General features: G+C 46.1%; 3 protein-coding genes across 6 annotated transcripts in view; 2 read left to right on the forward strand and 1 right to left on the reverse strand.

The window, feature by feature from the left end:
- The window catches only part of eomesa (eomesodermin homolog a), a gene marked incomplete at both ends in the record, with an annotated part of 4,027 nt that extends 1,046 nt beyond the window's left edge, over window positions 1-2,981 (forward strand). The window contains 5 exons of the mRNA XM_084455440.1: window positions 46-200; window positions 1,150-1,271; window positions 1,674-1,832; window positions 2,020-2,081; window positions 2,231-2,981. Coding sequence (XP_084311566.1) covers window positions 46-200; window positions 1,150-1,271; window positions 1,674-1,832; window positions 2,020-2,081; window positions 2,231-2,981 — 1,249 coding nt within the window. The remainder of the gene's footprint in view (window positions 1-45; window positions 201-1,149; window positions 1,272-1,673; window positions 1,833-2,019; window positions 2,082-2,230) is intronic.
- A 12,861-nt stretch (window positions 2,982-15,842) lies between these two features.
- Window positions 15,843-59,037, forward strand: LOC311323281 (sodium bicarbonate cotransporter 3-like). 3 transcript variants are annotated; one of them, XM_084455482.1, is made up of 26 exons: window positions 15,843-15,947; window positions 33,699-33,780; window positions 37,114-37,257; window positions 38,026-38,164; window positions 38,625-38,785; window positions 39,145-39,333; window positions 40,373-40,735; window positions 42,995-43,110; window positions 43,991-44,148; window positions 45,781-45,868; window positions 46,086-46,232; window positions 46,519-46,625; window positions 47,648-47,822; window positions 49,693-49,826; window positions 50,192-50,437; window positions 50,639-50,744; window positions 50,876-51,037; window positions 51,436-51,549; window positions 51,871-52,032; window positions 52,270-52,521; window positions 52,710-52,778; window positions 52,983-53,156; window positions 53,294-53,431; window positions 53,800-53,903; window positions 54,813-54,920; window positions 56,389-59,037. In XM_084455482.1, the coding sequence occupies exons 1-26, from the start codon at window positions 15,888-15,890 to the stop codon at window positions 56,471-56,473; spliced, it is 3,783 nt and encodes a 1,260-aa protein (XP_084311608.1). In that variant the 5' UTR covers window positions 15,843-15,887; the 3' UTR covers window positions 56,474-59,037. The 3 variants fall into 3 exon arrangements, 2 of the variants coding, with proteins under 2 accessions (XP_084311608.1, XP_084311607.1); XR_014630953.1 differs by lacking the exons at window positions 40,373-40,735; window positions 56,389-59,037 and adding an exon at window positions 54,204-54,271 and having other exon boundaries at window positions 54,813-54,879; XM_084455481.1 differs by lacking the exon at window positions 40,373-40,735.
- A 3,462-nt stretch (window positions 59,038-62,499) lies between these two features.
- Window positions 62,500-67,601, reverse strand: LOC311322730 (homocysteine-responsive endoplasmic reticulum-resident ubiquitin-like domain member 2 protein). Of its 2 annotated transcripts, none has more exons than XM_084454828.1 (9): window positions 67,580-67,601; window positions 66,650-66,939; window positions 65,765-65,842; window positions 65,496-65,612; window positions 65,165-65,298; window positions 64,465-64,596; window positions 64,050-64,337; window positions 63,628-63,739; window positions 62,500-63,392 (listed from the first exon to the last, which is right to left on the reverse strand). In XM_084454828.1, the coding sequence occupies exons 2-9, from the start codon at window positions 66,794-66,796 to the stop codon at window positions 63,222-63,224; spliced, it is 1,179 nt and encodes a 392-aa protein (XP_084310954.1). In that variant the 5' UTR covers window positions 66,797-66,939; window positions 67,580-67,601; the 3' UTR covers window positions 62,500-63,221. The 2 variants fall into 2 exon arrangements, with proteins under 2 accessions (XP_084310954.1, XP_084310953.1); XM_084454827.1 differs by having other exon boundaries at window positions 67,497-67,593.
- Window positions 67,602-71,503: the final 3,902 nt, after the last annotated feature.

Genomic DNA, 71,503 nt, shown 5'->3' on the forward strand with positions numbered 1-71,503 from the left:
TATTACAATTAATCAGACATCGAATTATGCTTTTTATCTCTGCAGGCGTATGTTTCCATTCCTCAGTTTCAACATCACCGGACTCAATCTAACTGCGCATTACAACGTCTTTGTGGAAGTTATATTGGCCGATCCAAACCACTGGCGATTTCAGGGAGGAAAGTGGGTTACCTGTGGGAAAGCTGACAACAACATGCAAGGTGAGGAAATTGGCCTGTGTAGAAAGCTATTTTAGCAAATTCTCGACATCTACCAGAATCAGAATCATCTACCATGACCTTAAGTAGGCTCGACCTAAAAGAGAAATGGAGTCTTGTTCCCCATAATCCTACAGGGCGTTTTGTCTTTATTGTATTATCCCACTGAGCAAAGACAAGTCTAAAAGACGTATTTTAGACGTCTTTTTTGTCTTTTTCGGACGTCCAAAGACATCCAATTAGGAGCCAGAATGAATGTTTTTTTTTACGTTCAGGTTCATATTGGACCCGTTTTGCACGTCCACAGACGTCTTAGAGGGGTCCAAGCCAGACGTTTGAATATTGAGGGGGTCCAGCAGACGTACAAATGGGGTTCTGGACCGACGGACGTTATTAAGACATTATCTGAACGTCTCCCTGATGTTGCGTGTTTGCTGGGATGTTATTGACTGAAATTAAAAATGTCACATAATTTCAGCTGATGTTTTGACGTTGTCACTCCAAAGCACCCACAACTTCAATAGTATTAATTAGGTGACGTTAGGCTCTAAGATAGAATATTCATACAATATTTCGTAGGCTACTGATTTTAATGTAGGCCTTTTTTCATGGCTAACTGATGTAATTAGTATTTTTACTTTTTTTCTTTAGGCCTCTAGGTAATGCATTCATTTGAAAAAAGGTTTGGTATGCTATTATCGCAAAACAATACGAATAATGTTCCCCAAATACATTTATACTTTTTTCCTAAATGTTACTTAAGAATCTTAACGCAAATCATTAGGCTACAATTATCCTACTTATGCATGCTATCGAAATGGTTACACTGGTTTTGAGGATCATGTGAAGGATCATGTGAATAGGCCTGTAATTTCTTAAATGCACCATTTGTGTTTTGCGTCCTCTCAACACCTCCTGATTCCCGAATTTTGCTTCTTCGTCCTTCGATCAGGTAACAAGATGTATGTTCATCCCGAGTCCCCAAACACCGGCGCCCACTGGATGAGACAGGAGATCTCTTTCGGCAAGCTGAAGCTCACCAATAACAAGGGGGCAAACAACAACAACACACAGGTAGGAGCTTCCTACATAGGCCTGCTGAAGCTCATTTACATAACCTAATCTCATTTACATAGATACTACATAGGCCTACTGAAGCGTATTTACATAGATACTGTACTTAGATGTGTCGACAGTGTCGACAGCAGCAGCACAATAAACACAATTCAAGACTAACAGATCCGAAAACATTTGAAGAACACTATCTATGATAGACATGAAAATGTTTTGCTTTTGAAGTGCATGCTGCAGGTAAAATATTAAATTAATGCTTACTGGTAGACTTTTAATATTTTGTTTTTCGGCTGTGTTGACTGTTACAAAATTTAAAAAAAACAAACAGGAAATGCTTTAGACTCTTCAGAAGGCCTCGCACACACACACCACAGCAATCACTTTCACACTTCTCTTTTGCAGATGATTGTCTTGCAGTCTCTTCACAAATACCAGCCCAGGCTGCACATTGTGGAGGTGACTGAGGATGGGGTGGAAGACATGAGCAGCGAGGCCAAGACCCAGACCTTCACCTTCCCTGAAAACCAGTTCATCGCTGTCACTGCCTACCAGAACACAGATGTAAGCTGCTTGCCAACTGTCAATACCCGTTTATTTATTTGTATCTCTCTATTTTAGCTCATTGGATCCTGGACTCAAAAAATATGTATTTAATATTCTACTACAGTACACTTGTCACGTGTGTTTGTTGGCTTTGACGTGTATATCTTTTTCTATAATTCTTATTTTGATTTATTGTCATATCCAGATCACACAGCTGAAGATTGATCACAACCCATTTGCTAAAGGCTTCAGAGATAACTATGACTCGTAAGTTGACATGGCAGATTTACAGTCTGTGCACAAACTGTAGCCTACATGTGCGTGGTTTAGAGCTTCTCTTGCACTAAACCACACGCATGTCTCTCACAGTGACTCATCCATCTATCTCTGTCTCTCTTTCGTATTTCTCTCTGCAGGATGTACACTGCCCCAGAGAGCGATCGGCTGACCCCGTCCCCCACAGACTCGCCTCGCTCACACCAGATCGTGCCCGGCGCCCGCTACGCCATGCAGCCCTTCTTCCAAGACCAGTTCGTCAACAACCTGCCCCAGAACCGCTTCTACGCCGGCGAGCGGGCCGTGCCCCAGACCAACGGCATCCTGTCCCCACAGAGTGAGGACGCCGCCGCCTCCGCCCAGCGCTGGTTCGTCACGCCAGTCCAGCAAGCGGGCTCCAACAAGCTGGACTTGTCATACGACAACGACTACTCCGCCAGCAGCCTGCTGTCCTACGGCATCAAGCCCCTGCCCCTCCAGACCTCCCACGCCCTCAGCTACTACCCCGACTCTGCCTTTGCCTCCATGGCGGCAGGCTGGGGCCCCAGAGGCACTTACCAGCGTAAGATGACCACGGGTCTGCCCTGGTCCCCCCGGCCCAGCCCCCCGGCCTTCCCAGATGACCAGCTGGCTGGTAAGGACAAGCTGCCCGAAGAGACCACCCCCACCGCCTCCTCCACCTGGGGGGACATGGCTCACTCTCTCAAGTCGGTGGACTCTAGCGACTCCGGCGTCTATTCCATGGTGTGCAAGAGGCGCAGGATGTCCCCTGGAGGCTCCAGCACCGAGAACTCTCCGACCATCAAGTGTGAGGATTTGACCAGTGAGGAGTTCAACAAAGACACCAACCCCAAAGGCATGGGCTACTATGCCTTCTACACAAGCCCCTAAAAAAGACTGGCTGTATTTATTATTGGAAAAAAAGAACATCTTATTTCTATGGGGTCTTTTAATATGAGTTGAGTGCTCAGCTACTTTCGCTCTTTTAAATGCTTTTTTTTCTTAACTTTTATCTAAGGTGCCAAAGCTTAGTGCTCCCAGCACAGGTTACTTACCCAGCCCAGCTACACCCCCCCCCCCCCCCCCAGAACACACACATGCATTGTGAGAAATGGTTGTTTTTGAAGGTCATCCCCAGTCCTTTTTTATTTTTGGTTTTGTTTCATTTATTTTTTTATTTTAATTTTTTACAAATGTAATATTTGAGGTCATTTTGTTGTACAGTATTTGTGCACTTTAGAACGTGATGTATCTTGTATAAATTGTCTTCATGGAGGTGTTATGAAATGGGTAATAAAACAAGCTTTTCATAAAGCACTGGTCTACTTTGTCCTAAGTTGTATCATTATTTGATGCGGAGACTGATTTATCTTGGTGTGTTGAATCTGTGAAGTTTTGATAATTTTAAATCAGTCTGAATTAAACACCTGCTAATGGAAAATGGAACATACTTTTTACTAAGAGAAATATTCCACACCTTAATCCCAAATCTTCAATTCTGATCTAAAAAACCTGGTGTAAATGAGCCTAAATGAGGTAAAATCTAGTGAAAATAAACATGAAATTAGGTCTGGTGCACACAAGAGTCGCCTAGGCCAGAGGCCGTTTTGGCACTCTCTAAGCTACTGCAAATTGTAGATCGAAAGCAGATTTCTAATGCGCAATCCAATAACGACTTTAAAAAACAATAATTTCGTTTTGCCTAATATTAGTAGCTATCGAAACAGTCAGACATGATCGTGCTAGTGATTAGAAAACTCGAGTGTAATCAGTGTTCGTCTTTTGATCTTGAATTGCTTTGTTGCGTAAATGGTAGGCCTACTGAGATAAGATCGTTTCTCTATTCTGATTAACATTTGAACATATCTGCGTGATGTAATTTCATTTTTTGGGTAGACTACATAACATCATTCATAACCCACAACACTTCAATTTAGGTAATCTGTATGGTCATCGTTTGTTACTAAAAATAATGTAAACTTCGACGCAGTGACATTTTGCTTGGTGTTCGAACGTCTATACTGTAAAGATTAAAATCATTACTGCATTACATTATTATGATTCGTATTTTTGCTATTATCATTATTGTTGCTATGGATAATATTATCCAATTTTATTATTATTATTATTATTATTATTCATGTTATTATTATTATTATTATTATTGTTGTTGTTGGTATTATCATCATCATCATCATCATTATTATTGATAAAATGGTATCCCTCCTATTAAAGGGTTATTGCCACAGTCTTACAGCAATTCTACTGCCATACTGCCACAAAGACTACAGATATTGGAGAGCATGGTGTTTGGGGTTAACCCTACATTTACATCTATATCAGATCTCCCATCTATTTCACCATCATGCAAATGAATGCAAGGAAACAATGACGATGCCCAGATGCCTGGGTACGGGTCTGAACTAAGTAATCAATGTTCAGAGAGCACTCAGCTCTCCCTCCCCTAATTAGTGAGAACACTTTGAATCCTCCCCCTCTCCATGATTCCCTTTTGAGTTGATTTAAATACTCCAGAATTATAATTAATTCTGTTGTCAGACTCCTTGACAGAAAGTGAAGAGTCTGACTAACTCCAATTAACACCTTCTAACGAGCTAGCATGCTGATTGCTCTTGTCTCAGGAAAGCTGCAAGAAACAGACTCATGGAGTGGTGAGGCGTGGGGGTGGGGGCTCAGAACTAAAAATGTACCTGATGTGCTCTGTGTGTGTGTCAGCGAATCATGTTCCAGAGCATCTGACGAGGCCCTCTGATCTGCGCTTGACTCCTACCCACCATGAGGCCTCTGTAGCTGTGAAGCATAGCGGCAGCTGACAATCCTACGTGAAGCTTGGCATAATCAGTTGGCCAGGGGACCACCCAGGCCTATATCCAGCCACTTATGCATTTCAATTCCATCTTGAATATACAGTACAGCTATGCTTCTAAATTTAATGCCTCTCTGATCTCGAGAGGGCCATGTAGAGATGGTGTCTGGTTGCAGCAGCAGCAGGATACAAAGGACAAACAAAAAGCACCCAATCAAGAATAGTAATCACGAATAAAAAATGGATGACAAAAAATTATAAGAAATACAAAAATCTATGAGAGATCCAAAATATACACAAGAAATCCAAAATAGTGTAAACAGTAAGCATGCCTAGATTGTATAAATACAGAATACCATGTGATCTGGGTCCCTAAGGCAACACCAGAGGATCACTAGTTCTGCTGAGTTTCTACTCTTATCCTTCTCCACATGCATAATCTGATGATCCTTTGAACGATTGCCTTGCTTTGACTCTTCATCTTCAATGAAATGTATACATGACATTACAGTCATTTAGCAGATCCTTTTATCCAAAGCGACAAAAGCGACAAAATAATTGCATTTAACATAGGTAATCAGTGTACCACTACTCCCCAGAACTCACAAGTGCTTCTCCTTTCTAAACAAGTGACTAGTGCTAAAGTCAAAGTGCAAGAACAGCAAGGTACAAATACAAAAGGTGCTGAGGAGGAAGGGTTTGGGTAGAATTTCTTGAAGAGATGAGTTTTGAGCCTGCGGCGAAAGGTGAGCAACGACTCTGCTGTCCTGACGTCAGTGGGCAGTTCGGTCCACCACTGTGGGACAAGGACAGAAATGAGCCGTGACCAGGTAACCTCTGGGGCCTCGGAGTGATGGGGCAGTCGCATCGAGGTAACAGAGGGTAGTGGTAGGGCGCGGTTGTAGCGCTTCACCGTGGCCTGGAGGTACAGTAGGAGGAAGCTGTTCCTTTCATTGCCCTGTTGGCTAGCACCAGCGTTTACAAACTTAGTTTACAAACTGGATGAGAGCTGCTACAGGGAGCCAGTGTAGAGAACAGAGAAGGGAAGATGTGTGGGAGAACTTAGGGTGGCTGAACACCAGGCTAGCTGCAGCTTTCTGGACGAGCTCCAGGGTTTTAATGGCTGACGACGGGGCCCCAGCAAGGAGGGAGTTGCAGTGGTCCAGGCAGGAGATGACCAGGGCCTTGATGAGCACAGGTGCCATTTCGTCCGTGAGGAAAGGGCGAATCCTCCTGATGTTGAAGAGAAGGAACCTGCAAGAGTGTGTAACCGATGCACTATGTGCCGAGAACGACAGTTGGACATCCAGGTTCACTGTGGTTATACTGTATAGAAATGGTACTTTGGTTGTAAATTTGTAACTTGTAAATTTGTATTTTGTAAATTGAATATTGAAGTTTATCTGTATTCAGCATAATCTTGGAGCCGACAGCAACATTTCACTGTTAATGTACACGTACATTACATGTAACAAATAAAGAAATCTTGAATTACTGTGTCATCAATGGTGATGGCCAGGTCACAGTGCAGGCAACCCTTCCCTGGGAGGAACAGTAGCTCAGAAAACACATTTCCAGCACACACTGTAGCTCAGTAAACACATTTCCAGCAAGCACACACACACACACACACACACACACACACACACACACACACACACAAACACACACACACACACACACACACTGTAGGCTATTCTTGCTATTTATTCATGCACCTCACACGTGACGTATGAGAGAGGAAGAAGACCTAAAAGCAGCACTTTTTCTGTGACTTCCATTATGAGGCGAGCCTCCATCTCCATCTCCAGCCTACAATGTATACACTTCCCTAATCGTTCTCTGTTCGTTTACACAATGGACAATAACTACAGCAAGCCCAGGGAGCCAGCCGCGACAAGCAGAGCTCCAACAACAAGTCGATAGACCGACTCTTGTGGTTCCCAACCATTCATGCAAGAACTCCAGTAATCAATAGACACCTCTACAGCATGCTCCCGAAACTCAGATACTATCGGTTTAGAGACGGCCAGTGCAGTGAAACGAAACCAAAAGCAAGCATGCAGGAACCATCTGCTTGTACTCAGCTGCTGCTCTTGTTAACATCCCAGTATGGCACGGTGCTCGCCTCTCAGCAAGAAGGTCCTAGGTTTCATTCTCGCTTGGGACGCTGTTCTCCCCAGGGTTATCAGGTAATCAGGTGGGGTATCTCCCATGCCTTTCTGTGGTGAGTTTGCATGTTCTGACCAGGATTGGACAGAGCATTGTGATTGATCCCCGGGCATGGCCCTTGCAGGTGTCCGCTGCTCCTGGCGGCCCTTGGAGGAAGGACAGCATGGATGGGTCAAAGGCATTCACCGGCGACAGCCTAATGTGTGTGTGCGTGTGTGTGTGTGTGTGTATGTGTGTGTATGTACGTACAGTATGTGAGTGTGTGTGTGTGTGTGTGTGTGTGTGGGCGTCGCCCTTCGCATGTGCACACGTGTGTTGGAGTGTCAAGTCATATGATAAATGAAGACTTCTTCTAACATTGTTGACTTGAAAGTTAAAAATCTCCATGATGGATAGAGTTTTGTTATGTGTCAGTTAAATTCAAACCCCGGTTTGATCTAGCCCTGCTGAACTACAACCTGTAACAATTTGAACATGATCTGTATGGGCGTTGTACACAGGAACAGGGACTAATCTGTTTGAGTGTGCCCTTTCCCTGGGCCAGAACCATCAGTGCCACTGTTGAGAGTTCACCTAGAGAAAAGAGCCAGAGTGGCTGTGGAGACAGAGAGCCTGAGGCCCTTTCCTCACCTCCAGTGTCCAGTCACACACTATCACTACTCTCACAAGTAAATAGGCCCACAGGCAACATGTTTTCTGGGTCAGGCTGTAGTCGGGGGCCCCCTTGAAAAAGTCACTACAGGACGGAGAACATTAAGATAGATGGTGGTGGTGCTGATGATTATTTAAAGGATATTTCCTCTTTGTGGTATTTGCCCATTTTGAATTTGTTTGATAAAATGTCAGTTCAGTTTAACAAACAGCCTGTCAGTCAAAATGACTGCAAAACTTCTCTGAGAGCCTCCAGGGGACGACAGAAGCCATGGCTGTGTCCAAGTACTTAGACCCAAGGACTTGTCTGTAGAAACACTCACAATCCGTCAAAAACACAGCAGTGTAAGGCATTCAGAGGCAGTCCTTACATAATATTCTCCATTGTCATCATCACATACTGTATCACTGTGCTACTAACACATACTGTACACATGAACACACCCCGCTCCATCACACACCTCCATCCATACACCCATACACACACCATACACCCATACACACATGACACATGACACATTCCACTGTGAGATACTATGTGGTGGTGGCCCTTGTTAGCCATGCTCATTTTGGTGAGTGTAGATAATTATTTCAGCCCTCAATTGACTTTAATATACTGCTGTTGGTTTATAAAGCACTGAATGGTTTAGGGCCAAAATATATTTCTGATCTGCTGCTACGTTAAAAACCATCCAGACCTCTCAAGTCGTCTGGCACAGGCCTGCTTTCTGTCCCCAGAGTTAAAACAAAACATGGAGAAGAAGCGAACTTTTTGCCGCTGCTTTTTATTAAATCAAATAATTATGAATTCATACACTGCACTGTAACTTTTATTCCTGTATTTTATTTTTCCTGCATTTTGTTTTAAATGTCCTTTTTTGCATTTTGTTTTACATGACCTCACTTGCACTTTGCACCTGCACTTTGTCTTGATGCTTTTCATATCTCATGTAAAGCACTTTGTATTGTCTTCTTGCTGAAATGTGCTATACAAATAAACTTGCCTTGCCTTGCCTTGCCTCAACGGCCATACCTACGTTTTTACAGGGTGATGATCAATCTAAGTACATTCCATAAACCACTGCACATTTAAATTATTGTATTGTCAGCTCACAAGGTATGTCTGATCTCCAGAGCAGGGATATCAGAGTACAAAGGTGTGGTCAGAAAACAATGGGTCTTATACTTCAGCCAAGATGACCTCATCTTAAGACCTCTTTCAGGGTCTTATCTCTGGGCTAGTGGAAAGCCCCCCCCCAACTAAACATTCTTGAAGCTCACAGACCTGCTTTGCTTCACACACCAAAAACACTTTTGTTACTTATTCTTCTTCATGAGTACGATCTCAAGAATGATACAAGTTTGAAACTTAGTGGATCCAAAAACAAGGCTGATACCACGGAAACTGTGTTCGTCCTGGGAGTGATTCATATTCATATTGTTCTATTTTCCTGGTGCAGGATATGAAAATGGGTTATTATTACAATGAAACCTAATCCCTGTGGCATTCCTCGTCGGCAGAGGTCAACAAATAAACAAACATATAAATAAACAAACAAACACACAAACAAACAAATAAACAAACAAAACAATTCGTCGTGATTGGGCCTCCTCCGTGTTCCGGAGCTGATCCGTAAGTCGTGGGAGAGCGGAGGAGGAGACGTTGTCTGTGGAGCGGGTGGAACGCTCACAGGGCCGTGGTGTGAGACCCATGTGTGAGCTGGATCTGGACGTAGAAACGGGCCCCACTGCAAGTTACAGGGCGTTGAGTGTTAGCAGAGTACGCAGAGGCGAGAAGGAGGAGAGGCGCTGTGGGGTATTGTTTAGGTGTCCGACTCCGACTCCGGAAGACGACGGCCCAACTCAGCGCCGCATGACTAATAGACAAGCGAGAGTGAGAGAGGGAGAAAGAGAGAGAGAAAGAGGGAGGGAGTGGAGAGGGGAGAACGAGTGGGAGGAAGTGTGTCCCGCGACTGTGCTGCACTTAACAGTGCATTGATTTCAGACCCCAGTGTTCCTCCCAGGGGGTGCTGGTAGGTAGCTCTGCTGGTAAACCCACCACCACCCCACCACCCTCCACCCCTGTGTCCATTTGGATAAACAGGGCATGATGGGAGGGGAAAACTATGCTCCCCCATCCCACCCCTCCCCCTAACTGTGTCCCCAGGGGAGTCACACAGGGTTCAGGGGCCCTGGTGTCCCCACAAGACCCATGGTCACAGCTCGGTACAGAGGCGGGAGAGATGGGAGGGAGTGGAGGCAGGAGGCAGGCGAGTGGAAAAGATCTGCGGTCAAAATCAATGCGCTGGCACTTTGGAGGAGCGCCTCAACTGATTTGGGAATTTCACATTCCCCCTTTCCCCTTCCTTCCCAGCGCCCTGGACAGCCATCACCACTAGAAAAAAACAACATCCCCTAAATCTTCAGGGAGAGAGGGACTCCATTTTTTATCATCTCTGCAGCTTGGACAGCCATCACCACTAGAGAAAAACAACATCCTCTAAATCTTCAGGGAGACAGGGACTCCATTTCTTATCATTTCTGCAGCTTCTGGCACAAAACATGACACAGTGGTCAATATTAATCTGCCGGCTGTCGCATTAAAACACTCAAATCAGTTGCCTCTTATTGAGTGCAACTGCAGAACATCTTCGAGAATCAGACAATGTCTGAGTGCTTCCCCGTTCATTGAAACCAGTGCCATGAGCAGTGATTAAAAAAGTGCAGGTGTCCCACTTTGCCTTTGTCCTTCACGTTGTTCTTAATTCTGCTTAATTCTGTTCTCTAATTATTGTTACTAACAGTGACTGTTCAAACGGGCCAATTTCCAGTATGATGATGTAGCAAGGCTACTGTACAAAGACCACCAGACAGACCTGTGTGTGCTTGAAATAATTTTGACAGCAAAGGTCCCCTGTTGTATTCAAATTGAAGTTGCTAACTATCTAATTAGCTAACTTGAATGCCAAGGTGGCCATTTAGAACTCTTTAGAACTGTCCACAACACATAGCTACTAATATCAGAAGACAGTGCGATCGCTGATATGATGTGCTCAGAGTCATGGGAGTCTGTGACTAAAAACTGTTACATTACTTATGTAGCTCACTATTACTAAGTTAAGGTTAGATGCTGCTACAGTATTAACATGTACAGTAGCTGCTGTAGTGAGCTAGCAAGCTAAGGTTGCTTGCTGCTGTCATGCTGTTAACTACCAAACCACAATCACTATGTTATGACTAGCCACAATCGTCCCATTATAAGATTCAAAGATTGCGACTACATATTCATTCTGAGTTCTTCTTCCTGTAGCCAAGCTCTTGCCTTCTCCGATGTAGTTGTTTCTGGGCCGCTGTCAGTGTTGTTTTAGTAGCAACCTCTCCAACTACGTCTGTTATTGGTGATGTGTGACGTGGTGGCCGGCACAGCACTGTGAGAGGAGAAGGGTGTGTGATCTATTCTATTCTACTGTTTACTGTACACATGCTGTACATATGGATGTATAGTCCTGTCCTCCTTCTTCTTCTTCTTCTTCTTCTTGTACTACTTCTACTTTTTTTTCTTCTTCTTCTTCTTCTTCTTCTTCTCTTCTTCTTCTTCTTCCTTGTTATGCTTTATTGCTACTTTGCATATTCTGTATCTACATTTCCAAACCTTTGCTTTAACATTTTCCACTAGCCAAGATGGTGAAATGGAATAAACACAGTGCTGAGATGGAGTTCACATTTAGTTATTAAGTGTGCCACAGGACAAATATTTCTCCCTCAAAACTGCACGGCCTTGAGTCCTGAGCAATACCACCTGCTGAATGTCAAATTCATACAGTGCTGGTTCTCGAGATAATCGTGATACAGACAGACAGACAGACAGACAGACAGACAGATTCCTGCACACCTCATCCTCCCTCACCCTCAACACAGGGCTGTGTCCTGTCCCCACTGCTGTACTCCCTGTACACGCATGACTGTGCAGCCACCGCAGACTCCAATACCATCATCAAGTTTGCTGACGACACCGTTGTGGTAGGCCTAATCCATAACAACTATGAGACGGCCTACCTGGAGGAGGTGAGGCGCCTGACCCAGTGGTGTCAGAGAAACAATCTCCACCTCAACGTCAGCAAGACTAAGGAGATGCTGTTGGACTTCGGCAAGAAGCAGGTGCGGAACTACACCCCCTTATCCATCAACGGGACCCCTGTGGAGAAGGTGGACACATTTAAGTACCTCGGTGTCCAGATCACCGAAGATCTGACGTGGTCTATCCACCTGAACACCGTGGTAAAGAAAGCTCGGCAGAGACTGTACCATCTCAGGAGACTGAAGAAATTCAGAGCATCACCACAAGTCCTGTGGAGCTTCCATTCTTGTACCATCGATAGCGTTCTGACTGGGAACATCACTGCTTGGTATGGTAACACCAACGTGCAGGGCCGTAACGGGGCCTGAACGTACCTTAGGGGGGTTACTCCCTAACCTCAACTACATCTATACCAAGCGGTGCAAGACCAAGGCCAGCAGAATCCTGAGAGACTCCAGTCACCCAAGCAGTGTACCGTTCACTGATGGCTAAAATGGAGAGACTCAGGAAGAGTTTCTTCCCACAGCCCATCCGGTACCTAAATGGCACTGACTAAGAACTTTTTGTTCTCCGAGTAACAGCACTTTATATTTATTTTTAACTGAAACCCTCTGACATCATGAATGTATTGTTTCTGTCTGTTATTACTTCTGTCTGTTGTTGTGTCAGATTTGTTGTGTGTGTATATCGACTATGGAGCCGACTGTTACATTTCACTATGTTGTATGTATGTGACGAATAAACTCTGAATCTGAATCTAAATCTGCCTTTATAGTTAAAACCACTGTAGTGCCTGTGGACCCATTGTGGTTTGTTCCTGGGTCTTCTAGAACAGTGTTTCTCAACCAGGGGTCCACAGGGGATCCCCTATGGTCCCTGGCATAATTACAGGGGGTCCTTGGGAAAGTGTGAATATATATATATATTTTTTTTTTTAAATGTATAAAAAAATATGTTTAAATAATATTGTAAAAGCCCATCATATTTAACAACAATGTTTTAAAATGAACCAATAGGCTAGGCTTATTCACACACATTCACAACTCTCAAGTTAGCGGAGCTGACTCACTCATTCTTGAAACATAATGATTCACAAATTATTCAAACAGATAGCTAAATTAAGTGTCATAGAAGCCATGAAATGAATATGAAATATGAATGCAATATAAATTACTGTTATGGCTTCTTATATACAGTAGGCCTACTAAACAGACCCATTTCTAGGGCTCATTCTTAAGGGGGACATATGAACTACATGAGGGGGCAAAATTATTAACTATTTGTGCAGCACTGACGCAAACTAATTATACTGAGTTCTCTCATTCTCCCTCCAACTGATAGTATTTTGAACTGGTGTTTGTGCAACATATTATGCTGATGCCCGGAGAAAACGTTTCTAAGTGTTGAAAAGGAGTTTTCACACATTGCGGTAGATGTCCTCAAAGTTAGGGTAGGGGTAGGTCTATAAGCTGAGATGACTGTCACCATGGTCTGGAGTGCACAGCTCAGCTCGACTCACAACTGAAATCACACGTGTGATAACCGCTACATTGGCGTAACTTCCTTTTTCAGTACGGTGGCCGTCAAACAAAAAACACAGCATTATTTCTTAATGTCTTCATTTATAAGGAATCTAAAGTTTGTATTTTTAATTTAACAGAAAAATACTCTGATTGATCGAAAAAAAAAGTTATTAATTAATTAAACTATGGGCGCCAGTGGAGGGGCACTAGCACTTTTGGGGTGGGCCAGGCCCCCTAAGGCCCACCCATAGCAATGGCCATGCTACTAAATAATATATTTTTGTGGGTTGGTGGTGTGGGGTAACCTGATATCAGACAGAATTTCAGCTTGTCTTGTTACAATCTTCAAGAATCAGTCAACTTCGGTGGAGTGGGCGTATATGAAAGTCTGGACCAAGGCTAGGGGTGGTGGGTCCTTCATGCTTTTTGAAAATATGCCAGGGGATCAGAGCTCAAAAAGGTTTAAAACCACTGCTCTAGAATGTGTCTGATGTGAAGATAGTGATTGGAAACAGACAGTTTGGTTTTAATAGTATTCTGAGTGGAACACCTTGGCCTTTATTCAGAAATTCCACTGAGAATCGCTCCTGACAGTTGAACAACCAGCTATTGATTTAACTGTAGATAATATTTAGCTTTAAGAGTTCAAAATGCACTTGCCATGACACAGTTGCGTCCCCCCTCTCATTACTGTACATCCCCCCAGAAGCCGAAAAAAGGGGTATCGAAATGGTCGCCATAGAGAATGAATGGAGAAAAGTATTGTACCAGCAGGAACTATGTAAAAGTTGGCCTACCTCCTCAGGATGACCTACCATCGATTATATTATGTTTAATTCACGGGTAGCACATCCTGTCAGGTAGGAAATGTCTGTCAGAATGTCCTATGACCCATTTTATTGTGCTTTATTCATGGGTAGCGCATCCTGTCTGGTAAGAAATGTTGATAGACATTTTGACATTTCCTACCTGACAGGATGTGCTACCCATGAATTAAGCACAATAATGGGTCGTAGGGCATTCTGATAGACATTTCCTTTCTGACAGGATGCGCTATAAGCACACTATAGGGCATTCTGATTCAGGTAGAAAATGTCTATCAGAATGCTACTACCCATTATATTGTGCTTAAACCATGGGTAGCACATCCTGCCAGAGAGGAATTGTCTATCAGAATACCGTGTATTAGTATACGAGCCATTATTGTGCATAATTCATGGGTAGTGCATCCTGTGAGGTAGGAAATGTTGAAATGTCTATCAACATGCACTACCCATTAATTAAGCACAATAAAATGGGTCGTAGGACATTCTGATAGACATTTCCTACCTGACAGGATGCACTACCCATGAATTAAACATAATATAATGGATGGTAGGTCATCCTGAGAAGGTAGGCCAACTTTCAGAACACCGGTCCTCCAATTCTGCCAATAGTAGAGAGATATAGCACACAGGTGGAGCCCCAGGCTGCTATTCCACAGGCCTGCCTGGTATTTCTGACTCAACTCCCAGCTGCATTCTGCAGATGAATGCATGTTTGAAGAGCGGCTTGCGGCATGTTTCTTTGTGCGCTAATGGCCTCTCAGCATCTATAAGACTCGGGCTACAATTAAGAGGTGATAGTTTGATCTCCCACCTTACAGTACTATTTTAGAGCTGCGGTGTGATTCTTGTGTGTGTGTGTGTGTGTGTGTGTGTGGGGGGGGGGGGGGGGGGGGGGGGGGGTACGATAGATAGATAGATAGATAGATAGATAGATATCCAGCTCTGTATCTACAAAGTTAAAAGAGTCTTTTATCAGGCTAAAGAGACATGCTCAAACATGAGTTTGATGGATACTGATATTTGTAAATCCAGATATTCTGCGTTCTTATCATCTACAAATACAATATGAAGGGCAATTTAACTAAATTGAGTGAGTCAGGGATACTTTTGTGCAGGGGCACCGCTAGAAATCATGGGTCCTATGAAAGAATATAATACGGGCAGGGCCCTTGGAATCCTTGGCTCTATAGGAGAAAATCAAATGATACTGGACTGCCACCTGCTGGTTAGAATTAAACATTACATAATAATCATCATCTTATATTTCCATGAAACATTCAAAGTCCAAAATAATTTATATAACAGTCTAATATATATTTTACATCTGATTAGGCCTCCAGATCAGATTATATACACATTTAAGTTTTGCCTTGTTGTGGTTTAATGCTCAAAAGAGCACCATTCTAGATTTGTGATCACAGCAACTTCCAATTTACACAGTTGAGAGTACAGTACCTCTTCTCCGTCAAGTCAACCCATTTCGGACAATGCTGTGGTCACAAACCATGTTTGGGGACTGTCATTCGTGACACATATTTGTACCGCCCATTTGAGAGCTAATTGGTTGTAAATGCCTGTAACTACATCTCTAGTGGTGCGCCAGCCCGTCAATCACATGGGAGGCGTCTCTTTGTGGCACGACGGCAAGGGACATTCTATTTCAGAGGTGCCGCCGTGACCGGTTCAGTGCCCGGCAGAGCGAACAGGAGATTTGGTGAAATGGACAGAACCATCGACCACTCGATCTCGCTGGAGCAAATAAGACCCCTTTTGAGTACAGTAAGTTGCTACTCGATAGGAGGTAGGCCTATAGTAAAGTTTATTTAAATAACATTTGAAGTAGCCTAGTCCCTTTGTCCATGTTCGCAACCTCTGGGATCATCCCTCAAACTGGGATGGAGCAATACAAGTGGGTGCTTGGGGCAGACTTGTGGGAGCGGGACCGAACTGCTGTTGTTCGCTAGCCGTTACTAGCTAGGCACGCGGCGGAGAAAGCAACAGTTTAAAAAAAAACAGTCAACGTACAGTGATGATAGCCGCAAGATTATGTTTCCTTAGTAGGTTCTTGTTTTCGGCTCCATCCACAGTCGAGTGAACAGATCAATACTGTTGTAACTTAGCCAGTATGCTAGCTATTCGCCCGCGGGTTTTTGCTCGTGCATGCATCAGTAGAGACTGAACCATCATTGGGGACCAGTGATGTCTTCTCTCCTCCTTCTCTGTTGGTCCTCAATCTCATGTCTTGTTTATACTGCTGTCAGTATTTAACTACAAGCTAGTTCTTCTTCAGTCTGTGGCTGGGCGTTGTTTACCTCCCAAATTTACACAAACCAGTCATCATTGTGTGCTGATCAGCATAGAGCACGTACAGCTTGAAAACATCTTTCCTGTGACTGAAAAATGTGCCAAAGAAGAGTGGAGGCACAGCTGGGAATGTGTGTGTGACTTCTAACTTAACAAGTGTAAGCCTACTTTGTTCTGCTCTCAATGTGTGTGTGGGTAGTGCCCCTGTTTGCAGGGTGTGACCTGGTTTTGCTATATGAGATGATGGAAAGTCCAAACCCAGCAGTCTAACATACACAGAGAGGCACTGGTAGGTCACACTTTTTGCAAGTATGGCTCAGTGGCAGTCTTCCTCAAGGACAAGGACAGGGTCTGGAGCAAGAGAGTGTGTGTGTGTGTGTGTGTGTGTGTGTGTGTGTGTGTGTGTGTGTGTGTGTGTGTGTGTGAGGAAACATGACCCTTGGCTGTCGTGCTGCCCCCAGTGAGATGGGAGCTGCTTGCTCTCCAGTCAAAGCCCTCCTTCACCGTGACACAGGAGACGTCAGACATATAACTGCCTGAAGTTTAATGAAGTCCGGTTCCTCTAACGTCGCCAGACCACTGCCAACCTCCCCCACCTTGTCTTGGATGAAAGCGTGATTGTTCTGCTGTCAGCAAGGCCCAACCACGTTGTGGACACTGGAAACCTGCCACTCACTAATGCCACTCCTCCGTCCCGTTTCTCTCCTTGCCTGTCATTTTCTCCCGGCCTTCACCTGGCCGTGACCTCTGACTTAGTTGTCCACCTTCGGGAGCTGTTTAAAATGGTACACCGGGAATGTGTCATAGAGCCCTGGGTCTATATCCTGGATATAACCCTGCAGTGTGACCTCCACTGACACCCCCCCCCCCCTCAGTGAGCGGGTCCCTTATGAAATGTGTTTATGGCATTTGTGTAGAGCCCTATAAGACCCTGACCAACCGGTCCAACAAACGACCTCTTTTGGCCTCTTGTAATTCCACTAGTCCTGTATGGGTGTTATTGTTCTGTAATACCTCAGCTATGAAGACACCTAATATCGATCAAAGTCCAGGAGAGAAACTAAAACCTGGCTTAGCTACTCACAGTTGTACCCTGGCACAGAGTGTAGCACCTGATCTCGGTTTTGTTTCCCAACAAATGATAGCCTGAGTCCTGATCTCCGCTCTCCTAATTAGCAGACATGTTGGCACAGGCAGGAGGCTGCACAGCTGCACCACCATCTAACCCCCCTCCTTCCTCCCCAAAAGAGGAAGACTGTTCCCAGAGGGAAAGACAGAGAGATATATGCCTCAAGGCCTGACAGAACTCATTCCTTGCCTGCCTGGATGATATAGGGAGAAGGACCTGTCCCAGGCCAACTCTTCCCATACAGTATCCCCTTGCCACTTGTTGCATGGTAATCCGAACACCTTGTCTGGCTGTCTCCCAATAGGCTTATTTTTTCTTTTTTTTTAGGAATTATGGTAGGCGACAAACCAGTTGTTACATGTTTATTACAGTACCATTATTCACATGTACATGTAATCTTGGCAGAGCGGCTGCCGGCCGGCCGGACTGAAGAACCCTACTCCCAGCAGCTATACACCTGATATGTGACATGTGTCTTACCTCAGCCTGTTCTGCCTCTCATGGGCTCTACCTCTGTCATGGAACTTCACCTCCGGTGCCAGGACAGCTAGCCGATGCCACGGGACTTTGTGTCGTGCCGTCCACCCCTGCTGGGACCTGAAATAGGGCCTTAGTGCAGCGGGTGCAGGCTCCTTGCGCTATTTTGAGCTTTGTGCTGGGAAGACGTCATCAGTATGACATTAGACCAGAGAGCTCTTCCTTTGTGAGGCTCTCAGTGGCTGTATTCAGTTCAATTCAATTTAGTCATCATGGGTTCGTTTCAAACGACAGACATGAAAATTGTCTTCATGGCTGGGTGCAGCCTACACATCCAACTTATAACTGTCATAATGATTCTTAATGTCAGTATTATGTTAATGGTTCGAATGCCTACACAACCGAGAGACTGTTTACTTGACGTCACCAGGGTCAGAGGGTCGAGTGTAATTGTACTTCTTTGTGTGTTTACTGTCCAGTAAAACACTGTCGTGAGTTATGGGCTGAGTCCAACTGCTTTTCAAGTGTTTTTCTTTGGAGGCATTAGGCTCAATACCAAGAATGTGGAAAATGATCCCAGTTTGTGCCTGTCTAGACTGTACTTTATTCCTCTCTTTGTTATTGGCTTCCAGAGAAAAAAGCTGTAAATAAATGTCCTTTTATACAGTTAAAATAAGCGGTCTTTAGAGACAGTGTTTGGAAGAGAGGCCAAGCTGTGTGATGATCTGGCCAAGGGAAGGTCAAGGATACGTATGTATTTCTCTGGTCACTCTCTGGGAGGATAAGCAGGGTGATCCATTTAAAGGGGACCTAGGCGGTCCGTTGCTATATAGTAAGTGTAGTTGTAGTCTAATCCCTTGTGGTGCTATAGTATAGTAATAGTCATCCCTATGGTGCTAGAATGTTAAGGTCTGTGCTATATAGAGTGTAGTAGTATTGTAATCCCTATGATGTGGCTACTCAGGTTCAGCAGTGGAGGCTGTGGTGGTACGTTGTTTAACCGCTCCATGACAGAGAGAGCGGTCATGCTGGTCAGTAGTCTCTGTCTGGTGGGACTGAGACGTCACCCTCCTGCCTGGTCTCCCAAGGTCAGCTACAGTAGGTAGAGGGGAGGAGGGAGGGGATGTTGGGCTGCTGCATCCCTAACGGGCCGCTCACACGCTTGCGTTTGATGCGTCAACATTGACGGATGCCATTCACTTTCAATGGCTGCAGCCGAATGGCATTCTGGTTCCGTTGTTGTCCCGGTGCGTTGCGTTGCCTGCGTTGCTAGCATCGAAGGTTGAGAAATGTTCAACTTTCAGATGCGTTGCTGGAGCTGCCGACCAATCAGATGTCTTGACGGAGAAAGACGTCATCGCGAGGCGGGATTTTCAAATTTTTCGATACCAAGATGGAGGACAAACTTATCATCGCTGTTTGTTTGCAGGATAGGATGTACCCAATACCTGCGGGCACCACGTTCACGTCGCCTCAACCACAATGCATAGACGATCGCCACACGTTCGACTAGATTAGCATCCATGACAGCACTAAACGAAAAGCCGGGTGGGTTTTCAAAATAGTGCGCGCTAGCAGGTTCGGAGAATCTACTGGTTGTTGCGAGCGCAGTTTCGGACAATGTGATTGGTTGTTGTTGCGTGCGGCAGACACGCCTTCCGCCATACGTTGATGGACACGCATCAAACGCAAGCGTGTGAGCGCAGCGTAAAGGTACCTTTACGTTGACCTGTGCAGAGAGTTGGCATGTGATTATTTTATTTTTTTTTAGAACAACGTAGGCCTAATCTGTGCTCCTCCCCCTGGCAATAGTTTTGGATGGGTGGGTACTGTAATCCCAGGATCTGACCTGGGTTTTTGGATCATGGTCGTGCACTCTCTCCTGCCCTACACCCTGCAACCTGCTATGCTGTGTCAACACATAATCTAGCCCCTGCTTTATACTACCGTACCAACTAGGACTGTGCAATAAAATTGATACAGCAGTACATCGATATTTTTTTCCCCAAAAAAATCCTGTATTTGTTTTGCATCGTACAGTATCAATACAGTAAAAAAAATCCAAATAAAATTGCACAAGAAAAATATACAGAATTATTGCTTGATCTGGGCCGGGTGTTTTGAGGAGGAAGGGAAGAGGAAGGAGGAGACAAAGACCCTACATTAGGGTCTCTGAATCATGTGTCTGAAATCCAAACAGTACAATGCTTGAGTCAAAGGCATTAGCATGTTTATTCTGCATCATCCGGGGCTTGAACTCACAACCATAGACACCAAGGGAAGGTGATGTTCTAGTTGAGTGAGAAGCTGGCAATTTGGCTTTCGCTTGATCTTCTAATAAAACTTCTTAAAGGACCATACTGGTCTAAATATGATTTGAGCTCCTTAAACTAGTCACCCAACGTATATCACATTACCACAGTCAATCTTCCGAAGCAAAGCTCACGTTAAAAGATATTTGCATTTTCACGTCTTACTTACATTTCAAAAGTTGAACGTGATGTCTTTACAACGTATTTTTAAATTGTTCCCTTGTTGCACTGCCAAACTCGCCCCACTTAGTTTCAAATATTTTTTAGTAGTTTTATTTTATATTATTTTCGTTTGAATCTCCTGCACTATATTCTCTAATCCACCTATGTATATTCTCTACCCAGCGTTCCTAGCAACGGCTACCATGTAAACAGGAAGAAGACAGACTGTTTGGCATAGGTTGTGCAAAGACGGTTAAAATGAAAATAATAATGTATGTATGTATGTATGTATGTATGTATGTATGTATGTATGTATGTATGTATGTATTTATGTATGTATGTATGTATGTATGTATGTATGTATGTATGTATGTATCATCTTCATGAGTGACAAACTGGCTGGGGTTTGAAACATTTTTTTGGCTTGTCTTCCTAATGGCAGAGTAACTGCATTTGTGCTCAGTGGCCAATCAATTTGCCCAGATGTAGTGGGGCTTGGGTGGGGTTGCCAACAGCGACGTCTCTGATTGGTGAAGCTCAAGCTGTTGCACTTTAGGATTGTGGGTAGAGTATTTTTTTTCCATATGAGAGCATGGGACGAGGACAGAATTCAAAACTGAATAGAATTCAAAACTGTCAAATTGTATTTTGAGATACTGTAATTCTATAAAATCTACCATCTCAATCTACACACTACATCTACCATCTCAGTGAAATGTCATTTTTTTCGTCAACATTGGAGATTTTGCAGTGAATAAGAGAGCATGGCTGGCTTCAGATAGCTCCAACTAAAAAAAAGATAAATGTCACAGCTTATTTCCACCATAGGAATCCTGGACAAACATTTTAGTAGGCCTACATACTGTGATGGGAATGAGTTGGGGGACTCTGGACTGAGCGTAGATTCACTGACTGACTGAATTGATCGGACTGAACATAGGTGGAATTGATTGGCAGACAAGACTGGTCAGATGAAGAGATGCAAACATGAATAGTAACTGCTACTGTACAAATTAGGAACAGACTGGCAGTGAGTCATGAAGATAGCAACATAAGTATCTTGCTAGCTAGCTCAATGAAAAGCTGACGTTACATAGCTGCAGTCACTGCTAAATGTCAGGCGCACTGGTGTGACCAATTAACATTTTCAGTTGCAGATTTCTGGTGACTTGTGCGGTTATTGGAGCCCTATCTGATTTGCGTATACCATCTCCTTAGGTCCTTATCAGACCTGAGGGAATTTCCTCCTGGCATGGGACTGATACTGGGAGCTGGGTGAGTGTGTGTGCGTGGATCGAAGCGAAGTGGAATAACTAAATTCGCCTGCTGAGGGACTACGCTGGTCATGTGCAGTGAGCCGTCTGAAGCCGCTGACTGTCTCCTGTCCTGTTGGTGTGAGAAGGGAAGCTGTCAGCTTCCTGTAAGCCCCCCATCAAAGGTCAGACGCATTTTTCACCAGTAGGTGGCACCCCTCGCCTCGGTTGCTACAAATACTGAACTGAAGTACATGTGTGGTTCTCAATTACATTAGCCCTATGTTAGATAGATACTAACTATTTATCGACAAAACATAGAGAGCTGATGCCCATAGCTTTGTCTTTCACTGCTATGGGTGCCACTATTTCGACCATACAGCAGGCTACATATTACACATTGGTGCTGTTTGTCTCTTCGCCACGACAGAGGAACACACCTCTTTGTGCCTGTATTCTGGTCTGTCTAAGCTTCTGGAAATGTTTGCTATGGAAGACAGAAGGTGGCATTCATGAGTCACAAGCCCTTGTAGGATTAGAAGACGACGAAAGATGTGAGGCTCAGGGGAGGTGACCTTGAAAACCTGAAAACCACCCTGAATGTGGCTGAATCCCAGAAGTCTAAGGAACTTCATGAATATGTTGTCGTTATTGGTGCTTTCCATTCTCCTCATCACCCTCTGTGTCCTGGCCATGATTACTGACTAATGTGTGTGTGTTTGTGTGGGGTTTGGTGTGTGTTTGTGTGGGGTTTGGTGTGTGTTTGTGTGGGGTTTGGTGTGTGGTTGTGTGACCTGAATACTTGGGGGTTGGTAAGTGTTACTCTGTGTCCTCTATGATTGTGTGTATGTCCTCTGTGTGTGTGTGTGTGTGTGTGTGAGAGAGAGAGAGAGAGAGAGATGGTTTTGGCTCGGCAAATGAAACATTCATGGTGGCGGGGGATTGGTTACTGAGAGAGATGCAGGCTGTCAGAGCAGGTCTGTATAAAGTCAGCGCGAATACCCCCCTCTTTCTCTCCTCTCTCTCTTCACATTGTCTCTCCATCTCTTTCCCTCCTCCCTCTCTCTCTCCCTCCCTGTCTCCCTCCATCTCTCCCCCTCCCTCCCTCCCTCTCATCATATAAACAGAGCAGCGCAGAGAGTGCTCCCAGTGTTCTAGTGTCTCATTCAGACCTTGGGTCCCACATGCTCGCACACGTACGCTCTAACACAGACACACACACGCGTATACTGTAGGCTCTCTCTCTCTCACACACACACACACACACACACACACACACGATAACAGAGGAGGGACAGAGCTACAGCTGCTGCTGATGTTCTAGCTCCGATGGAACGATACGCCGAAGGGGAGCATGTGCTCACGGTAGGACCGCTCTCGCGCGCGTGTGTGTGTGTGTGTGTGTGTGTGCGAGCGTGTGTCCTCTTCAATATGTGCCTGCTGCATGGGAGGCTGAAGGGTGGTGGGTGGACTGGCATTAACAAAGAGGGTGGTGTATCTCAGAGAGAACGGAGGTGTGGGAGAGAGAGAGGGGAGAGGATTAGACAAAGTCTGCCTTGCCAACGACGCCTGTTAAGAAGGATCCCTCCTGCCCTTTGGTATCTCTGAGGGGAAGGAGAGGAGACAGATGGAAGGATGAATGCAAGGAGAGGGGGAGGAGAGGAGAGGGGGAGGAGGGGCATACTACATTGGAGATGGCGGAGGAAAATGGGTCAGATAGAGACAATCGAATAAAAACAAAAACAGACAGCATGCTCTCTTGTGGTGAAATGGATGTCTTACCTCCTGATGGGAGGCAGAAGTGTCAGTACCAATGAAGGCTACTGTACCAAGCGTTGTTATGGCAAGCTAGGTTGATGAGCTGTCTTATTGGCGGGGGTGGAGGGCATGGTTACTATCTGTGTGTTGTTGTTATGTCCAAGCTGGGACATGGTCTTTGAGTCTTGGATACTTAAGTGGTGTGGTGACGACACACACACATTCTTTCTCACCCGCACTCATTCTCTCACAGTTTCTCTTACACACACAACCATGCATGTTCACACACACACACACACACACACACACACACACACACACACACACACACACACACACACACACGTGTGACTCATGCGTGGAGGGGTGGGGGACCGCTGTCTATGGAGCTATGCCCAGTAACGACAGCCTGGAGTACAATTTACAATTCGCCTTCGCATCTTTATCCAAAGTACCTTGCAGTGATTTTGGTTTTGCAGTGCTATTGTTGTCATGAGGTACCTTGCTCAAGGGCACAAAGGTAGGCAATGATTGTATTGTTAAGTATCCTGGCCCGGTCTTGAACCAGAAACCTACTGTACTAGGGATGTGCTTGACATCATGCGTTTATAGCACCACACTTTTCAACTCCCATTTCAGAATATATTGGCAGATAATGGTGACGGAAGATCCAGTGGTGAGTGCCGTCCATGTGTCTGAGGTTAGAGCCAGCTCTTCGGGACAGTTGATAAAATAGATATTGGGAAGTCTCCGTATAGTTTTTTCACCTTTCAGTTGCGTGGCTTAACTGTTTTGGGATTGTGTGTTCAGGTTCTGCTAATGCCCATGAGCGCACGGAACAGAATCCCTCTCCTTCCACAAAACTAATTGGAGGGTCTTTTATTGGCCACACGGCAATGACACATGCACGAACACACACATAATTGAGCGGCGACACAGTATACACAACACACGCATCTTCAGCGGTCGCCAGTGGAATGTGTCCACTGCATTTGACCCATCTGAGCTGTCCTCCTCCAGTGGCAACAAGGAGCAGTGGACAGACTCATCAGTGGCTGATTTATTGAACAATAAATCAGTGGCCATTTGTTGTACAGTAGTATTACAGTAGCATATACTTTGGTAACTACACCATTAAAAAAAGAAAAGCCTGATATAGGCTTATATATTTTTGCAACTGATATGAAAATCTAATGTGTTGACTGGCACGACTATTCGAAAATTCAAACTCATCACTAGTACCTACTTACCATCCTAAGGGGACACCAAGCTGGCTGGCTGCCACTGACACCACTCAAAGACAACAGTAATAATTGGTAGTGCCCACACTGATCCACACACTCATACTGACTGCAACTGGATTGACCGTGCTTCTGAGTGAATTCAAGATGGAAGTTAATGAATTGTACTGACCTGTTTATCTAGTTCTTTGTTATTATATTACACTCACAAATGCACACTCACACATCGAATGCTACAGACTAAATAGCTTACATTTGCCTGACATGACATAATTACTACCATTCGCACACAATTGCTGTCGTTGTTGTTGAATACCCTAAGTGCTGTTTTATTGTGGCTGTCTCAGTCCCTCGAGCTCATCATGGAGTGTCTCTATGAATTATTCACGACGGTCTTCACTGGGATGAGCGAGCACACAGAGAAACAGGCACCTTACCCCAAAGGCGAAGCCAGCCAGCCAGCTAGCCAGGGTCATGTAAAAGTGATGCTGTTTTTAGATTGCAGAAAATGTGTTCTGGAAGCCTCACCATCTGCTACAGTAGCATGTACAGTACTACCTAATCTTATTGGGTCAATATAGATGGTCATCTAAGACGAACAAAATGAGGCCTATAAGTCCTAGTCTAGCTTGATTTAGTCTGAATCATGTAATAGGAGCCAGTTTTGCGTCATTGATACCACCACACACAAGATCTGGGAAGGTGCCCATGTCTAGACAGACACTTATGAGAGAGGGGATATAGTTAGCATAAGAGCAGGGTTGTTGGGGGTGGGGGTGGCGGGGGGGGGGGTGGGGGGGGTAGATATGACTTTGATGATTTGTTTTCATTGGACGGCTGCCAGCCTTGCCCCCACCCCTTGGCACTCCCCCTCTGCTGGCCTGTAGAGAGGGGAATGAGGAGATTGGGAACGGCTTGTTCCTCATCACTGCACCCCAGGCATGCCTCCCATTCTTCAGCCCTCACACGTCCAGGGACACTGCGAGCCCCCCGACAACAGAGACCCCACCCACCCCCGCTCTGCCTGGGGCAGGGACACGTCTTCTCATTTATGTTGGCCCCCTCGCGTGGCTGCACTCCATTCATGGTGTGTGTGTGTGTGTGTGTGTGTGTGTGTGTGTGTGTGTGCGCGCACGTGCGTGCGTGTGCCAGTGAGGAAAGCAGGTTTCTTTTTGCTTCTAGCCTCGCTTCACGCCCAGACCTCTTTCTCTGTGTTTGGGTTCAAGCGGTTCGGCCACCGAGAGGTGACCTTCCCGTCGTCACCTCCCCCCTGACGTCACTGGCTGGTGTCACCGCTGAGCGGGTCAGGCCATTCCGGCCCCCATTCCCGGCCTCCTATATTGTGTTGTGTTGTGTGTGTGTGTGTGTGTGTGTGGTGTTGAAATTGCTCTGAGGGACGAAGTGGCGCCACCAGCCCCCGACACGTGCTCATGCCCTGCCAGCGTATGAAGTGCTCATTTAAGGGCCTGCAAGAAACTATTTAGGGACAGGGCATTTTATGAGGCTTTCAGGAATACCAGAGTTGTGAAACTGAAATAGCAGTGCCGGTGTGGTTTCCTGAGGGACTGAACATAAGCGCATTTCTGATCCCTTTATCAGTGAAGATGACCCTGGGCCCGGCAGCCCTTCTCCACCAGTCAACAGAAGCCAGTCTCATCCACTCACCCCTGCCTGGCTGGCTGCTAGGAAGAAAACCTCTGTCTAGTCCAGATTCATTTCCTGACTCAGGGTGTATTCACACAGACACTAGTTAGTGCGCACCAAACGAGCTTTGGGCCCGAGAGCGCTTCGTTTAGGCCTGTGTGAACACAGCAATCGCACTCCGGTGCGCACCAAAACAGCCGCACCGAGACCCTCCAGAAGGGGTGGTCTCGGAGCGGCTTCAACCGAATTCTTGTGCGCACCAGTTATGGTGTGAAAGCGCGTGACCTCGGACCGACGTAACTACCTTATAAACCATTATACATTTGTTCTTTCCGGGAGTTTTTCATGACGCTCTTGCATCCGCCCCCAGAAAGATATTGACCATTGACAGCCCTGAGCCTTTTCATGTGACTTGTGGTGCTGCATTTGGACCAGAGTAAAGAAAGTGCTGTGTGAAAGTGAACCGCAGTAGCTGAGAAACAATATATCACTTTCGCTTTTGGTGCGCATCAATGGTTCGCACTAACATATGTGAATACGCCCTGAGTTCATCTCTCTCTCGCTCCCTCATTATCATTCCCCTCCAAGACTCCAAGAGCAGAGCAGACAGCAGCTCATTATCATGTAAAGCAGGGAGAGAGAGGGAGAGACAGAGGGTGGGAGAGAGAGAGAGAAAGGGAGGGAGAGAGATGTTATCAATCTCACAAGGTTGTATTTGGACCAGGATGGAAGCTCATGGTAATGTATTGGTGAGAATGTCATTATAGGATGGTGACACGGAATGCCCTGCTCCTCTGTCACTCCTAAAATTGACTAAAGAAGCATTTTTTATGTCTGAGGAGGATTCTCCTTTATTCAAGGTCATTACCTGTGTTCCTCTTAAGAACAGACCATCTATTATGTTACCAGCCGCTAACTTATGCTACTCTATCTCAGACCTAGCGGGGTAGTAATACTTCTCAGTGTTATGTGATGGTAGACCGTGGAAGTACCTTCCTAGTCCTATCGTGTGTGCAAACTAGGGTTGCAAATTGTAGGCATGTTCCTGAATCGATCATTGGTAATATGAACGATCAATCAATTGATTCATTGTAATTACCAACATTTTTTTCTTAATCTACGCTTTATTACGGACGGACTGGGTTATTTTTTTCTGCCTGCTCTTCCTCACAAACACCGATGGTGGGTTTGCTGCAGGTGAGATGAGGAGAACAGCCAACTTAGCCGAGTGAACGTTCTTCAAGTGAGAGCATTGCTGTTGTCGTCATGTTGTATGTGTACACGGCAATACAATATTTGCAAGTGGCTCCTTGTCCTTTCTTTTCAAAGTGGTCCCACACAATGCTTTGCCCGCTTAATTTTTCAAAATATGTTGATTCCTCCTCTGCATTTCTCCCTAGATGGCTGCTTCGCTACCACGTTGTTTGATAGTAGATCAAGTAAATTTCACGTGCTCGAACAAATCCTTAACAATCAATGAATCGATTTTTGATTCATTGTTTGCTTCCTTAGTGCAAACTAGCCCTTCCTAGGGGAACAGTGGCTAGAAGCACTCACTGAAGGACAACTCTACCTGAGGCCTGGCCAGCTCCTTGCGGGATCCGTCCTTTTGGTGTGATTCCCCCTCGTGATTCGACCAGCTCTCCGTGTGTAACTTCAGGTTAAAATCAGGTGTACATTATGTTCCAAAAGAGTGTGTAAGGAGAGCTCCCCAAAACCCTGCATCCAGAAGTTCAGGTACCTTAGTCCCAGAGCTTGTGTTTCTCAGTGGCGCCTGGTCTCACTGTTTGGTCTTCCCAGCGCATGTGCACCTGGGGCTCATGCTGCCTTAATGAACTCCAAGCCACGCCCCCTTGTTCATTAGTACTAGCTGTCCCTGGACAAACACCCTGCACTAATACTAACATAACTAATCCCAAGCCTAAAATCCTATACTAAATGATATCACCATGCTAGGCAAGGCAAGACAAGTTTATTTGTATAGCACATTCCAGCAATAAGGCAATATCTAAAACAAAATGCTAACCTAAAAGATGATATTGTAACGCTGTCAGACAATCGCAGCTCAGGATGAGACACGCGCAGAGGCTTTCAGGACTGTCAGCTCTGTGGAGACGGGCCGCGCTGTCGTCTGTCCCTCTCACAGGGAGCTCTGTCCTCGTCCTTCACCGTGTGCTCCTCAGGGAACTGCCTGAGTGAAGTGTGTGTGTGTGTGTATGTGTATGTGTATGTGTGTGTATGACAGAAAGGTAGAGGGAGCGAGAAAGAGATTGTCTGGAGATTGTCTCTATGACAGAGAAACACGTGGAGTCGTGTGGGAGACAGAGAGAGAGAGAGAGGGAGAGAGGTAGATGTCTTATCTACTGTACATCCTCTAGAAGGACGTTGCCTGCTCAGAGCCTGGAGCCAGATATAAGTGCTCAAAATGAGTCACATCAACCATCAGTCACATCCATCCCTCCATCCTTCTATCCCGCCATTGTGTGGTTAACATCTTAACCTATCATGGTGCTGTAGGCCTCTCTCTCTCTGATTGGTGGCATAATTAAAGCCCTCGTCCAATGGGAGCTGGTGTTGCATGGAAGCTGAATTTGGACAGGACTTGAATTGAGGATCTGTATTGGAAAAGGAGTTTGAGGCTGCAATTAGACACCAGGAAACTGTCCCTGATTGAGCCTACATGCAGCAGTTTCTTCCTCAGTCACACAAGACCCATCTCTCTCTCTCTCTCTCTCTCCCTCTCTCTCTCCCTCTCTCTCTCTCTCTCTCTCTCTCTCTCTCTCTCTCTCTCTCTCTCTCTCTGTGACAGCCCTGCTCCAGACCCCCCCCCCTCCTCTCCCAGTCCACCCGTCAGACCACAGCACAACCAGCAGGGCTCTCCCCCTCTTTCAGGGCTGTGTGTGTGTGCCACCCCAGGGTATTTCTAGATCCCGTTATATTTGCTTGTCAAAAATAGCCCCCTTGTCCAGTCATAAATAACCTTTTGGGGAGGGGGGGAGTACTTGCCTTGACCGTCTAACTCTTTCAGCCAATCAGTGTAACAAAACTTTTGCCAAATCCAGTTGGAAGAACTACAAAAACAGAAACCGTTCCTCCTAGAAACTGTGCATACTCTTGTTTAATTGTTATTAGGGGCCAGGCAGCGTAGCTGCCGGAACCCTATTGTATTTGCCTATATTATTATTCTCCATCTTCCACTGAAGTCTAACTTCCCGTGGACAAAAAATCACCAAAATGTGCACATAGCTCCAGTACTATACCCAAAGTCCTCACCCTGCATTGTAGGTCAATAAACCTCAAGGTGGCGCTACAGCAACAGTCTAAAGTTTCAAACTTTAAAAAATCATAACAAATCAGCCATAGGTGCTATCACTGTAAAACCACCACGTGAATGTAGTCCCAATTGAGACAAAACTGTCATATGCTTTGACCTTGCAGGAATTTTGAAGTCCATCACTCTGATTTCTTCATAAACTGTAAAACCTATCAAACCTATCTCCTCCCACATTTTTTGTTCAATTGACACCAAAATTGATCTACTGTATCGTCAGACTGTCCTTACCAAACGATCCTCACAGATTTTTGAAATATCAAAAATTGAGCCCACAGCACATCAAAAGGTTTTACTGTTAACAGTTCTGTATACAGTTCCTATTAATTCTCGCCAAACCAATGTCTGATCATCCTCATAAAAAGTGACAACATTGGCCACATATCCAAGATGTAGTATGATTTTTTTCAGAATTTTATCTAAAAAATTGAATTTTTTAAAATATGTTTAATTCTGTCCTCTGAAACCAACACTTCATGCAAAGAAAACTGCGTTACCCACAATCCAACGCAAGCTCCACGAATCTGAGACATCGCTGTTGGCAACCCTACCCCGCCGAGGATTACAATGACTAAATCAATTGATTGGCTACTGACTGAGCACACAGCTGCTGAAGTCAATGTTCAAATATGAAGAAAAGCAAACAAAACCTGTAAAGATTAATAAACATATCTCATCCCACATTTTTCAATCAATTAACACCAAACTTGCTACACTGGATCTTCAGACTGTAATTCACAAACTCATTGACCAGATTATTGAATTATCAAAATCGAGCTTACAATGCATCAAAAGGTTTTACAAATGTTTTACTATACCATATGAATGTACAAAATGAACATTGGAATGTCAACTTTCTTGTTGTCTTCCTATTCTCTCGCTTATTGCTCCTAAACTTGTCAGGAATTGCCTGGCCCCGCCTCATCGCTGCGTAGCAGCTTTAATTTAATTATCTTTTTGCAATTACTGCACTTACGGCTTTGTTTATTCTACTAACGTTAGGTTAACATTACTGCTCGTTGCTTGGGGAGACTGTTTTACCACTGGAACCAGTCTGGGGTTACGTTATATTGGGGGGCAGAACAGCAGTCAGAGCACAGTCCCTGACTGGCCCGGTCAAAGCGTAATCGGAGAGAAATCATTTGAGATAGGGGGAAGTCCAGACTGATCTGCGGAGAGAAACTGAATGTGAGTTTGCGAGAGCAGGATGGCCTCACGAGGCTAGGGCAGTATAGCCACTGAGGAAAGGGTAGGGTGGAGCTCTGACCTCTCTGTAAATGTGTGGGAGAAAGGGGTCCACTCCAGGGAGTAACGGGAGGGACATTGGGCTGGTGTAAAGCACTATCACTAATGAGGGTCTGGTGGAAGCTATATCTTATTCTGTCCTGTTTTATTAAATTGTGGTGTAGCTGGGAGGCGGTGAGTCAGTGGGTTAGGAGTGGGCAGACTAGCCCCCCTACGGGGCCTCTCCATTAGTGTGACTGGTATTCTGCTCACACACCGAGCAGTAATGAGACCGCAGCATGTCTCAGTGGTCCTCGGACGCAGAACCCCACCTCCCCCCCTGACCACCACTCCAGACCCCAGGGCTCGCCAGGAGAGGCCGGCACTGCCCGCGACCAGCATCGTTTTAATTGGGATGTGGGCTATGCTGCATCATAGCTCAGGTCCTTAATCCATTGACAAGACGGCTAATCCCAGATATAATCCAATTGTAGATTACAATCTCACTCCACTTTTGTTTGTCGGCCATGCTGTAAACCCTTGTTAATCATAGCTTAGTGCAATTTTCTCATTGGCGCGTCCATATTTCCTTGAAGTACGTCTAGGCTAAAAATGTGAAATCTCGGCTATCTTCCTAGAGTTCCAGAGTCTCTCTCTCTCGCTCTCTCTCTCTCTCTCTCTCTCTCTCTCTCTCTCTCTCTCTCACTCTCTCTCTCTCTGTCTGTCTACCCCCCCCCTCTCTTGGGGTGTGTATGTAAGGAGAATTCAATGGGAATAACACCTAAGGCTCCTTTACCTGACCACACAATAATATACACCCTATCGAGCACCTCTCTCTCCTGGTGCATAGACCCGCCCCCCCCACACACACGCACATACTTACATGTACACCACTATGTCCCACCACCATTATGTCAGCCACAGTGCAGCATAAATTATGGAGACCCTGGTCTGTCTGTGTCCTACAGTAACACAGTCCCTACTCCTACAGTAACACAGTCCCTACTCCTACAGTAACACAGTCCCTACTCCTACAGTAACACAGTCCCTACTCCTACAGTAACACAGTCCCTACTCCTACAGTAACACAGTCCCTACTCATACAATAACACAGTCCCTACTCCTACAGTAACACAGTCCCTACTCCTACAGTAACACAGTCCCTACTCTTACAGTAACACAGTCCCTACTCCTACAGTAACACAGTCCCTACTCCTACAGTAACACAGTCCCTACTCCTACAGTAACACAGTCCCTACTCATACAGTAACACAGTCCCTACTCATACAGTAACACAGTCCCTACTCCTACAGTAACACAGTCCCTACTCCTACAGTAACACAGTCCCTACTCATACAGTAACAAAGTCCCTACTCATACAGTAACACAGTCCCTACTCTTACAGTAACACAGTCCCTACTCCTACAGTAACACAGTCCCTACTCATACAGTAACACAGTCCCTACTCATACAGTAACACAGTCCCTACTCCTACAGTAACACAGTCCCTACTCCTACAGTAACACAGTCCCTACTCATACAGTAACACAGTCCCTACTCATACAGTAACACAGTCCCTACTCCTACAGTAACACAGTCCCTACTCCTACAGTAACACAGTCCCTACTCCTACAGTAACACAGTCCCTACTCATACAGTAACACAGTCCCTACTCATACAGTAACACAGTCCCTACTCCTACAGTAACACAGTCCCTACTCCTACAGTAACACAGTCCCTACTCCTACAGTAACACAGTCCCTATTCCTACAGTAATGTGCGGGTGTTGCACACATTAGCCATCAATCTCAGGTGCCAGAGATGGGTACAGTGGGGTTGAGGAGGTTGATGTTATTATTTATTTATTATATATTATTTATTTCTTCTCCCAACACTGACACTGGCATTACAGAGCCAACAATAAGGGTTTGCGAGTTCCACATGGCTGTTGTGACAGCTGTGCGGAAGTGACGGATGGTGAATGATGTGCTGTGATAACACCTTAAAGATGCTGTTCCACACATTATGCCAGTGATGAGATACGGAGATGGAACTGTGTAGAAGCCTGGATTAATTTTGCTCAGTCAACATTACATTACATTGCAGTCATTTAGCTGATTCTTTTATCCAAAGCGACTTACAATAATTGCATTTAACATAGGAAAAGCCAATGTACTACTACTTGCCAGAACTCACAAGTGCATCTCCTTTCTAAAACAAGTGACTGAAGGCAAGGTGCAAGAATTGCAAGTAGTCAATTGATCAATCAATCAGTCAAACTTTTATACAGCACATTTCATACACAGAGGCAACAAAATGTGCTTCACAGAAAAGAGGAAACATGCATAGATTAGATATACTATGTTTTTATTATGTATTGTTTAGTCTAACCTGCCAAGGGACTGAAGATGCAAATTAGCTCTAAGATGTAGTCTGGTACGATGCATCACATGGTGACATTTAAGTTTGAATTGTACACTGTCCATGTTAAATAAAGTTTCCAAATCAAACTAACACGGACAATAATTTGCAAAAAAAACAACTGTTCACCCATTTGAGCCAATATGGGAGAAACTGTAAGAATTATTCCCTGACCTCACAGTTTACCAATGCTATCTCTCTCCTCCTCTCTCTCTCTCTCTCTCTCTCTTTCTCTCTCTCTCTGTCTCTCTCTTTCTCCCCCTCTCTCACCCAGGGTCTAGACGAGGAGGCGATCCTTGACCTTGGCAAGACAAGCTCAACCACCCACACCAACTATGAGAAGGAGGAGCTGGAGAGTGAGTCTCTGCCACCCCTCCATCATGTTTGAACGGCTCCGCCCTTTAGATCTTCTTGTGTCTTTAACCTGACGTGCGTATCGGTGAATATGTGTGTGTGTGTGCTTTAGAGACTGTCTCTCTTGTGGCCTATTCGTCTAGATGCCTGAGGTGTTTGGAGTCACCATGCGCTTGCCCATGTGGCTTCTCCCTCCACACAAAGGGGGGTTAGCTGTGAATAGAAAGAACAGGTGTGGATGGTGTTGCTTTCCCGAGGCAGCCCCCCCCCCCCCCCCCCCCGGGCGTAAGCAAGCCCACAGGCATAGCTCCAATCTACTTATTTCCTGGCTTAAAAGAGATGACATTCTAAATCACCAGGGTGGTGAGCGTGGTAGCTTATTTTAGTCTATGTGTTAATATACCATAAAAGCATATTCCGAATGCTTGTCTTCAGTCCAAAGTCACCAGATGGGCTCCTGTTTCTAGAGGTCGGATGTGTCATTCCTGTAGTGCAGCCATAAAAGCGCAAAAAAATAATTACACAAGAAACAGAGGATTCCTCGAAACACAAACATTCCCCTCCCATCACATGTAGATAAACATGTCAAGAGATTAGCTGGCCAGATAGCTAGAGGTTTTCCAGGTAGTTTGTGTTTGCCCTGGCCAGATTACTGAACTAACACACATAATACTAGCTGTTAATTCCATGGGATTTTCACAGAGGTGTGTGATCATCTATAATAAGAAGGTAGTACTGAGAAATTACAAAACATTCCCATGTCCCGTCCTGCTGAGCAAGGCTGGGCTGCGGCATGTCTCACAGGAAGGCTGGTGTGTGCAGAGAAGGTGTTGTGAATGGTCAGGACCAGGAAGGAAGACCATCTCTGTAGAGATACACCTGGGCTCCTTCTCCACTGACCTCTCCACTTCGTAACACCCTCCATCGGCTTCCCCATTGTTACCCAGCGTTATTTCAACTTTTGGTAAAACAATATATCAAAACAGCAATAATAATAACTGATGTGTGACTCTTCCTTTCGCTTTATTCTATGTTACCATTTGCAAAACGGACTCTGAATAGGAAGTGTTTCCTACGCGGAAGTGAGGGAATGAATGAAGGAGTCTAGCCTTATAACGTGGGAGAGGTGACGTCAATCAGGAACAAACGGTACAGGGGGAAATTATGTCACAGGCAAATGTTGGTTTTCTATGAGAACGGACTGAAAGATAGTTTCACAGAAGTTGTAAAATAATTAACTGAAGAAGAACAGTCAGGTAGGAAAACAGAAAGGAACAAATGGTGTGGGTAACACATTAGTGAGACTGAAATTTCATTAACAGGCTTTACTGGGATGTACAGTTGGCTCAATTTCTCTAGACTAATATACTTAGTCGCTTTGGATAAAAGCTTCTGCTAAAATGTAGATGTAAAAGATAAATGTAGATTTATTTGAGATGGGCCTGTGTGTATTCCTATGCGAGCCACGTTTGTTCTGGAAGACGGGCCCTAAATGAGTGTAGTGTGGAGCTGGCAGCCAGCCAGCAGTGCTGATTGGAGCGATTCTGTGTGGTGTGTGTCTCCAGGGAGCGATGGAGAGAGTGAGGGCAGAGGAGAGAAGAGCTTTTAAGGAAGCGGGAGAGACGGCAGCAACATCTTTATTACCACTTGTGTCCCTGAGGCCCCCGCCCGCCCCCCCAGCCATCCAGTGTTTTCCAGTGGTCTCTCACTCTCTCTTTCTCTTTCACTCTCTCCCCTCATCGTATCTCTCCATTCCCCTGTCCGCCTCTCTCTGTCACTCATACTTTTGTGTGCGTGGCGACAAACCAAAGATAGCAAATGTCCGGTTGTCACTCCCTCCCTCCCTCCCTCCCTCCCTCCCTCCCTCCCTCCCTTCGTTCGTTGGGTTGTTGACCTGCAGTTCTATGTTGCTACCACAAGAGGCAGTGATTTTTTGTGCATGGCTGTAAGCCAGCGCACCTAGACAAGAGGCAGTGTTTTTTTGTACATGGCTGTAAGCTAGCGCACCTAGAATAGCGTTTGTCCGGTTATCACTCCCTCCCTCCCTCCCTCCGGTCAATGTTGACCTGCATTTCTCTGTTGGCACCACAAGAGGCAGTACTCCCAGCACACCAAAATAAAGGACACCAAAATCAACCTGTCGATCTCCACTGCACAAGTAGAGTAGCGGTGAAAGCATAGGACTCCCACCTGGGAGACGGAGGTTCAAGGCCACAGTGGGGATGACTTTATGGGACTATACCCCAAACTTCCACATGTTCATCCTTTCACTCCAACCTTTACTCCTTGCCTTATAGGTCAGATCCTGTACCAAACCCCAACCCTTATTCTAACCCCAACTAACACTAGGGACTGGAAGAAGGACACCAAAACCAACCCGCCGATCTCTGCTGCACAAGTAGAGTAGTGGTGAGAGCATTGGACTCCCACCCAGGAGACGGGGGTTGATGGTGGGGATGACTTTATAGGACTATACCCCAAACCTCCACACGTTCATCCTTTCACTGCAATCTTTTTATCCTTTACCTTTGTCCAGAAACAGAAGTTGAACCAATTGCAGCAAAATAGCTAACGTTACAGGAATCATCAGTGTAACTGCTTTAGCCACTGACTGCTACCATTAATGTTATGGAAGCTGCTGCTAGTTGTTGTGAGCTCATGGGCTTACTGGCTATCCCATTCTTATTGTGGATTAGAATTGGAAGCATTGGAACTGATGTGTCCAGGCGACAAGACCTATCTTAATTTATCAGACATTATTTAATGTAATTTCAATTCACAGCTATTTCAGTGGCGTGACTAGCTTCTGTTCGACCAGTCCTGAACAGAAACAAAGCAGCCACGCACATAAGCCAGGCTGGATTATCTTTTCAATGAGCCCTCTCTCTCTCTCTCTCTCTCTCTCTCTCTCTCTCTCTCTCTCTTCTCCGTCTCTTGCCATGTGTGTGTGCGCCTCTTATCATCTCCCCTGAGTCTCATGTCTCATTTTCATTGGTTCCTCCCAGAGCCCCTTTTAAATCAAAGAGGAATGACTCATTCTAGAAAGATTGGCTCAGAAAGTAGAACAAGGACATGGTTGGAGCCAGTTCCACTGGAACAATAACAGGCATTAGAGATGTGGAAAAAGTGAGTGACAGAAGAGTAAACTGGATGAGTGAAAAATTGATAAATTAATATATGAAGACAGATATGAAGCATGCGGCGCCAATGTCTTGTGTTCTCCCAGGCTTCCTAACCCAGTACTAGTGGTGTTATAGACAATGGTGACGTGACAGCTGTCAAACACAGATAGGAAGGAAGGGTAAGATTGCTTCCTGATGTCTCCCCCTCCCCAGGCCACCGGGCGGTGTACGTGGGCGTCCATGTTCCTCTGGGACGCGAGAGCAAGCGGCGGCACCGCCACCGTGGTCACAAGCACCACCGCAAGAGGAGGGAGAAAGACTCCGACCGCGACGACGGGACAGAGTCCCCCACATACGGTAACCGCCGGCGCTTGGCCATCTCCCGTTACATGGCGTATCTCTTACCTCTCTCCTCCATCACCATCTCCTACCGTTATCTCCTATCTCCTTCACATCTTTTCTCTCTCCCTGATAGCCTGTTGTGATTTTGGGAGTAGAGACAACCTAGACGGTATCCGGTAGCTGCGACTGAGCCCTCGGCACTGTCTCCTTGGCATCTGTGTTGACATGACTGAGCTCTTTTAGACAGACGGGGAGCTTTTTTGAGACGGAGCGCATTGTGAATGTCTCTCCAAACAAACCCAGGCTCCAGGGAGCCAGCTTTGACAGTGATGGACGGAACTGACAGTCTCTTTGATGTTTGTGTGTGTGTGTGTGTGTGTGTGTGCGTGTGTGTGTGTGTGTGCGTGTGTGTGTCTGTGGACAGGACACTCTCCCTCTAACCAGCGGGGACAAGATCAGAGGCATAGTAGAACAACACATAGAAGTATTAAAATGACTGACTCTCTTTTCCCCTCTCTCTCTCTCTCTCTCTCTCTCTCTCTCTCTCTCTCTCTCTCTCTCTCTCTCTATCTTCTCTAATCTGTCCATTTGTCTTCTCTCAGCGGTTATTCCGTCTCTGACTGTTCTGGTGTTATCTCTCTGTCTGCTCCCTCGGGTGTGGAAATGACGGATAGAGAGAAGCTGAAGTTGTGATTTGTCTTCCATTCTCACCTCACAAGGCCCAGATAGACAGACTGACCTTTTCTCCTGTCATTTGTCCCCGGATGACCTTTGACCCCATAGACACACCATCCCAGCGGGTGCAGTTCATCCTGGGGACCGAGGACGATGACCAGGAGCACATCCCCCATGACCTCTTCACTGAACTGGACGAGCTGTCCTTCCGGGACGGCGGCGCCACCGAGTGGAAGGAGACCGCCAGGTCAGAATTATTACACACACACACATACACACACTGAAAGGGTGCTCAAAGCAATGTGTGAGACTGACCAAGCTCCACCACCCGTACCTGTGAGTCAGCCGGCGGAAGTCTTGACAGCGTCTCTGAGTCATCCTCTCTATCTCGCTGGCAGCGTGAGTCTGACTCAGCCGATCAGACGGAGTCAGCCTTGTAGCTCTGGAGCTCAGATAGACGCGGGTGTTTACCGCTCTGATTGAAACCCTCTCAGCCCGTCAGGAGGTCATAGCCAAACGATTTTTATAGAGCTTTTATAGCCTGACAATGTTCTTCTGTAAAAGATCTATAACATCTCCCATAGTCCGACTTGTTGAGTCATTTTTATCACTTTTTAATTAAGTTAAGTGAATTAATCCTATTTGCAGTGGAAGTGTGAGAACAAACACTTGTGTGTGTGTGTGTGTGTGTGTGTGTGTGTGTGTAGGTGGCTGAAGTTCGAGGAGGATGTGGAGGACGGAGGCGAGCGCTGGAGTAAGCCGTACGTGGCCACGCTGTCCCTCCACAGCCTGTTCGAGCTGCGCAGCTGCATCCTCAACGGCACAGTCATGCTGGACATGAGGGCCAACTGCATCGAGGACATCGCAGGTACAGAAGACGCTAGCGCTACCGTCCGTCCGCCAGCTGTAGAGGATGGTGCTACAAATACGAGATTAGAGATTAGGGATTACGGTTTGGGCCCGTTATATGCAGTACTTTATTGTCGGTTTTGTCTTTTCATCCTTTTCAGACTGAAATATAATTAACAGTTGAAGCCAATTATATATCTTTGTCAATTATGTTTGTGGGTGAGTCAGTGTTTCTGTGTTTTTTACTGCTTGTGTCTGACCAGATGTCCGTGCCCATAAACATTACGTCTGCGTGCGTGCGCGTGTGTTTGTGTGTGTGTGCATCTGTGTGTGTGTGTATGTGTGTGTTTGCACATGCACGTGCGTGCTTCGTCTCAGACATGCTGATCGACAGCATGGTGGCGTCCGGGCAGCTGGAGGAGGAGCAGCGTCAGAAGGTGCGCGAGGCCATGCTGAAGAGGCACCACCACCAGAACGAGCGGAAGCTCAGCAACCGTATCCCGCTGGTGCGCTCCATCGCAGACATAGGCAAGAAACATTCCGAACCGCTCTTGCTTGAGAGAAACGGTGAGATCTGCAGCACGGCATTTCCTTCTCTTCATCCATGGGGAAGGGGGTCTGGGGTTCTACAGTTCCATGGGGTGGGGAAGGGGGGGGTTCTACAGTTCAACAGGGGAGGGGGGGGGGGGGGGGAAGTCCTACAGTTCCTACAAGTGTGTGCAGAGCCATGCTGGTTCCAGGAAGCGCCAGCGTGAGTAGGGCCGGCTAAACTGAGGGAGCCGACGACTTCTTCGGTTCCCCCCTCCTCCCCCAGTGACAGAGAAGTGTGGGCGCTGGCATGTCTGGCTGGCTCAGGTTAACGGCGGCTTCTGGTCCGTGGTTCGGCGATGGCGGGCGGCGCTGCTCTCAGCATTGTGACGTGACGGCAAAATGTGACTGAGCATGCTCTCGCCGTGGTGTTTATCCTGTGTACTGTGACGCTGGGCTGTTACTGAGTTTAACCCTCCACAGCCAAACGGCCTCTGTCCAGTGTTCAGTTTTTTTGATTCCATAATGTCTCGAAAGTTGCCTGGGTTTAAATGTCTGTGAAAGTACAAACATAACAATTTTCAGAGTTACAAAGCTTGAACTGCATACTGTCCAACCAGACAGTGGAGAGATGTGAATTATGCGCTGTGTCTTTGTGGTTGTATGTCTGCAGTGTCTGCCTCACCTGCATGCACGCCTCTCTCTACCCAGAATGCACTCTCAGAGTCAGTCTGTGTGTGACTGGTGGCTTGTTTGCGAATGGGACGAGCTGATTGGGCAGGGGGGGACCTTACGGGCCAATCACCACGCTCCTCTCTCGTGTTCTCAACGTCGCCTCCTGCATACATCCTTATCTCCGCTCACCTCCCTGCAAGCACTCTCTCTCTCTCTCTCTCTCTCTCGCTGCACCCTTCCTCGTTTACTGCTACCCAGCCTCTCCTTGCTGTCCCTTACAACCATCTCCTTAATGAATCTCTTCTCTCATGTTTCTCCTCTCTCCATCCCTCTCTCCTCCTTCCTTCCTCCTTCTCTCCCACCCTCCTCCTCTCTTTGTCGCTGTCTCTCGTCCGTCTGTTAGGAGAGGGCCTGTCCTCTTCCCGCCTCTCCCTCCAGAAGCTGGGGGCGCCCGCCGCCGTCCTGTCCCAGAGGCGCGAGTCCCGGGTCTCCGTGCTCCTCAACCACCTCCTGCCCTCCTCCTCCGCCTCCCCCGCCGGGGGAGACGCCGCTTCGCCCCTCGCCACCCCCCAGAACACCCCCCCCTTCCGCCGCCGCTCCCCGACCCCGCCCCGGTGCTCCGCCCCACAGGCCATCCCGGAGGTGGTGGTGTCGCCCCCCGAGGACGAAGAGACCCCGCCCGCCGTTGCGGAGGAGGAGCCGAGGGCGGAGCCCGGCAGACAGCCGACGCAGCACCAGCTGCTGCCCTTAGAAGGCAAATATCTGTGTAGCCTGCCAGTGTGAGTCACGGCTTGAACAGACAACACTAGCACCAGCATGCTTGGCTGAGCCCCCCCCCCCCCCCCTCTCTCCTTCCTGTCAGCATTCCAGCTCAGGTCCACCGCCTCACCTTCTCAGCACACGACACATCCGCTCAACGCCTCACTCGACTGTCTGCTCTTCATTCTCCCTCTGTCTCACATACACACACGCACACACACACACACACACACACCGCCATCCTCAGCCTCTCCCGCTACCTTGCCAAGCTCGGCCCTCCCCTCTGCCCGGCGCGTGCATGGCTCTCTTCCAAACCCATCTGCGTCCGTCGTCTGTCTCCTGTGCTGTAACCCAGTGGTGTGTGATGTTTCCATGCCCCCTAAACCTCCTCCCCCTTGCCCTTTATGTTCCGTGGCGTGAAATCATCACATGCGAGCCGGGAAAGTGTCCCCACACCCCGGCCGTGCTGTATAAAAGCCCTGTTTGGGAGAGTCGCTGAGAGTAGACTGACAGAGTCTACGGGTCCCCGTGTCACGGCATGTCCCCGTGTCACGGCAGTGTGACCCGTTGTGATTATAAACAGGAGCAGGAGGCGCCGGCTTGAAGCAAGATCATCCATCTTGTCTCTTTTTCCAGACGTTTGGCATCTGTGATCAGCTCGTCCTGGGTTCCTAAGAACGCATAAACACTCCAGATGTCTCCGGCATGTTCCCCCCTATGAAACGTCTGGTGAGGCCGTGAGACAAACAGCAGGCTAAATATAAACCGAGGGGCGGAGGGGCTGGCACGAAATCTACAGTGACTTTTTGTTCTTCCCAGTCCCCAGGCTTGTTCCCTGTTTTTATAGAGTGTGTGTGTGCGTGCGTGCGATTGTGTGCGTACGTGCGTGCGTGTTTGTTTGTGTGTGTGTGTGTGTGTGTGTGTTTGTTTGTGTATGTGTGTTTGTTTATCTGCTGGTTGTATAAGGGGGTTATATATGTCAAGGTCAAGGTCAACTTTATTTATAAAGCACGTTTAAAATCAACCGAAGTTGCACCAAAGTGCTGTACAATATAATATATTATTATATATTGTAATATATATGTAGGTCAACTGAGGACTGGTTCGGTACCTTCTTCCCATACTGTGTTACGGCATGCAACTTCCTATCACCCTAATAACAAGACCTGCCTAATGCCAGCATAGCCTCTAATGCAAGGAGGAAGCATAACAACACAGCAGGTGCCAACAGGACGAAGGCATGTACTCATTGTGCTGTGCCACGGTTCCCTGTTGGAAAATCCCTGGGTAGGTATAGGCCTCATGTTGAGGTTACATGATCAGATTAGGCACGTGTCTATAGGCCAGCAGCAGCAGGCTAAGTCGGAGAGGCTTGCCGTGACGCAAACTTCACAAGGCCCAGTCGGAGCGAGCATTCCTGGGCTTAACCTTCCTGAATGACGAGGATACAACCTCCTCTGATCCCTGTCACCCCCAGGGGCTTTGTGGGGAATGCGAGCGACGGCGCTCCTGTTTCTGGTTGGCTGGTCTAGCTGGCCTGGCTGGCCGCCTGGTTTTGGCCACCTGGTTTTAGCTGCCCGATATCATGTGCCTGGGTTGGGGGGCTACAACAGGCCACTGGTCAAGGAGACACAGACGGAGGGTTGGTGCTTCCCTCCTCCCACTTGTCATCGCTGTGGCGCCAGCAACCAACCAGGGTTTAGCATTGATTTGGGGGGTCGATTTGGGAATGAAAGTTAAAGCTTACGGTCACCTCCCCCTCCGTAAGGCTCATCTCACACAGAGAGTCTTAATGCGGGAAAACAATCACGCTGGTGAGATTGTTTTAGCCCTTGAAACACCGCTGCAGGCTGAAACCACGTGTGTGATCAGGAATTCTCATTATCCTCAATAGCCTTTTAGATTAGCAGTCAAGCTCTGTATCAAATGAATTGGTGCTCAGCCACTAAACTCCAGTGGAACACAAAGAAGTCATTGGAAAGTAATTTGGGATATCACTGTGTATAAGTAGTGAAGATTAATGAAATATTTGATAATCAAAATGTCAGTCATCTCATTTTGATCCATAGACTGCAGTGAGGAGCCCTCCCTCCAACCTCCCTCCCTTCAGAACCGACCCTGCTGACACCAATCTGTCCACCCCTCCCTCTCTCTCTGTCCCCCTCTCTCTCCACCCTCCCCCTCTCTGTCCCTCTCCCCCCGTCTCTGTTCTCTATCTCTATCTCTATCTCTCTCTCTCTCTCTGTCAACCCCCCCCCCCGATCAGGGCCTCTGGTGTCACTCCACTCGGTGCCCAGTCACCTGGACAGTGGCAAGGCGGGAGAGAGGAGACCGTCCAAAGCTGGGGTCAGTAGAGAGAACAGCAGTGTGGACTTCAGCAAGGTAACCCCTGGTACTGACCACACTAACCCCCCCCCCCCACACACACACACATACACAACCCCCCACCCTTTACCCAGCACAGAGGGGCACCGGTCATCATCATTATCATCATCATTATCATTACACTGTGGCCATAAATAATTGATTATAATAGTTCCCCTTTGTCTGGCCATTAGGAAACCACCATCGCAGACCTGGGACAAATAGTATTTTAAATCCTTTGAAATTCTTAAGAGTGTTTGTTTGGATCACATTGATTCTATTGTGCCAGGCAATATCAATTAAGATTGAAGCACAGGATAGTATTTTTACCATAACTACACTACTGTATTTATCTCCATCCAACCCCTGCTCTCATACAGTATCTAGGAAATCAATAGCCATTCATAATCCAGACCAGAGAACCAAGAAATGGTCTTCAGAACTGCATGACCTGATTAATTGAATAACAGTTTGGCTGAGAGTGCACCCCCACTTCCGCCCGCTGCATGGCCATATTATATCATCTCTCCATCCCTCCATCCAAGAAACACCATATGTAGTCATCAGCCTAAAAACAGCTTGCCTGTCTGCCAAGAAACAGCCTTTTATACATTGAGTCAGAGGAGAAGGGATATAGGATGAGTGTGTGCGTGTGTGTGTGTGTGAGAGAGAAAATGGCCTCTTGCAGCTCTACATCTAGTGTGAGGGGCTTCAGTCTCTTTCAGCTGTGTCAAACAGCGCAACAGACTATTCGAAGCAGTCTTTGATTAGTACCGTAGCTTTCGATACTAACCAACATAATTACAACACTCAATCCAGGCTTTCAGACGCGCTGTATCTCACAAAAATCTGTTCTTCTCAAATGTGGACCACCCCCCTCCATCTTTTTCTCTCTCAGGTGGACATGAACTTCATGAAGAAGATCCCCCCGGGCGCGGAAGCGTCCAACGTGCTGGTGGGGGAGGTGGACTTCCTGGAGAGGCCCATCATCGCCTTCGTACGACTGGCCCCTGCCGTCCTCATCACGGGCCTCACCGAGGTGCCTGTACCCACCAGGTTGGTTAAACTAGACACACACAAATGCATTTTTTGGGGTAAAAACGAGACTGTCTCTTATGCGCAACGCTGACAGCAGTGACGTTGCGCTAGTGGTGTGTGTGAGAAAACAGCACTGAGTTTGAGCTGCCCGCAGTCACCGTGAAGAGCTACAAAGACAGCGACGGGAGAGAGCGTTTTGTTCAGAGAAGAGATGGCTGCAGCTTCAGCAGCAATACCTCAGCTAATTGACAAAGGCGAGCCCCAAAACACAGCAGCACCGTGGTGCAACCGCTGTTTCAAAGTGTCTCACGAAAGGAGGCAACACATAGTTTTTTTAAATTCATTGATTGGTTGATTCAGGGTTTTTCCTGACTCGGAATGGTCTGGCCTCCCCCAGGACATTTTGGTCATCAAAAGCTTAATTTCCTGCATTCTGGTGAATTTTCTATGCACTAATGTGTGCTGGATTACCTTGTCTGCCTAACTATATTAGCCTACAAAATCTGACTTCATTGTGTTTATTTATTTCTAAAATAACAAACAGCCTAGAACATTTGTGAGGGCATATCAAGGCACTGTGACTATAATGTAGGCTGTCAGGCCAAACATGTACTGTAGGCTACACAGTAGACCTGAGGTTTTATGTCAATGGATGGAGAAGAGGCTCCACACTCCCATAGAGAAAGCATTGTCTGTTCTATAACCAGAGCTTGATAACTTGAGCTCAAGATGCATTCGTGAAGTCGAGAGCTTTGTCCCAGTCTAAATCTCATGTTTCTGCGACCCTTCTAAGTCAAGATATGGCTGCTTAGGCGTTCAAGTCATGGGTGGAAACTCTGGTTTTCACCGCTACCACGAACGACACCGCATGAGTGTGTGACTAGCGAATCGTCTGAATGGAAAAAAGGTCACACCGGAACAATTATGCGCTCCCAATTATATTTCAAGGTCGCACAGATTACATGTTTACAACATAAACCAATGGAAAACAAAAAAATGAGTACCTACTATGCAAAATTTGTGCAGGTTGGCAGGTCATAGTGTTTTTTTGTCGAGAGCTGGACCTCTCACCTTGTAATTCTCTATGCAGGAAAAACCCTGGGTTTATTTGTCAGGGACAATGCACACCAATCAACAGTCAAGCTGTATATGAGCCAGAGTTAGCCTAAAGGCTAGTTTTCATCTGTTGTCCTTGGCCAGATGTTTAAAAGGCAACCTAAAATCAAACTTGGCCAAACATCTGTCGGACAAACATCCAGACCTTTTCAGAGAATTCAAACACCAACAGAGACTACAGTCACTTCCCTGTTATGACCATGAAAGAAATACAGAGTGATGAAAAAGCCTCGCCGCTCTAGTAATATGGCCTACAAGTGGAAATGCAGTTTCATTACATCGGCTTGTCTGATTGTAAGCATTAGTAGGCTACCGTTTGGTACCGAGTGCCGTAACACTTGCCTTGGTACCAATACCGAAACTCAATTTTTGGTACTACTGTGACAACACCAGCAAGTACCCTAAAGCACCCTAAAGTGCCAAGTCCCCAGGCTGCGTGTAGTATTCTCCATGGCGTACAATTTATCCATCTTAGTCTGTCCTGGTCTGCGTTGGGTCTGACCTACGGGAGGTGTCCTCTCCTCTCTGATCCAGATTCCTGTTCCTGCTGCTGGGTCCTCATGGGAAAGGCCCTCAGTACCATGAGATAGGCAGGTCCATGGCCACGCTCATGACTGACGAGGTGAGAGCGCAGAACATGCCTTGTATGTTTACATGGGGTAGCAGGTGTAAATGTGACAGATATGAGTGTGCCGAGAAATGCTATAAAGCGTGCTCGGAAAAAGTGATTTGTGATTGGATTCATGAGCGTTCCATTTCATACAGTCATCCTTCGTATGATTTATCCATAGACGTTATGAACCAGTTTCCCCACACACTTCCTGCACCTTTCCCTGTAGATCTTTCATGATGTGGCGTACAAGGCCAAAGACCGCACAGACCTGCTCTCCGGGATAGATGAGTTTCTGGACCAGGTGACTGTCCTGCCCCCCGGGGAGTGGGACCCCACCATACGCATCGAGCCCCCCAAGAACGTCCCCTCCCAGGTGAGAGGTCATCCTGGGTCCCTTGGTCGATCATCGCATCGCTTGGGAACGTGACATGGGAGCTGAGTTCTCTGAGTTCTCGTGACATTGGAGCTGTGTGTGCAGAATGATAGTGAGAGTGCCTCCAAGTGGCTGCGGAGGGTGTAACAGCCCTGTGTTCTCCCTCTCTCTCTCTCTCTCTCCTTCTCTGCCTCTCTCTCTCTCTCTCTCTCTCCTCTGCATTTCTCTCTCTCTCTCTCCTTCTCTGCGTTTCTCTCTCTCTCTCTCTCTCTCTCTCTCCCTGCAGATGAAGAGGAAGATGCCATCCCAGCCCAACGGCTCCGCCTCTCCATCTGGGGAGCTGGACAATGAGGAGGACCCCCACGCGGGTCCAGAGCTGCAGAGGACTGGACGGTGCGTAGCAGCCTGCTGGAGACAGGATCTCTGGAGATTGTATCCCTACATTTCTGCTTTGTGATGCGGGAGGGAAAGAAATACATCAAACATTTTTATATTAATGAATTAATTAATTAATTCATATTTAAGTGTCATTATGGTGACTGTTATTTATGAAGGCTCATTAAACATTTACTGTGCAAAGGTATTTGAAATTTGAGATTCATATACTGTAGTCATATCCTCAGAATGTGAACCCTTGCAGAGCTCCAGGGCTTTCCTTCAAGAAGACTATATTTATTTCTGACCTCAGTCCTTCAGTGTACACACACACACACACACACACACCTTGCAGACTGGCCTCTGCATTATTTAAAACCGCAGATCCACTCTCCTTTCCGCCACAGCTATAAAAAGCCACACGCTGAGTAAAGAGCAGGGGAACATGACGTAGAAAGAGCGAGGGAAGAGACCGTGGCGGATTGATTTTCACCGAGAGAAATGTGACGAGCTGGGAAGGAAGACAGTGGACAGATGGAGAGAGAGAGCGGGAGCGGGAGAGCTCCAGAGATAAGTGAGCCGAGGTGTTAGTCTGGCCCAGGGGTCACACTTATTGGCTGTGCGTCGGAAGCCGAGAGTGGCCGTGTGTGTGTGTGTGTGTGTGTGTGCGAGCGTGAGTGTGTGTCTGTGAATGGGTTCGGCTGGTACACGGAGAGAACATGCCTCTACCAGCCCCGTGGACCCTAGGAGCCTGAATGAGACGGCCCACAGCAGCGCACGGCTACAGCGCTGCCTCCAGCTCCACATCGCACACAGTCACACGCCCGCGACCTCTGACCTCTGTCCTCCGTTGAACAATACGGTTAATGTCGATGCTTACCCGTCTGCCTCTGCGAGTCGAAAGCCAAGGTTTTTGAAACAGAGGCGGACACAGCGAGAGGCCGACCGGTGGAGCGCCGTAAACGGGTGTCACACGGATAGTAAACCCCGCCCCCATCCTCTCTCTCTCTCTCTCTCTCTCTCTCTCTCTCCTCCCGCAGGATCTTCGGGGGCCTGGTCATGGACGTGAAGCGCAAGGCACCGTTCTACTGGAGCGACATCAGAGACGCCCTGAGGCTGCAGTGCCTGGCCTCCGTGCTCTTCCTGTACTGCGCCTGCATGTCCCCCGTCATCACCTTCGGGGGCCTGCTGGGGGAGGCCACCAAGGGCAACATAGTAGGTCTACCCCCCCCCCGACACGCGCTCTCCCACGCTCTCTCCCCGCTCGGGAGCTCGTCTGACCTCGCCGCTCCAGAGTGCACGCCTGGAGCATGGGAGTGCGGATGTTTGATGGAAACAACTAACGGGTCCTAACTGACGTCCCTCCCTCTCCGGGCACTATAGACATACCGCTGCTATTGAAGATTGTTGTTGTCGTTCTAACTCTGCGGTCACTTTCCCCATGGTGTCAGGACATATGCGTATAACAACAACGGAGGTCCCCAGACTCCCGGAGAGCCACAGCACGGTTATCTTACCTCTCTTTCTCTTATCCTCCATCATGAGGTAGTCCCGGGGGATGTCGCGTCATCCTCTGGTGTCCTACTTTCTCCTTATTTTCAAGTCAAATTTTGTGCCGCCTCCAGCTCTCGACAAAAAAACACTTAAGACCTGCCAACCTGCAACCAAATTTTGCGTAGTAGGTACACATTTTTTGTTTCCCATTGATTTATGTTGGAAACATGTAATCTGTGCGACCCTCAAATAGAAACGGAAGCGTATAATTGTTCTGGTGTGACCTTTTTTCCATTCAGACGATTCGCTAGTTACACACTCATGCGGTGTCGTTCGTGGTAGCGGTGAAAACCAGAGTTTCCACCCTTGACTTGAAGCCTAAGCAGCCATATCTTGACATAGAAGGGTCGCAGAAACACGAGATTTAGACTGGGACAAAGCTCTCGACTTCACGAATGCATCTTGAGCTCAAGTTATCAAGCTCTGGTTATAGAACAGACAATGATTTCTCTATGGGAGTGTGGAGCCTCTTCTCCATCTATTGACATAAAACCTCAGGTCTACTGTGTAGCCTACAGTACATGTTTGGCCTGACAGCCTACATTATAGTCACAGTGCCTTGATATGCCCTCACAAATGTTCTAGGCTGTTTGCTTTTTTAGAAATAAATAAACACAATGAAGTCCGATTTTTGTAGGCTAATATAGTTAGGCAGACAAGGTAATCCAGCACACATTAGTGCATCTGGAAAATCCGCCAGAATGCAGGAAATGAAGCTTTTGATGCCCCAAATTTCCTGGGGGAGGCCTGACCCCCACTTAAGGTACCACCTCCGCATCATTCTGAGCCAGGAAAAATCCTGAATGAGGATTGGAGAAATGGAGAAATAAATACAGAATAATAAATGATTATACTTCCTTTCAAGGTTGTCCCCATTGGCTCATGATACAGTGCATGATAAAGTCCTCTGCTCCATCAGCATAGTGCACAAAGATGTAGTATAGATTTAGATTATGGTTCATTTGTCACACAGTATAAAATACACAGTGAAATGTTGCTGCCAGCTCTATAATTACAAATACACAATTTACAAACTACACAAAAAATACAAATCTATACACAGTGGTAGCAGACAAATAGATTTTTTACCAGACCAAAATAAAAAATTGCTTTTTTACTTCTGCCATTTGTTATTATTACCATTTAGCGTGTCATCTTGGTTTCAAGATGGTCAATAGTGATTCTCAATATGTACATGCTAATCCCAGGGGTGAGATATACTGTCATCTACATTATACATACATGGTGATCCTCACCCTGAGCTCCACACACTCCCTAACCCTGCTGTGTTGACTGTTGGCACAGCGAGTGCCGACGCGTGTGATGCGGCAGAGTAAACTTGCCAGTCCTGCAGGCATCGCAGAGATACGATAACTGACCGGCGGAGCTCGGACGCCAGGCTGGAATGTGTGTTCAATGTGTCTCCTTCGTCCTCGCCCTCTCCTCCCCCTCAGTCTCCACCTCCTTTGTCCTACCCCCTCCTCCTCTTCCTCCTTCCTTTCACACTCCCTCTCCTCTTCCCTCACTCCAGAGTGCCATAGAGTCCCTGTTCGGGGCGTCAATGACGGGCGTGGCTTTCTCCATGTTCTCGGGTCAGCCCCTCACCATCCTGGGCAGCACCGGGCCGGTCTTGGTCTTCGAGAAGATCCTCTTCAAGTTCTGCAAGTGAGTTCCCGCCGACTGCCGCTGTCTCTGCGAGCGCCCCGCCCGACGCCGGGCTCAGCCAGCCTCGTCTCAGAAACGCTTCCGACCACGCTGGGCTCGATCTCGGGTCCTCTGTCTTGACAAACACACACGTGACCGCCTCTCATAATAGACACCGCTTTAGCCGGCTACACCACTAGAAAAGTTAGCGATTCAACGGCAGGGGTGGGCGGTGTTTATACTGAGTTCAGCCAATTCAGGTCTTATAAACTGTGGCCCCCCAGTGGTAGCTACCTGTTAGTACACTGTCCTATGTTGCCATTGTGTATGAGGGAATGGGAATGAATATTCAGTGTGTGCGCCTAACCCCTCTCTCCCCTCCCCAGGGACTACGGCCTGTCCTACCTGTCCCTGCGTACCAGCATCGGCCTGTGGACCGCCTTCCTCTGCCTGGTGCTGGTGGCCACGGACGCCAGCTCGCTGGTCTGCTACATCACGCGCTTCACGGAGGAGGCGTTCGCCGCGCTCATCTGCATCATCTTCATCTACGAGGCCCTGGAGAAGCTCATCCACCTGGGGGAGCACTACCCCATCAACATGCACAACAGCCTGGACAACCTGACTCTCTACACGTGAGTGAGGACGTGTCTGGCTTGAAGGTCATGAAGAATGCGCACTGTGACCGCAATGGCGCATGAAGACGCCGTAGGCGCCTTACTGTGACGTGGAGCCTCAGTGCTTGGGAGCTCCCATCCTGTGTCTGTGCTTGTGTCTGTGCGTGTGTGTGTGTGTGTGTGTGTGAATGCGGAGTGATGTGTATGCTGCTGTTGCAGGTGTCAGTGTGCACCCCCAGCCAACGCCTCGGCCCAGCACCTGCAGGTCTGGAACCAGACGGGACACACACAGCACTCCATCCCCTGGAATAGCCTCAACGTGTCGGTGAGACACACACACACACACACACACACACACGTACAAGCATACACACCAACACACACTTAACAGAAAATACAAATGTACTGTATATCCTCAGCCTACATGCTGCATCATGTTCTGGTTCTCCCTCTCAGATGTGTAACCTGCTCCACGGGGAGTTTGTGGGCCCGGCCTGCGGTCGCCACGGCCCCTACACCCCCGACGTTCTCTTCTGGTCCGTCATCCTCTTCTTCACCACCTTCCTCCTCTCCTCCTTCCTCAAGCAGTTCAAGACCGAGCACTACTTCCCCACCATGGTGCGATATTGTTCCCCCCTTCAAATGGCGTCTGGAACTGCAAAAGTGTGTGTGCGCTGCATGTGTGTGCGTGTGTGCGTATGTGTGTGTGTGTGTGTGTGTGTGTGGCTGTGTGTTTGCGTTTCTGAGATGGTCAACACACATGCACCACCCTCCTCCTTTTGTGTGTATGTTTTCATTATCCTCCTTGTTAATATGGATGAGTCACACTTACAAAGCAGATCATATCATCCCAGTCTCCTCAGAGACCGCCAGTCTCTGCTCGCTCAGTACAGTAGGTGTCCACACTGCATCGGTTATGCATGCGTGTTACATATGTATTGTTATGAGTTAATTCATTATGTGTTGTTTGACAACTACATGTATGTAAATAATGTTGTTGTTATTGTGTGGTGTAGGTGCGCTCCACCATCAGTGATTTTGCGGTGTTTCTCACCATCATGGTGATGGTGCTGGTGGACTACCTGATGGGCATCCCCTCTCCAAAACTCCACGTGCCCGACCGCTTCGAGGTAGGCGTCAACCCACCCTGCCTTGGCTCTCGCAGTATGTCCCTTCATATTGTCCGTCACATAATGGGTGAACTGGGTTTTTGTGCTTCCCTCTGGACAATTAAGTGTCAGGATCTATATGGACCCCCCCTATTTTTTCTGTGTTGCCTTTGTTTATGAAATGTGCTATATTATAAATAAAGTTTGATTTAATTTGATCCTGTGATGTCTGTACTGGATATATCTAATTGAATGAAACCTCTTTGAAATAACATCTTGTAGCCCAAGATGAGAACCGTTGAAGATTCATCTATATAACCGTGGCAATGTTCCTCCCTCCAGCCCACGTCGAAGCACCGCGGCTGGCTGATCGACCCGCTGGGGGAGAACCCCTGGTGGACTCTGCTGGTGTCGGTTTTCCCTGCTCTGCTCTGCACCATCCTCATCTTCATGGACCAGCAGATCACCGCCGTCATTGTCAACCGCAAGGAGCACAGACTCAAGGTTAGGGGGGGCCAAGGAGCAAGTTCAGCAAAGTATTGACCGGCCATGGTCAAAATAGCATAGCCATACAGCTGAAATCTATCTGAGTGTATTTGGGATATGGAGCTCTTCTATTACAGCATCTGCTATCCCTATGGTTGTGAAGGGCACCTGTCCTTTACTTTCATGCACATCTTCTGTATTGTATCATGACGTCGTGCCCTTCTTCCTCCTGCCCGTTCTCTCCGGGTCTGACAGAAGGGCTGTGGCTACCACCTGGACCTGCTGGTGGTGGCGGTGATGCTGGGCGTGTGCTCCGTCATGGGCCTGCCCTGGTTCGTGGCCGCCACCGTCCTCTCCATCTCCCACGTCAACAGCCTGAAGGTGGAGTCGGGGTGTTCCGCCCCCGGCGAGCAGCCCAAGTTCCTGGGCATCCGTGAGCAGAGGGTCACAGGGTTCATGATCTTCGTGCTGATGGGCTGCTCCGTCTTCATGACCTCCGTCCTCAAGGTGAGAGGTCACCGAAAAGCACACCACCACTGGTCATGGATTCTGCTATCCATCTGTTATCTCAATGACAGTAGCTATGTACAGTAGCTACGGTTTTGGTCTGTTGTGCCTCTCTGATTGAAATGACTCCATGTTTGTTTCCATGTGATGCGAGAGGGGACAGGATCTGTGTTGTTTTATCCCCTCAGTTCATCCCGATGCCGGTGCTGTACGGGGTCTTCCTCTACATGGGGGTCTCGTCTCTCAAAGGCATTCAGGTGAGATTGGACTTGCATAGTGTCCCTCAACAAGGCATTAGATACGGCTTCCTTTAACAGCCGAGCAGCACAATGCGCTACAAGAATTTTCATGAAAGTGAACGAATATGAAATGAGTTTCTTTTACTCAGTGTTGAACAATCCCCCCCCCCATACTCGATCCATCGCTCGCCCCTTCACTCCATCTCTCTCTCTCTCCGACAGTTCTTTGACCGTATCAAGTTGTTTGGCATGCCGGCCAAGCACCAGCCAGACCTGATCTACCTGCGCTATGTGCCCCTGTGGAAGGTCCACGTCTTCACCCTGGTTCAGGTCATCTGCCTGGTGCTTCTGTGGGTCATCAAGGCCTCCGCTGCAGCCGTCGTGTTCCCCATGATGGTAACACTCTCACACACACACACACACACACACACACACACACACACACTGCATCACACAAGATGATGCAGATAATTTCTTTGGACTTTTTTCTTCTTTCTTCTAATGGAAGTGTAATGTGTTGTCCTCTTCTGTAGGTCTTAGCTCTGGTCTTCATCCGGAAGCTTCTAGACTTCTTCTTCACCAAGAGGGAGCTTAGCTGGCTGGATGACGTGATGCCCGAGAGCAAGAAGAAGAAAGATGACGACAAGAAAAAGAAGGCGAGAGAGAAACAGGTAATGACCCAGCTTAGGTTCAGAAAAAAGAACGCACATCGTAGTCTTGGAGAGGTGCCAGTAACGGGTGACATATACTGAATAAATGAAAGAAACCGCATACTCAAGCTCTCGATGCAGGGTGATTTAATCAAACGGAACAATGTTTCGGACTTGCAGCCTTTATCAAAGCAGGGTGATTTAATCAAACGTCTCCGTCCGTTCGATTAAATCATTAGCTTACTTTCACTAGCTTCATGAGAATGGCCATAATGAATGAAATCTCTATGGGCTAGCACAGTGCATGTCAGCAGTGCTAAGGGCATACTGGTTCCCCTGACATAACTGACGACCCGGCATGTTAATAAGAGTGTTCCTGGTGGCTGCAGGAGGCGGAGTCCATGCTGCAGGTGGAGGAGGAGGAGGCGGGGCTAAAGGCCCACTATGACGGAGGCAACCTGCTGACGATCCCCGTCAATACACTCTCAGGGAGGTCAGTACAGCCCTTCCCATTGTAGGATAACAGCAGGGCTACAATTAGACCTACTGTACATCACACGCAGACACACCACCGCACACTGAAGATATACTAGTTCCTTCTCTCTGTAGAGAATGTGAGTAAAACTAACTGTCGCTACTAGGGTTTCTTTTGATGAACGGCATCATATGTGTAGTCTGAGCAAATTTAAACATGTTGCTATTATAGAAATTTAAACGTTAGAGAATTTAACTCCATCCTGCCAGTCTTGTGTTTTTTTGTTTTACATTAAAACTGATAATGGTAGTTGTTTAGCTAATGTGTTTATCTTGAACAGATCATACAGAATAGCGACCCTCCCCATGGATGAAGAGTTGGTAGGGGTGGGTGTCTCATCTGGCCCACCTAACCCACTCAGTAATATACATTAGCTAACAGCAGTGAGCGCATGGCCAAAGCTGTACGTTAACTCAAATCTTAGGATTAGACAGTTTGATGTGAAGCACACCCCTTGAGAGATGACGTGTGATACTGCACTATCACGACGGGCAAAGAGCCTAAATCTTACTAACCCTAATCCCTAACCTACCATTATGTTGTCGACTCCTGACAGATTCAAAGATAGAAACTCGTTTTCAGAGCAATTACGTCTTAGCGGATCAAGCAGCTGTTGATTACAACGAGCGTCAGTTTAGTTTCTGACAGACGGCTGATGCTAATCGGTCCTTTGTTCTTCAGTCGGCCCTTTGTTGACTTCCTGTGACTGTGCATGTCTGACTGTCCTGCACCTCACACACACTAACGTGCTGCCTGTCTGTCTGTCTCTGTGCCTGTCTGTCTTTGTGTGTGTGTGTTGTGTGTGAGTCTCGTCTCTGTGTGTTTGTGTTTCCATGTTCCTGTGTGTTTTTCTCTGTGTGCATGTAGTCCTGACCCCTCCAATGTTAACATCTCTGATGAGATGGCCAAAAGCGGGCCATGGAGAGCTGCGGCCTCAGGCACCGACTGTACCCGACCTGCCAAGCATAGCCAAAGGTAGCTATGACAACCCTCCCAGAGGGCCCGCCCTCCTCTCCCTCCAGGGAATGGGAGGAGCCCTCTACTGACACAGGAACCACTGAGGTCTCCTTATATGATCTGTATACTGTAAGAACAACTTTCTCTGATAATCAAATGTTATACATACTGAAAAACACATGTTAACACTGTCTCTATTTCCAAAACATTTGGAAAAGCTGATAAATCGCAGATTTACCGCATTGTTTCCTCTCAAAAACGACACAACAGCAGCTAGACAGAAATAATTATCGGTTGTTCACATCCATGCCATGCCCAGCCCTGTTAAGGCAATTTTTTCCGATACTGATATATAAAAAAATCAGCCTATATCGGACGATACTGATATGATTACCGATATATCGTGCATCCCTATTCGCCTTATTCACCTCAGCTGCCATATTGGTCAGTCTGACGTAATTGAGGGTGCGGATGCGGAAGTGCCCGTTGACTTCAATGTTAGAAGTTCACTGTAAAAACACCACTTCGAGAACCAAAATAGTCAAAATAACAGGCTGAATACACTATCGGGGTTACAAACTCATCATTACCAGACTCTGATTGTTTTTCACTGCCGTTGTTTTCGCGTTTGGAAATACATGGGAGTGAATGCAGCTGACGGCCAACTATGGCTCATTCACCTCCATGTATTTCCAAACACGAAAACAACGGCAGTGAAAAACAGAGTCTGGTAATGATGAGTTTGTAACCCCGATAGTGTATTCAGCCTGTTATTTTGACTATTTTAGTTCTTGAAGTGGTGTTTTTACAGTGAACTTTTAACATTGAAGTCAACAGGCACTTCCGCATCCGCACCCCCAATTACGTCAGACTGACCTGAGGTGAATAAGGCGAATTATACGTAGCCATAGGTAGAAGCTGGTGTTATTATACATAGCCTATAGATAGGTAGCTGGTATGGACAGGGGGATTGCTAGACTTTGGTGGGACATGGTGCTTTTGGCCATGACACGTCTAGTTGCATCAATGTCAGATCTGTGTGAGGTTTACTGTGTGTGCCTTGTTGTGCTTGCCAATAGAATTATGTCAATAGAAGGTACAAAGCCAAGATCACCAAATATTTACATTATGTCACCCAGCTTGCCTTTGTGGTTATTCCGCTTTAGGAAAAGCACACATTAACACCGTCTGTGTGGTCCTGTCATCTGCCTGTCTGGGGTGTGAAATCTGTTTTCCTGGAGCACAGGATTCAGTTTAACTTTAGCTTCATCTCACACTGGCAGACAAATTCTCACTTCAGTCAAAAACACATTTTCTGCTCATGCTCAACACTTTAACTAACAGTAACGTTACAGTTAGTCTCTCCCTCCCATCTGTCTGTCTCCCCCTCCCTCCCTCTCTATCTATCTATCTATCTATCTATCTATCTATCTATCTATCTATCTATCTATCTATCTATCTATCTATATATCTATCTCATTCTCAGCCAGGAGAAGGTGGCCTGTGTTAGGGTGGACATGGACACCACAGCAGCAGGAGGGTCCAGTTCTGCCGTAGAGACATGTTTGTGATGGAGGAGAGGCCTTCCTGTCCGACACCCTGTCCAACTCCCCACCCCCATTAAAACCCTGTGAGAGGGTCACCCTGTTAGCGGGGGGAGCTAGTTAGCTCGGTCTGAGGTCTCTGTTTGAGTGCCTGGTCCCTGGTTGTTTGGGTCCCTGTTTGAGCCAACGGCTAAACTCTAACCTCCAGTGCCCCGCTGTTGCATTCTGGGAACCCTGAAGCTCCCTCCCACCAGTGCGCAGACAGATGACTGCTGTGCAGTGGAAAGCACATCGCTGAGGTGTGAACGAACTTCGCCCATTCAACTCCACCATTTTGTGTCATTTACCCCCCGCATTAGGAACCGCCGTCATCATCTTCAGTCACCGTCACCGATGCCAAATGAAGGGGCCACATTCTGATTTACTTTTATTTTGAAAAGTAAATATTTCAAATATTGAATCTTGAAAAATGTATATTTCTGTTTGAAGCAATAGATTTGTTATTTGAAGACAATTCATGTGCATTCTCTTTTATTTATGACACCTGTCAGATGAGCTCTCCGGTCTCGTGTCTACCTTTTTATTCCCTTACCAATGTAATGTTCAGGTGAATGTACTTTAAACAAATCAACTCCACCAGCTCCAAAAGCACACTTTATTGAAGCCATTCGTGTGGACTGTGACTTTGATCAGTGCCAACTGATTCTTCTCTATGTTACTATTATAGCCTGATTCACTAAACTTTCACAAACAGAGAATGTATGCATTCAGATGCCTACCCCATAACCTCACTAGAATGTGAGGATTTTGTCAAACCTGGTCTGCTGTAGATAGGCTGGGCAGCCACACCATTCAACCCTCCGTTATCTGTCTGCTTGTAATCTTTCTAAATCTGAATTCTCAGTATTGATATTGCTGCTCACATCAAGTTGTTTAGCTGAGAATAAATGTTTTTTAAGTGAATTTGTCCGTCTGTTCAGATATGCTGTTTTTAATGGGACTATATGCTTTGTAGTTTGTTGTTTGAGAGACCATTTTCAGAGAGACCATATGAGGAGAGGTCAGAGATGTGGTTGTGCAGTAAGCACTTTAGATTTTTTTGTCAGTTGTACGTACTGTAGCTCAATACCTACACAAGTCTGTATTGTGTTTGACAATGTTTAATCCTCACAAGGTACACCAAACTGTTGCTACAAGCTACAATACCCAGGAATTGACCTGATTCTTGACTGGTTAGTTGGTGGTTAGTTGCACTTAAACCTTTCTGTTCCAACTCAAATGCGCACAAATAAAATTGTATTTGCTTGGTTGAAGTGAGAACATCATTCTGGTCAGAATGATTTGAAATGTCATTGAGCAGCGAAGTACCTTATTAAAACTGCTTCTGAAACCGCTTCGGTTGCGCCGGTTTGTGTTGCGTGATGTTAAGATAAAGTCAGTAAGTTCAGCATTACAGATGTCTCTTTTATGCAGAATATTTCTACTTTATTCCTCAAATGTACAATTGTATTCTATGACGTATGTACGGTAGTTCTCATCTGTTTAAGTGTGGTTCTGTTGTACAGTAGCAATAACAAACAGTTCAGTACCATGCCATGTATTTATTGACAGTTCTGTTTATCAGGCTAAGGGGAGTTTGTCATATCTATGTTGTGTGTGTGTGTTTGTTTGTTGTTGCGTTACTGGGTATTGTTTATTGTTTATTAGGATCCCCATTAGCTAATGCCATGACATTAGCTAGTCTTCCTGGAAATGTCAGTGTATAGCTCACTATGGTATATGGACTAGCTTATGTGCCTTGTGAAAGCTCTGTTCGTCTTGTACTCTTACTGTAAATGTATCTTGTTGATGTTCAGGTACAGTACAAACATGGCACCCGAATGCCAAAGACAAATGAGCAACTTCTGAAAGTTCATCTACTTGCTGTTCTTATTTGTTGATGCTGAAGTCTAATGTTTTATGGCAGTATTGATCTGAATGTCTTAGTGGAAGTCATGCCCTCAACCAAACCAGAACTGATACATACAGTACCAAGATCAGCTTTGCGATCTCCCATTTCCAGTTTAAATAATCTGTGTCTATGTCAGAGCTGTAGTGTTTGTTCACAAATAGCAAGGACTCTAATTACAGTGATTATTCTGAGGTCATGTTTTTCTTAAAAATACAATATCAGTGAATGTGTATCAAATTATAAATATTAACGCCGGTGAACAAATGCAGAAACTAAATGAATGTCATTGTTGCGTTTTTCTTTAATATGTTGACTGTTTTGAGTCACTGCAATTGTTTTGACATTTGTTCTCCTACAGTCAGTGTATTTAGAAGAAGGTACTGTACCACAACTCATTGTAGAACACAAATGGTATTGCAGTGCAATGTACTCCATGTGTATTTCATAATCAGTATGACACAGCTATATAGCACAATGCTGTATGGCTCTGATCTGTACTGTAGAAACAGGGTATTCTTTAGGACCATGTATTACACTGACTGTCAGTCAGGCACAGATAATCCTCCCAATGTTATTACATACTATAATGACAGGTATGGTGGAACCTATTTTTTGTAACTTGATGGAAAGCAATAAACTATACAGTATAAATGTCTGATTCCACCGCATGTCTGTGGTTTATTTACGTGTAACACTGTTAATGAAGTGGTTAATCAAGCCATCATGACTGATTGTAACCCCCCCCCCACACACACACACACACACTCACGGAAAACAACAAAACAAGGATTTATTGGCAAAGGGTTTCCCACGGTCTCACAGGTCAGAGTTGATAGCTTTGGGGATCCTGAGCACCTTGTAGACCTTGTTCTTGAACATGGTGATGGAACTGGGGCTGGGAGTCCATGGACAGGAGGATGCAAAGGGGCGTCTCGCCCCGGTTCTCCATGTCCCAGATCTCAGGCATGCTCCAGCCGGACCTGGGGGAGAGACAGCGGGACACCAACAAAGGCACAGAAAAAAACTAATTACTGGTAGCATGTATGGCTGGAGACTGATCTCCCCTGACTGGAGCAGATGAGTGAGGCCATGAGGCACATGTGAGGAGTCAGGAATAGCTTGATCCTCGTGACTATGACAGCCAGCACGGTGAAGGCCACCAGCTGCAAGCTGTTAGACCAGCTGATCAGGGTCACGTGCACGCACACACACACACAGGAGCACACACACAGGAACACGCACACAGGGTGTCATGGAGACGGGATCGACAAGAGTAATTAATTAATGAAAAAAATGTTCAGCTACACATCTCTGTTTGAGCAATACCACTCTGAGTTGACTCACCTCACCAATAGCAAACGGTGCATCCCTGAAATATGAAAAAGGGCATGATTGTTTGAGGGCCGAGTGAGTAAGAGAACAGTGTCTATCAGATGTACAGGTATCTCAGTTCACAGCCAGAAGGGTCTTCATCCTCCCAGTGGAGAGGTAGCAAGTTAGGAGGCAGGCAAACAGGCAGGCAATCTGCAGGTGATACCATGTGAAGCGAGGTGCATGTCATTTCTTTATTGTAAATAAAAAATAACCAAACAGCAAGCAGTAATGTTTGAACAACTGTAGTGATGTATGTGTATCACTTTTGGATGGCGATTACTGAATATGCCTGTAGGAAGAAACCTACACTGTATGGAGCATGAGAGTAGACTACCTGATAATGTGAGTTAACAGCAGCATCTGCAGGACAAAGAAGGAACAGGAGAAGCTCTCCCTCAGCAGAGGAGAGAGAGAGAAGAGAGGGGCGGGCAGAGAGAGAGAGAGAAAACCCGGAGGGGCTCAAAATGTGAGACCGTCTTACCTCTCCATGGTTGAAGAACAGACACAGAACAGTGTCAACTCCCCCAAGCCAACTGCCACCCCAAAACCTACATCCGTTGAGTCCTTAAAGTCGCACAGAAATGAAAAAAAGCATTCTGTCCCATTTTGGTTCACATAATTGGTCATAGTGTTCACCTATTCAACGATGTATGCCAAAAAAATTACAAAATTCTACTTTTGTTGTAATCTTATATCAAAGTATATAATTTCTAGAGCGCTTCAATACCAGAGTAACGGTAATACATCCATGGTAACGACACTTCCATTGACTCCCGTGGTAAGCGTCACACGCCCCCTAGAGGGACATTATGGGCATTACCTTTGTGACAAGAAACCCCCATTCACTGCCGTTATGTCTAGCGCACAAGCTTGAAAGTTGATGAAAACGCCCGTGTTTTTACCTTTAGATGTCTTGGCCATATTAAATCATGCTTATAATTTGTTTATTTCAAAATATAGAGTAACATTATGGTAGACAACTGTTTTTAGAATCTGACAAGTGATTGGACAAACTAGACATTGCTATACTGATGTGCTATTATTGGGATCCTAATTCATGCACAACAACTTGCCTATTTACCATCATAAGCAATTAGGAAGTTATTGACATAATGGCCTACTAGTTGTATATATGATCATGTGAAATAAATAAGGCATTAATAAGTGCTTCATAATGGATAATAAACAACTAATGAGCTAATATGCATGTAATAAGCACTGCAGCAGCTAGTTAGTGTTAATAAGTGTAAGTGAAGTGTTACAGTAAGGGCCAACAACATTATATTACACTCAACCTAATATAATAAGGTACATACAGTAGCCTACATAATTATAATAAAGTCAATGTTCTTTAGAAAATACCGTACAATTATGAAAAAGAGAAGCTTCTGATCTGTGATTGAAATATTTTATTAATGACTGTTTTCAGTTATTGCATTGTCAAAACGCTGAGCTCAAAAAATGTACAGACTCTTTTCACTTAAAAACCTCTTTTGATGAAGACATCAGGAACACGTTAGATATGTCTATGTACAGTACAAGTGTTAGAAAGGGGAATACCCCTCTTTACAGTGCAATACTATAGGCACCAGTGCATCAGTAGTACAGTTGTACGTTTGTAACCATAGTGACTGACCTCTCATGGCAGACAGGCCTCAACACTGACTACACTGACCTCCTCCCCCATGTACCTCCGAGCCCCGAACTCACATCCTGTCATTGTCACAACAACAAGCCCATCTCCTGGAGTGACACAGAGGTGGTCGGAGTCTTTGGAACACTCTGCGGGATCTTGACACACACACACTTGGCTGATTCTGAAATGAAAAATGAGAATTACAGGGTCAAGTCACACACACACAAACACACACACACACACACACACACAACCACAGACAAGTAAGGTAGTCAAACACAGTGAGGTCTAAAATAGGATACTCCACTCGATACATAACTACACAGTACACAGGGTCCCATTCTGGCCCCCCTTTTGTGCTATACAGTATTGGTTTACCTTGAGCATGTGGGAACCTTTTCTGGGGCTCAGGCCACAGACATACTGGACCAGACTCTGGGTGTAGGGGTGGGATATGGCTTGGTTCACATCAAAACCCACCTCATTGACCCGGTTGATGAACTTCAGGCATGTGTTTGACCATTTGAATGTGAAGTACATTTCAGTCATGAAATAAGAGTTCCCCTTTAAGCCAGAGAAAATGGATGAAATAAAAGTTATTTTTAATGTGCACATGAACCAGCAGCCAACTTGTAGTTGATGAGTCGGTATTAGCTATAATATTATTATGGTATTAGAATAAAATCAATGACAATATCCCTGGTCACCACATCACTTCATGCAAGTAACATGAACGGTAATGTTACATAAACAATAAATTCAAATTGAGATGAAGGGCCTAAAGAAAATGACAGAGTTTGGCTAACGTGGAACACAAACAGAAGTTTTGATTTTAGTGCGCAACTTGCGTTAGCCTTTGAGAGAGTGGACCAACTTGAAAGTATATCATTATTAAAACATCAGGCATTCATGATACAACAATTAATGGCCACTATTATGTTAATATTTGTTTGTGTTTGAGCTTCAGCAGAACAATCAACTGAACTCAAGTCCTTGTGTTCTTTTTAATTGTAGGCTACTTTTTTATCATGAACAACAAAAGGGGGATCATAGGCTACATTTATTTCAAAATTGTTTCAGTAAAGTCAGCTATACAATTATATGAACTATAACATTGATATAACACTCTCAACAAATATTGCAACTATAAACAAACCAAGATCACCAAGTCAAGTCACATTATCAGAGATTTTCTTTCAGCAGTGGAGCAGTTTGTTTTGTTGTTCAAGTTCAGTTAAGAAAATACTGTGGGCTACAATGGCACTGCTGGTTACACACAATACACAACATAGTGTTAAAATGTGTTTATTTCAAACTGTTTGAATAAAGTCAACATGTTTACCAACGAGTTGTTCATGTCCAATGTAATATTCCATTGATATGAGTTTTAACAGTAGCAACTATACAGACATACCATACTACTCATTCTGTCACACAGAAGCAGGGCTACTCTGATGGTTCAGTATTAAACACTAACTATATTACAGAGATCAAATGTCCCATACAGGCTTTTTCATCATAATATACCCACATTCTGTTATACTATGATAGAGGATTCTTACAAATAAACGACCACATGATTTTTAAGGATGCCATACCCTTTATTTTGCAGTACTTTCTCCTTCCTACAGCTGACTTAAGACAAATTAAAAACCCCTTTGTCTGTTTTGCAAACAACAAGTATATTCTGATGTGTCCAAAACTTCAATAAATGTCCAGTGGTCTGTAGGCATATAGGTATGACAACTTCCTTGGGCCGCTTCAGGTGGAGAAGCAGTGTGTTGTGTTCAGTCAGTATTGCTGCTTCTCCAGGTTCAGTTGGCAGCGTTGGGGGGCCCTTCAGGGATGAGTGACATGAAGAAGGTGATGATGAAGGACCAGGTGGAGGACAGGAAGCCTGCATGAGGGATACCGTTAGGATCTTCTGGTCCTTCCTCTCCACTCTCTCCGTCCTCATCGCCCAGGCCGTCATCCATGACCCGCTCCTTTGGACGAAATCAACATGAACTCAGTCAAACAGGCTGGAGGAAAGTCAAGCTGCGCAGCTCCTTTTGATTTCGTACCACTTAAAAAACAATACCAATCGTTGTCAAATAAAACTGCCATTCAGTTGTTACTGTGACTGAGTTACGGAATATCATCACTCAATGAGGCCTCGGTAGAGAGAGCTAAACGGAATGTTCCTAGTCAAAGGTGGGGGGGTCAGAGGTCATGAGGTACCATCTCCTGGAGGTCATGGTGCAGCTCCGCCTCCAACTCGTCCTGGTGAGCGCCGTCCCCGGGGTTCTGGAGGTCATTCTCCAGGTTGAACGGAAACCAGCCTGCCTGATGCCTGGGAGACACACACAAACAGCCAGTCAGACAGACCGTTGCATATGATCTGAGAACCCCACTGATTGATTGATTGATTTTGAAAGAATGTTTAAACACACAGAGCTGTACCCCAATTGGGTAAAAATACAACATGATCCCCAACCCCACCCCAAAAAAAAAAAACATTATATGCTTATCAGTATCATTCACAATATATCCCCATCAGCAACGATAATAAAATAAATTGAATACACTGAAACAGGAAGTGAGGAGCAAAGTGCAGGGGAATGAGTTGAGAGGATGACAGGGAAGTGAAAGGGAATACTCACAGGTAGAGCAGCAGCATGGCACCCATCACCATGACGAATCGGCTGAAGGAGGAGTAGAAGTAGACTATGCTGAGCAAGATGGCGGCACGCGACACAGTGTACACCCAGTCCAGCCAATCACGATTCTGCTCCTCGTCGTTTAGCACCTCGCCCCCCTGGGCGTTCATTTGGACGTCGGGGTCGCCACGGCGCTCCTCTGGGGGAGGATGGTTCTGAGGATCTGAGTGGCCAGACTGGGGCAGAAGCAAATCGGGCCTGAGATGGTGAGAGGAGGCAGCCATCTCCTGACTGAAGAGAGAGGGAGATAAGAGGCAGAAAGAGGGAGTTGTGAAAGAGAGAGAGCGAGGATATGTTGACTGGTTGACAAGGCTTGGTGGTCTAGTGTTTTCCGATGCGCCGTCATGGAGAGACTTACTAGTGCATATAGTACTGCCTGGCGTAGAGTTGCTGCCACCAGAGCAGTGTCATGGGGCTGTACATGTGGTAGGCTGGCGTGCTGTATGCAGGGCCTGGCTGTGTGGGGAACTGGCTCCACATGTACCTGTATCTGCAGGAGAGGGCACTTTCATTACTAGGGCACAAACATATACTGAAGACAACCATAATGTCAACCTTAGGACAACCTGATGGTTGGCATAACATTAAAAGGATAGGTTCACTAATTTGCTCTTTAGGGCCTAGTCTCAGTCCGTCTTAGATCAGCCTGCACGCAGAGTCTAGAACTTTCAAAGGTGAGCCGCAGTGCGGTTTCAAATGGAACTTTTGTTTCAACATTTGGTTTCGGATTACGATACATTTAACAGGAGAGCAAATTGTGACCGGTAAGATTATTAAACCCTGTGCTGCCCATCTCGGAAAAGCACATTTATCGTACCCCCAACATTTCACAGGCCCCATTGACTTGTAGCCAAGGGTGCGCCTGCAGTAGCTAGCTCAATACTGAGACGATCAGGGAATTTATAGTCTCTACGTGCCAGGTTAATGTATGACAGAATATACCCTAAAGTCCAAACTATTTAATCTATCCTTTAAACACTACCTATGACGTGAGGGCTTACCCTAGTAAAAGGAGAAACCAAAGTGATTTCATATGACGACGTTTTGTGAGGGCTTACCCTGGCATAAAGGCTGGATGCACTGGGTAGCTAGGGGCAGGATCTGCACGGTGCCTCAGTCCATCAGTGCTCTCTCCCGTAGGAGCTGATTGGCCTTCCTGGCTAGGGGAGGAGCTACTGCCACTCTGATTAGTCTGAAATGTAAAATGTTTTAAACCCAAAAGGTTAACAAATTGTTCTCTTAAAAACTCAACTCGAAAAAAGGCTCAAATTAAGCTTGAATTAATCTATAGCTGTTGATCACTGCAGACCGTAGATTTTGCATGGAGGGGAGGAATGATGAAATGAGTGGCAACAAATGGACGACAGGACAGGGGGTGTGGTAACTCACAGAGGTACTAGTGGTGTGCTCCCTGGGGGGGTTGTTACTGCGGCTGCTCGGGAGCTTGGGGGACCCAGGGGGAGTGCGGGAGGCACACACCAGGTGAACCATGTGGTACTCATCATGCTGCAAAAGTCACCAGTGGCCATTAGTAAAGACAGACATACTGTTGTAATGGAGTGGTATAATTACACAAGAAGAGGTCTAAGGTGACTAGATGGCTGCGCTTAACTGAGCATGATCATTGCAAGGATTGAGCATAAATACAGCAGACTTACCTTTCTGAGCACATCTTTCAGTTTTAAGTGGTCCAAGAGGAGCTTCCCAGAATATACCAGCCTCTGATCCTTGGAGCTCTGCAGTAGAAACCACACAAAATTCAATCAAAAGAGTAACTATTGACTCACAACATAAGTTTCTTGTGTTTGTCTCTAGCTGTGGTAGAAACCATACAAAATTGAAACAAAAGAACAATTGCAGATTTACAACATAGGGCTTCCTGGTCTCATCTCTTACATTCAGTGTTTTAACTTTAACCTAAAATCAGAAGAATATATTAATGATAGTAACAGGAAACCGCTACTAGAGGTTGCAGGGTTAAGGTTCTACTGGGTGGCTCACATTCATGTAGCCTATGGTGGGGCCAATCCTGTTAATCAGATAAGTAAGCTTAGACACATTGCATGGTAACTGAGAAGTAACAGTTCACCTTCTTGACTTTGGCCTACGGAATGGGAACTGTGTTTACAGGGATTAGCCTATGTCTACTATTAAGCCAAAGTAACAAGAGGAAGAAAATAAAGACCTCCCACTGCTCCTTAGCCTGACGTCAAATCTACAGGCTCTCGCAGACCAAGAACCTGGTAAGAGGATTAGGCCTACGCCACAAAAATACTTCATTCACTGGTACTGTTGACCACCTAAAATACTAGACCTGTAGCCTACTGTAGAGAGACTGTTGTACTGCATATGGGGAATTACCTCATACCAACATATACCTCCTCTCTATGCAAATAAGTGGAGCCCTGATACCTGGAAAACAAATCCTCAGCTTGTCAGCCAGAACTGATGTTGCAACCCCATCTAGGTAGCATTCAGCAGAAATTAGGGACAAAACCACAGTGTTTTCAGTTATGAGTTACGAGTGCACACATACTACTCACTGGTTTACTGGGATAGACATTAGAGAGGTGGGCTTTGAGTTTCTCCACTGTCCAGTTCAGAAAGCAGTTGATGGTCTGGTCATCATACTTCTGGTTGGGTGCCTTGATGACAAGGGTGACAGGGCTGTCGACAACACCTTGGTCCATGTCTTAGACCATCTGCCTCAGGGGCACAATACTGTCTGGCTGGTCACAGTGGTCGACTCCCAGAGGTTCGGTGTCAGTGATAGTCAGCTGCACATGGTCCAGTTGTGGGACTTCAGAATACAGGGTTATGCATCCATCTACCACTGCAAGACGGAAGTCACACAGCAGATTAGGATAAATAACGTTACAGTACGCGGGGTTTTCACACTAGCTACAGTAGATATGCATATGGCTGTGAAAAGCACTCCTCAATAGCTATCCTAATGCAATAACTAGCATGATTTCCTGTCCCCAGAAGCTAGCCACTAAAGTTAGTAAATTAAGTTAGCTAACGAGTACACAATTTGACGTTACAGTGTGTGCACAGCTGACTTGGTATCCTAGCTACAAGCCTAAGCTAGTAACATTGGCTAGGAAAGATGATAGGGACATACATTGTTCGAGCCTGTTAAACATAATTTTTTGCTATTTAGGTTAGCTGGCTAGCTGTGCTGACTTTGCAGCTAGTGACTTAGCGAACACCTCAGCCCGATGCTAACCGATAGCTAGCTAGTGCTAGCTAGCTTCGGCACAGCTGTGAAGTGTAGAAGTTGGTTGCTAGCCTAGCTAGCCAGCTGTAGCACTACATCCTTCTCCAAATACAACCCGAGTAGATACACGTAAGTACCGTCACTAATCCACAAAAATAATTAAAAACTACCTCAGTTTCCAGAGGACATAATCCACCACTATGACCTTTCAATGGCCACCCACAAAAGATCATCTAGAGCTGTTGTTGGTTACCTGCTCACTGGCTGGTTCAGCCAAGACGGAGCAATCCAATGCGGAAATGACGTCACAGAGAACAGCAGATCAATCATCGTATAACTCCTCGAAGTTACCTTGCTCTCATAAAATGACTTAATTAAGCTACTGACAATTGAGAAATTGACACTATGCTCAGAGTGTTTTAAATGACTGCCAGGGTAAACAGATAGAAACCTGTAATTTCTGTAGAAAGGGTGTGCGTGTGTGTAAGTGCATGCGTGTGTGTGCGAGAGAGAGAGAGCGAGACTTGTAGTCATAATGAAGAGTAAAATAATCCATGGTTTTCCCTCACATCATATTGGAACATTTTAATAATATAATAATAGTTTAACTATAGATTTCGTATTACTACTTACTTTCATTACATTACAGTCATTTAGCAGATGCTTTTATCCAAAGCGACTATTTAACACAGAAAAAGCCAATGTAGCCTACTACTACTTGCCAAGTGCATCTATTTTCTAAAACAAGTGACTAAGAGCATAATCTAGTGCTGAAGGAAAAGTGCTAAAATACAATAGGTGCTTAATAGGTTGAATCGTTGTAGTAGGCTAGGCTACTTCTTGAAGAGATGAGTTTTAAGCCTGCGGCGAAAGATGGGCAGCGACTCTGCTGTCCTGAGGTCAGTGAGCAATTCGTTCCACCTCTGTGGGGCGAGGACAGAGAAGAGCCGTGATCGTGTTGATCGACTGCAGGGGCCTCTGAGTGACGGGGCAACCAGTCGCCCCGAGGCAGCAGAGCGTAGTGGTCGGGAGGGGGTGTAGGGTTTGACCATGGCCTGGAGGTAGGAGGGGGCTATTCCTTTCGTTGCCCTGTAGGCTAGCGCCAGAGTTTTAAACTGGATGCGAGCCACTACAGGGAGCCAGTGTAGGGAACGGAGAAGGGAAGCTGTGTGGGAGAACTTGGAGTGGTTGAACACCAGGCGAGCAGCAGCTTTCTGGACAAGTTCCAGGGGTTTAATGGCTTACACCGGTGCCCCAGCAAGGAGGGAGTTGCAGTAGTTCAGGCGGGAGATGACCACGGCCTGGATGAGCACCTGCGCCGTTTCATCAGTGAGGAATCTTCCTGATGTTGTAGAGCATGAATCTGCAGGAGCGTGTGACGGATGTGATATGTGCGGAGAACGACAATTGGTCATCCAGGGTCACATCCAGATTCCTTGCAGTCCGAGTCAGTGTCACCACCGTCTTCAATGGTGATGGCCAGGTCCCGGTGCGGGCAGCCCTTCCCCAGGAGGAACAGCAGCTCAGTCTTGTCCAGATTGAGTTTGAGGTGATGTGTCATCATCAGGGCTGCCAAGTATCACCAAAGGTTTGGAGTGAGATTTTCAGCTGAGCGACCAAAAACCGCCTCTCCCCCACCCAATTTTTTTTTTTACTAGTTTCCTGCAATTGTACATGTAGCACTACTGTCCCCTATGGGTGATAAGAGCAGCGCTCCAGAGTTCTTTAATACTTATAATGATCTGTATCTATTAAAATATTGTATTTTAAAAAAATTATTTATTATGTGTCCTCTCTTCTGGCCCTATAGGTAGGTACTAATGCAAATAAAGGTATTTGGTTCCCCAGGCAAGTATGTAAGGTAAGTATGTTACTGCTATTTCACTTATACTCCACAGGTAGGCAAGGTAAGTAGGCCACATTTATTAATAAATCAAAATGTGTACAGCTATAGTCACCAAAAACATCTACATCAAAGGCAAACCCAAACTGCCCATAATATATACACAGATGAACAAATCATACCTCTTCACGGATACACATATTAGCTATCTGGCAATAAAATAAACAAAAAAAACACTGTAGCATGCATTTATCAGTTGCTCTTGGGCCACTTCAGGATTGCATCCTATATGCTGTACAACCCCTACCTACGAACGGTGCTCCATGTTGTAGGTGTTTGTGGCAGATGCTGATGCTTTGAGAACAGAGGTAGGGGGCTCCCACTTAAAACACTGTGGCTCAAGACCAGCCATCTTCACCATCATGATGGATGAAAGGGTTCCATCAAGAGCCAGACTGTTCCGGGTCTTGGTCTTGTTCAGTCCAACCACAGAGAACTCTTTCAGCATCGGCGTTTGAATGTGGAAGCACCAATACTAATTTTGCAACACGTGAGAGCCTCCCAAGTCTGTTCATCCCAGTCACCTTAGAAAAATGTATACAGGAAGCCAAATTACTTTTAATTTTTGTTTGTATGCACCAAGTTGACTAAGTCAATGCTCAAGTCAAAGGGTGTAGAATAATTCTTACCTTAGTCTTCTTTAATGCCATGTCCCCCCAAAAGCTCTCAGCATCTAATATGGTTGGGTCTGGGGATATCCTGTTAACAAGGCATCTTCTACTCCAGCCTCTGATGGACGTCGAGTTTGATCAGGGGCTCTCTCAGGGGTAGTTTCTGCATGGCATAATTCACAGCCCTCACAAGAAATGCCAGTGCTGACTGTTGGAACCTCTCCATCTTTCTGCTTCTTCCCTGACATCTTTTAAACAGACAAAATGCAATTTTGAATGAAAGATACCCATAGCTAGCTACGGGAAACATATCAACGTTTAGCTAACATTAGCTAACACCACACCATCTGAACAGCTAAGTTACCTAAAGTAATCAAACAACTACCGAATTAATCTCCTTATAAATACTAACGTAGCTCACAGTATCAATGACCTAACAAGCAGTAAAGTGATGTTGTTGGTATTTTATTCTCGAACACCAATCATTTTTCAAATGAATGAGGTGATTAGGCTACATTACTCAACGTTTTAGCCGCCTGCCTCAGGTGAGGGCATGCAGCTCAGGTGAGGGCATGCAGCTCAGGTGAGGGCATGCAGCTCAGGTGAGGGCATGCAGCTCAGGTGAGGGCATGCAGCTCAGGTGAGGGCATGCAGCTCGATCACATGGACAGATATTCTTCAGCGGTCGACTCGCGCACACCAACACAACAACCAATAGGCATGCTATCTCAAAGGAATTTCAAACTAAAAGTCCCGCAAAACAATTGTTATTTTGTGGATTCATGAATCTGCGTGAGAAATGTGAAGTGTGGCGTGTGTGTGAACTAGTTGAAATGCGTGGGACTTGGCAGCACTGGTCGTCATCCACTCCGAGATGTCACCAAGCACCCAGCAATGCGTGCCTCCACTTGTGTGTCAGAAGGGGGAAATGACAGGACCAGTTGGGTGTCATACTGTATTGTAACAAGTCACTATTAGTCAGGCTGCAGAGCTTTTGCTAGGCTACTCTTGCACTTTGGCTTTAGCACTACGTTATGCTCTTAGTCAATTGTTTAGAAGGAAGATTCACTGCAGATGTGTGTTCTAGCGAGTAGTAGTACACTGTCTACCTACATAAAATGCAATTATTGTAAGTCGCTTTGGATAAAAGGCTCTGCTAAATGACTGTAATGCAATGTAAATGTAATGCACTCTAGGAGTGCAGTTTGATTATGCACCACTAGAGGGCAATGATGATCCATAAGATAATCCAAATAAAACCTCAGACTGTGGCACTATTCGTTGGCAGTTTTCTCCACATAAGACTGAGAATGTGGAGCTGCGTTCAATTGCATAGCACCTTGACCTTGGAATTGAAAAGACTTTGCTTGGAGAGAAAATAGTTAATTCCATTCCGTAAATGGGTTAGTTCCGCTTAGTCTACATGTTCAGAGTTAATTCTATGTGGCTGTAATGTTACCCTTATGGGAGAATGCTATGACACTGCATCAGACCCAAAAAGACAGGGGAGTCTTCTCTTGAGTTAAGTCAATACTGCCATATTAGGGCCCTTCCTAGTACCTCTTCTTGTTTGTCTTGTGTGATTCAAGGCAGAGGAAGAATCAGTGTCATTAGCAAGGGCCACTGGTACCCAAATGAGTCCCAGCATGCTGCAGCATTGCTC

The sequence above is a fragment of the Borostomias antarcticus genome (assembly GCF_949987555.1).
Source record: "Borostomias antarcticus genome assembly, chromosome: 21".
NCBI lineage: Eukaryota > Metazoa > Chordata > Actinopteri > Stomiiformes > Stomiidae > Borostomias > Borostomias antarcticus.

Excerpts from the sequence above, each read along its gene's own strand:
- LOC311323281 (XM_084455482.1), top strand. The coding sequence starts at position 15,888 with ATGGACAGAACCATCGACCACTCGATCTCGCTGGAGCAAATAAGACCC. Across the intron at positions 33,781-37,113 it reads TGAGAAGGAGGAGCTGGAGA|GCCACCGGGCGGTGTACGTG; the intron begins GTGAGTCTCTGC and ends CCCCCTCCCCAG. Across the intron at positions 50,438-50,638 it reads GACAACCTGACTCTCTACAC|GTGTCAGTGTGCACCCCCAG; the intron begins GTGAGTGAGGAC and ends CTGCTGTTGCAG.
- LOC311322730 (XM_084454828.1), bottom strand. The coding sequence starts at position 66,796 with ATGGACCAAGGTGTTGTCGACAGCCCTGTCACCCTTGTCATCAAGGCA. Across the intron at positions 64,338-64,464 it reads AGGCAGTACTATATGCACTA|TCAGGAGATGGCTGCCTCCT; the intron begins GTAAGTCTCTCC and ends CTCTCTCTTCAG. Across the intron at positions 63,393-63,627 it reads ACCATGACCTCCAGGAGATG|GAGCGGGTCATGGATGACGG; the intron begins GTACCTCATGAC and ends TTTCGTCCAAAG.